General features: G+C 39.4%; 1 long non-coding RNA gene across 2 annotated transcripts; it reads left to right on the top strand.

Moving 5' to 3' along the window:
* The first annotated feature begins 23,598 nt into the window (after window positions 1-23,598).
* LOC118353892 (uncharacterized) lies at window positions 23,599-49,752 on the top strand. 2 transcript variants are annotated; one of them, XR_007405953.1, is made up of 2 exons: window positions 23,599-23,749; window positions 47,536-49,752. It is a non-coding gene; the product is annotated as an uncharacterized LOC118353892 (long non-coding RNA). The 2 variants fall into 2 exon arrangements; XR_004813437.2 differs by lacking the exon at window positions 23,599-23,749 and adding an exon at window positions 46,169-46,242.
* Window positions 49,753-72,089: the final 22,337 nt, after the last annotated feature.

Consider the following 72,089-nt stretch of genomic DNA (forward strand, 5'->3'; position numbering starts at 1 on the left):
GGGACTTCTCAACCTACACAATCATGTGAGCCACTTCTCCACAATAAGTTTCTCTCTCTCCTCTTCTCTCTCTCTCTCTCTCTCTCACTCTCTCTCTCTCTCTCTCTCTCTTTTTCTCTTCTCTGTTCTATTGGTTCTATTTCTTTGCAGAACTCTGGCCACTATAGCCCTCTTCTTCCATCTCCTGTCACTCTTGGACCAAGGTGACACTGCTACATGGCACATTGCTGTGTGTCCTGGCAGCATGACCTGGGTGCTAGAGACTCTGCTGCCTCTTGCTGTGCTGGCACATGGGTGAGGAACAGAAACTCAAGCATCCCTGAAGACTGAGACACCAGGAGACAGAAGGACATTACGTAGCCATAGTGCACCAGGGCAGGAATGGAGGCCAGTGGACCTACTATGACCCTAAAAGTAAATGACACTAAGATTTTACACCAGAACAAAAGTTTTCACTGGTGTTCTGCTTGCCACAAGGATAAATTCAGATTTCTTACTCTACCTTCAGGAGCCCAGGAAGCCTTCCTAATACACAGCACAGCCAGCCCTCCTTCCAAATAAAGTGCCCCAGTGTACGTGTTCTATTCCAAAGAAAGTGATCTAGTCCCTGTCCCTCAGCCACTCTTCACAACTCGCCTTGCGCTGATCCCCTGCCTGATAATCTTTCTCCTAAATATGTCAGTGCTCCCCACCTGTCTTAGTCTAATCAGGCTGCTGCAATGGAACGCCGCAGACTGGGCAGCTTTCTCTCAGCTCTGGAGGCTGGAAATCCAAGATCAAGTTGCCAACTTATTTGGTGAGGGCTCCTTTCTCACAAATGGCTTCTTCTCTCTGTGTCCTCACATGGTGGATGGGAGGAGGGGTCTTTCTGGGCTCTGTCTCTCGTATAAGGACAGTAATTCCATCACAGGGGCTCTACCCTCAAGATGTATGTGCCTCCCAAAGGCCCCACATCATAACCATCACCTTAGGGGCAAAGGTTTGAATAAGAATTTAAGGGAACACGAATATTCCGTCCATGGCGGCAACCCCCCCCCGAGTCTTCTCTGTGGGGTGCTGTGCATACTTTTCACAGTGGAAGGAGTTGCTCTGAGACCACAGGTGGACTCACTGAACTCTGAACTCCTTAGACTTTAGCAGACTTTGGAAAGCTTTTCAGATGATCAGATCACATTATCTGTTTAAGAGAACATTTCAGTTTGCAGCAATTTTGTAGCTACCTGGGCCCAGCCCCTCGCAGACAACCTTCAGTGGTGTCTGTGGGAGGTGCTCCCAAGGCTGAGCGCCATGCATGTCTTGGGCTCTCCGCTGCCGTGTCCCCTCAACTCAGCTGCCCCTCTATGTGCAGGCCTCCCTCATGGGGTGGCCCTCATGGGTGAGGCTGGGAGCATAAATACCCCAACATCCATGCTCAAAGGGGGACAGTTCAGATGTGTGTTCCACAGCATTTCCCAGAGATACCCCAGGAAGCAGGCTCAGTTGCCCACAGAAGTGATCCACCCAGTGAAGACCCTTGCTTATTCCTTCCCTTCTGTGTCTCCATTCCCTGGTCCCCAGAGAACGCTCATTATGATTTTTTTTCCCACATAAACTATTGGTGTTCAAATCCTCATATCATACCGGCTTCTGGTGAAACCCAACCATAAATGGTCCCTACTGTACAAGAATCTCACCCTTACCAAGACATAACACTTGCAGTCACCTAACTCCCTATGTTCTCTATTTACTACAGGTTATGGATTCTGTGGGTCTAGGATCCTCGTATCTCTGGCCCATTTATCTCTTATGAAAGGAGAGGAGGACAGGAAGTAAGTTGTCAGGAGACCAGAGTTCTATAAGGCTAGTGATCCCCACACATTAGCCTCATAACCTCAACAAGTCACCTGCCTTCTCATGAATAGAGTTTCTATATCTATAAACAAGAGGATGACCTCCATGTTTCCTTTTCAGAGTTGCTGGAAAGTAGTGATGAGAGTGGAGTCATTCTCAAAACAGAAAATGGAATTGCTAGTAAGTGGCCTGCAGGAGACAGTGGGACCAGGCTAGGTACAGAAGCAAGGATACTCCGAGGACATGTCTGCATTATTTCTGACCATTTCAGAACACTGGAGATCTGTTTCCTTGGGAGGGAAGACATTTTATGAAATGTTTGCTTTGGGTTCCTTTGGTTTCATTTTCAATAACAACACCCATTTTCATATACCCTCTGATGAACAAAACCATATGGAAATTCCGTATGTGGGGTGAATTTCCCTTTTACCTAGCCAAACCTCACCACCTCTGAAATGTTAATCTGTTATCTGAGATCATGTCAGCTGACACGAAACAGACGTGAATTTATTAAAATGAACTCATCTGTCCCAAATATAGCAAATTTCCCATAGCTCTCTCTCAGAAATTACAATTCCCTGCAAGGCCCACAAAATTCAGGAGACACTAAAGAATGTTCAGCCACAAAAGGCCACTCTCAGAAGCAAACACAAGAGGCGCACTGGTATTAGTTCACGTCCCTGTAAACACCTTCAGTAATTTCCTTTATCTGCTCTGTTGCCATGTTCCAGGGAAAGTGAGAGCTGGAGGTGTAGGTGGTAAATCGCACAGAGTCGTCATCATTTAGCTATTGGATCTATTACCATTCATCTTTAATGTAGCCCATACTTGACTTTTAAGGGGTTTTGATTGTTTGTTTTTTAAATAAAGGAGCTCAGCCTCCCATTTTCAGTAACATCCATACAGTGCATGGTGTCCCAGAGTGTCACCAATTCTTTGTGTTTATCAAACATGCACTGGAGCTACCCTGAGCCCTAACTTCTCTGAATGCTTAAATGCTTTCAACTACAGCACACTGGTGATATACTTAAAACCAAGTCTGTTTTTTGTTTTGTATTTTTTTTTCTGGGAATTTCAAGGAGGTGGGCTTAGGAGAAGTAAACAAAAATAAGCCCCCAGTAGATTTCTGGAAAAATATCTACTAAAGCCAAGGTATATTACCCAGAGGACATTTTTTTCCTTCTTTTGGGAGCAGAAACACCCACCAAATGGAAGAATGGTTCAGGGTAACTATTAGCTGGAAAAGGGACAGAATATTTGATATCACATCTTTATAACCTCTCCCTAACACGTGGTTAAGAATAGTTAGTTTTCCATTCTTCCTTTTGCCTTCTTATGCAGCATTTGTAAAGTATTTACATATTTTCAAGAACTCATGGGTTTTGTCTCTTCAAGGTTCAGGCCAGCCTGTGTGATATAACAGATAATATGTTTACATTTGGCAAGGGAGATATTTGATTTCATAACAGCGGTTTGACTAAAAAAATGATTTTGCAATGTGTGAGCTGGTGTTTGGCCCATGTTCCATGCTTCTGTTTAGCTCTTACCTTGTACTACAAAAGCTCTGTAACCAAGACACAGCAAGGATCGAGTTCAGAAAACCAATGGTCTTTCCTATGTACAAACATGACATGGTTCTGATTTGTAATTCAAAGAAATGACAAAATTTATGAGATTGACATTTAAATTAAAATGGTAATCCATGATGTCTCAAATTGCATCAGCTACAGATAATTTATCTGTTCCTCAGAAATCAAAACGGCATTTACTGAACCCACATCAGAGTTCTCTGCCTTCATTCTAAAATAATGGGGACTCATTTCTTATTCACGTTGTGTGGCAGTCTCTGCTCTCTGCCTTATGGGATCCTCCCCGGCTATCATGGCCTTGCTCCAGCCTCACTTCCTCCTTGGACATTCTCCAGAATCCCTCCAGGTCATTTAATTGCTGTGATTGCTCATCTGGAGACTAGTAACTATTCAAGGATGGCATGTATATTATTTCACACTGCCTTTCGCAAACCATCACCCACTGGCCACATATGGTCCCAGAGTTCAGTCATGGTATGGCTTACAGATTGTTTTTTTGTTTGTTTGTTTGTTTTTCACAAAGCTAACTACAGAACATCATTTACTAGTAAATAGTCAATATTTTTGTTGATTAATCTATTTTTCATAGTGATATACTTAAGAGATAGCACTATATGTGGGGAAAAAATTAATGTAGTAGAAGAAGCAAAATTTTACTTCTCTACTCAAAAGGTTTTCACCTGGGCTTGAGAATTAAGTTGACACAAGACAGATCAGCAGAAAAAAAGCCCACGGGACTGTTCAGTGTAAGTTTTAGGTGATGCGCAGCCCTCACAAGGATTGAAGACCCACATAAGAGGCAAACCTAAATGCTTTACTACCAGGCTGAGCAAAGACAGGGAATTTTAGAAAAATAGCTCAATATACAAGGATGCTAAAGGAAGATGGGATCATTTTAACAAGGCCTGTTTGCGCAGAATTCTCTCGGCTTCCACTCTTCATCCTTGGTGATGAGGATGTTACTTTCCTTCGGGCACAGGAGGACATCATCCATGTGGGGTCTTTCCTCCCGCTTCCAGAAGAAGAAGGGGAAGGTGGATAACCCTTCTTGGACCTGACTTTCAAATGTCTTCAGCCAAAATATGTAGTATTTGTGGATACTGCCTCTTGCCGCCCCATCTCAATTTAAGTTTGAACCTATTTAACTCTGCCCAGTAGATTTAATTTGCTCTGGACGTGAAAGTTCATCTACTCTGTATCCAAGGGCAATTTGAGGACACTTTGGTCTAATTCCGAGGGCCATCGTCAAGCACACATCCCCCCTAGTGGGTTCTGACAAGATTTATGGAATGAGGAGAGATGTGCGGCTGGAAGCTCTGCCTTGGTACGACTTGGCCTTAAGTCTGCAGTGAAACAGGAGCCCCAGAAAAGTCTCTCCAGGAATCTGGAAGCCAAACCCTGTCAGGACACAGCCCTTCCAGAGGCCATTGTGAAATGTACTGGATCCCAGGGCTGCTGCCACAAGCCCAAGATGGAACCGCTGCCTGGTATGGTCCTTTTGGTCACCTGTGGTCACCCTGGATGGCCTGTCCCCATTGGCTGTGACTGTAGCTGCAGCTGCCCTGCATCTTGTCTCCAGAACTTTCCTTCTTAACATGTAGGACTAACTTTACATGACTGGGTATGTGCTACAGAGGCTTTTAGTTCTCTAGTTGTGTCTGATTTCTTGAGAAAACAGACAGGAGCTGGGTTCCCCAAGCCAACGTGGGCGCAACTATGAGATCTGCCAAATCAGAGCATCCCATGCCTCGCTTTCTTACCTCTCCCACATACTAGGTCTTCACGCCGGGTACAAAGAGTAAGAGGTGAGAAGTGAAACAGGTTCTCCTACTCAATTATGATCATTCTTAGCTTTATTATCTGACATCATACAGTCAGTCACCCTCTCTGAGGCTAATTTTTTTGGTGCCTACTAGTGCCTATTTTATGAGGTAGCTGTGGAGAGTAAGGTAAATTATATGAAGCTTTTAGTCCAAAACCTGCCATCCACTGAGCCTCCAAATCTGTTTTCTTCCTTAAAAAACATCAATACAAAGTAACTGAGTTCACTTTTAAGGCTAGAATTGTGGCTTGGTTTGTTCTTTATTTTCATTTATATTTATATTTATTATTTATTTTTTATAGCTTTATTGAAGTGAAATTGATATTCCACTACCTGCACATATTTTAGATGTGGATTCATCCTCAAAATCTAGACAAGGAGCATATCTGGCTCCCCCCTAGATTTCTTTGCACTGGTCTGTAGTGCTCCCACACACCCTTCCCTGCTCCCCTCACTCACCCATCCTCAGATCGCCACCAATCTTCACTCTGTCACTTCACATTAGCTTGCACATTCTGTATTTATAGAAATGCAATTACACAGCATGTACTCTTTCTCGGGCTCACTTCTTTCACTTAGCATAATTATTCTGAGATTCATCTATTTTGTTGTGTATATTAGTGATTTTAATTTCAGAATAGGATTTCATCTTATGGATATGCAGTGCATTTATGTATTAATCTGTTAATGGACATGGGGGTGGGTTACAGGCTTGGCTATCACTAGTAAAGCTGCTATGAACATTTCTGGATCTAAATGTAAGAGCTCAAACATAACAATTCTAAAAGAAAACATAGGGTAGAATTAGTGACTTTTAATTTGGCAAATATTTCTTAATTATAAGTAGAAATCAAAGATTATGAAAGAAAACACATCAATGAAGCGTACTTATCAAAAATAGAACACCTTTGCTCTTCAGATGACACTTAAGAAAATGAAAAGATGGGTAACTCAGTAGAAGAAAATATGTGTGAAACAGATTTTCAAGAACAAATCTGTATCTAGAATATATAAAGAACTCTTACAACTCAATAACCAAAAGACAAAATAATTTGAAAAAAAATATTTGTAAAGACCTTTCACCAAAGATGGCACAGAGATGACTAATTAGCACATGAGAAAACGTTCATCACATTTTGTCATTATGCAAATACAAGTTAAAACCACAATAAGATGCCACTACATGCCCACTAGAATGGCTAAATTCAAGAGTGATCACACCACATGTTGATGAGGATGTGGGCAGTGGGAGCTCTCTGCTGCTGGTGGGCATGCAAAATGGTACATCTGCCTTGAAAAATGTGTGGCAGTTCCTTAGAAGTTAAACATAAACTTACCATATGATGAGGCCATTCCATTCCTAGGCATTTACCCAAGAGAAGAGAAGCATATGTCTCCACTAAGACCTATAGCTCTAAGTTAAAGGAAATAAACTGAGCTCAATCTATGGAAACCCACATCTCAAAGTGATGCAGGCTTCGTAATACAGGTCAGTCTCTCAAAGGATCATTTAAAATTCCGTAACAAGAGAAAACCTTGAAGTCCTCTTCATTTTCATCTGTGGTAGAGATCAGGGGCTATTAGAAATTATGCTGTAAAGGGAAGGAGTGAGACAGAAAGTAGAGGGAAAAAATCCAGAAGACACTCTCTAGCACTACAAAATAAATTAGAGGAAGATATATACTAATAAACACACCAACAAACCAAATAATTTTGAGACATACATACTAGGCACAGAGTGTTATTCCATTCAGTAATCCTAAAATACCCAAGGGTAGTTTGCAGACGCAGCTCAAGGGGAAAATACACTGTGGCAGAGCAGAGTGGACTTCAAAATGAGGTCTGGGCTGTAGGTCCAGGTGTGCGACCTTGGGCAAGTCACTGGCCTCTTCAGCATCCAGTCTGATGTTAGCCTTATACAAGCCCTACAGCATCTTCTAGCTCTGCAATACTGGTTTTCCAGTGAATGAGCTTTCTTCTTTGTAAAACCTACCATTTGGATATCATGATGGTAAGGAGTGAAATCTTTTGTCATTGGTGGTGTTTCTATATCATAACATCATTACTTCCACCAAACTGATGGAGGCTGGCATTTCCACTGATGCATGGGATGGCCATTTCAATGACAATTTTTTTTTTAAATTTTATTTATTTATGATAGTCACACAGAGAGAGAGAGAGAGAGAGAGGCAGAGACACAGGCAGAGGGAGAAGCAGGCTCCATGCACCGGGAGCCCGACATGGGATTCGATCCCGGGTCTCCAGGATCGCGCCCTGGGCCAAAGGCAGGCGCCAAACCGCTGCGTCACCCAGGGATCCCCTAAATGACAAATTTTTTAAAGACAATCTTAAATACATAAACGCTACATGATTTACAAAGTAAATTCTGACTTGGCCTATGCATTAAGAACTTTGGACAAGGTGTGCTAATTCAAGATAACAATGGATAGTGTATAAAATAGACAAAGGCAGAAAATCCCTTCGCTTGTTTTCACTCATTCATGCACTATATTAAGCTCTGTGATTCACACCCCAATTGACAGCTACTAAGTAAACTGTTCTAGAAATAAAATCTTTGTCTAATAATTTGCCCCATATGTTTCTGGCAAATAAATAATTGAGGCTTAAGAGAAATGGTATCTCTGCTCTCATTTCAAAAGAACAAAGACACAGTATCCATTTCTACTCTTGAAAAAAATTATTCACATCATAGATCACTTACGTTTGAAGGAAGCCAATATTAATATTTCCTTTTCATCTTACGGCGCTCATAAAGTAGTTCAGACGCTTTCCACACATCTGCAACTTAGATGTGGATGTGCCACATCCTCTAACGATGTACTCCTAACATGCTCATGTTTTAAAAATTCTCCAAAGGACTGCCAAGCAACAGTTTGGCCTAAATCAATCGGCTAATCAGCCGATGGCATCAGCCCCAAGTCAATGGAAAGAGAAGGGAAAATCCATCTTTGTTGTTGAATAGCAAGCAACCAGGAATGGGGCACCGACATGCACTTGGTCATTTTGTCAAAGGCTCACTTGGGCAACTGGGAATTTAGGCAAACCATTGGAAACACAGTTTCTTTTTCCTTAACAGGACAAAAGGCACAGCGTGTGAGGGACAGGGTGTGAGGCAGGTGGTGCTTCTACATACCCTGCCGGTCTCACCTTCCCCACCCTCCCAAGGAGCCCCAGCTGAGACTCCAGCATGCCTCCCTGAGTGAGAAACAGTACATCCAAACTAAGCCCAAACATGAACTGATCTGAGTTTCAGTTCTTTTGATATAAAAAGAAGAAAATAAAGACACATTAAACACATGGATTTGTATTGAGAAGGATTTTCTTCACCTAGAAAGAGCATCTGCTTCAGTGGCTGGAGAGGCAGCCTAGCAAGCCTGGTTTCTTCCTAAGAGGGACTCGCCTATATTTCTCCACCCACCCCCCTCGGTTACTTCCATGAGCACTGTTTGTCAAAATGTAGTATTTCCCATTTGGCAGTAATAATCTTTCTAAGTTTGACAAGATTTAAGTAATTTCAAATTGTTTTCAAGGCTCACTTTCAATTCGTGTTTTAAATTGCAGTATACGAAGCATGTAAAACACTTGTTTCAATGAGAACATGATGCTTGCACTTAGTATTTACACAATATGAAATAAATCATGTCAGAATTAATAAGGTCTAATTCTATTAATGTCAGAAAAGATTAACGTGGGTTCTCTCTTCTAAGCAGACTTGCCCGGTTCTCTTTGAATTATTCTTGACAGTGTTAAAATTAGACTAAGCCTACAAATAAAATAGGCCAGCAAATAAATTGAAGTAATAAATTAAGACACTCTGTAAATAAAGGTATCTGTGCTAAAAGGAGCTGATTTGATTGAAAACCCTTAGTAGGTTTGTCATCAACGACATACTTCCTAGTCTTTCTCCTGATGCTTCTAGCTGTCTCTGAATTGTTTCTGAATTCCTTTGTGTGTTTTTTATTAAATGAAATTTTCATACTCGGAGTGAAAAAGTTAATGATAATTAGACGAGACTATACCAAAGCAAGTGAGTGTGATTTAATAACATGACAAAAGAGATTTTGCTCATCAGGTGGATTTGCCTGATTACCGGCTAAAAATGTCCACGTAAATCTCACAGGTTTGTGCTGTTAGAGACAATGTGCACAGGGCGTTTACCTGGACTCATCTCTTTCACTTTCATGTTTGCTTCCTCCGCTAATTCATGCTCACAAAGAGGTGTTCTTGTAAGAAGAGGGAAAAATAAGATGCGTTTGATTGAATCTTTTGCTGAGCTTTTTCTATCCAGCCTTGTAAAACATTGTCTTCAAACAAAAAGAGTTATTATTTAAAAATATGGTTAGCATTCCAGCTGGTAGTAAGTGATATTAGTCCTGTAATTCAGTAAAAGGAATACAGGTCAGGCTTGGGGGAGTGGCAAGGAAAGAGAACAGGTAAAGTTGTCTGAAACAGTGTAGAACAATGGACGAATAATGTCTGAACGTAGAATACCACGTTCTTAATGGGAAGAGTACTTGACAAAGGAGGTTATGGATATAAGCATATTGGTTATTACAAATTTATATTTTTAAGAATATGTATTATTTAAGCTTAGTGTATATGGTGTTTATTTAAATTTAGATTAAGTACTTTGTGTAAGATTTATAATCCAAAGGACAAAAGTTAGTCAACTCGAAGAAGAAAATTTTTTTCTGATAATGAAATAGAAGCAAATCATCTTTCGTTTCCCCCCAAAGAACATGACTTGGAAACCGTGGGCTGACCGTGCATTAACATGGCTTCACACATTCTGCTGAAAGGAATAAAAATGGGAAATCCATAGATTATCATTGCAGGTGCATGTGGAAGTTCAAATCTCGTGATCTACATCTATAACATGAACTATCCCTGGAGGACTCAAATGGCACCACGGGGCATGTGAGGGGACCTGCAGAGCTGGGGGGTGGGTAGGGTGGGGGGTAAGCCAGAGGGGAGCTTTCCTCCATGGAGCGGTGGTAGTGCTGGGGCACTGGGGTCTGCTAGACATTTCCTCCAGGTACAGCACAGTCCCCAAACTCTAAATGACAGAGAAGGTACACTGGAGAGTATCACGGCCCTCATTAAATTTACAAATGGATAAAATATATAAGACTTACTATATACAAATTTGTGATGAAATTTAGTAAAATGACTAAAACAAACCAGTGCCAGGTATGACAGTTGCACGGAATTTCATGGCTAAGGAGCTTTGGACATTACGGAAAAATAGAATGAGGGTGCAGAGAAGGTGGGTGAGCAGAAAGCCACTGTGAACATGTGTATTTGTCAGTAAAGAATGCCTCCTGAGTGTACTTGTGTATCTGTGGAGTGATGCTTCACACATGCTTGTTTACAATAGGGCAAGATGGAAAACAATCTAGACTTTCAATAATAGATAAACAGTTGAAAAAGGAATAGTTTATCCATATTATGTATTTATCAAGTAACTAATAATTAAGTTTTCCAAAATAATACTATTTGATTATTTGGAAAAATCACCTTACATAGACAAAGTGAAAATAAAAAAATCAGGATATAAAACTTTATGTAAAGAATATTATTAATTTATTTTAAACACATAGGAATTATTTCTGGATCAAAATGTCAAAGTGACCACGACCTATAATCCCCTTCTCTACACATGCACACATGGCACATATGTACACACCACATGCACATATACACACATATGCACATGCATGCACACATCACACAACTATGCATGCACATACATCACACCCTCATACACATATACATATCATATGTGTGCACATGCCATTCACGCACAGTATGTGCATGCATACAGCACATGCATGTACATACACACAGCACATCTCACATGCGTGTGCATATTACTAACTTTATCTTTAGACTTTTATGCCAGAATAACTAAGAGCCAGGTGGGGTAGATTATGACTTCATCCCTTCTGGCAAAATTGGGTTTGACAGAGAATGCATCTGTGCTGTACAGTGATTGATATAGACTGCTAGTTCCATACCTGCACAACCCTACCCTACATGGATGGGAATGGGCCAAGGTGAGGACTTGCTAGACTAGTGCTACTGTCAGCAAAATGGACCAGCACAGTAGCCAAACTTAATATTCCTTCTCAAAATAGACAAGTTTGGGTAAAAATAAAAGGCAAATGGAGAAAAGAAGGAATAGTACCCTCAGAAATAGCTGAGGGTAAAAGGATAAGTAAATGGGTTATACAGTGAGGCAAATCTAATATTTTGATACCTCATGAGAGGCTCAGAGGAAGAGATGGTGTTGTCTTGCTCAAATGTATCAGATACTTGCATGGATGAAGTTGCATGTTGCCAAGATTGCTTGGAAATTGAAAAGGTCAAACAAAAGCCAAAAAACTGGGTGGCACCACTGAGGGAGACATTTTGGTCACATGATGGTGATGAACTAGAGCAATTTTTGATGACTGAGTGGGACTCTATCAATGTGCCAGTATCTTCTGAGTCACGTTTTTCAGGAACATTTACTAACTTACAATGATATAGCATAATATTGGTACTGTTGGTGAGATCATAATACTGATACTGGTGATCAAATGTATCAGGAAGTTGAATTAAGCTCATGTCCAACTCTAGTACCAATAATATTGGTAGTACCAATGGAAAAAACAAAAGAAGACAACTGTCCTCATCAGGAACTTGATTTAGCTAGTCCTCAGCTAACTTATATGCTAAATAGCTCTGCAAAACTTCAAAAAAAAAAGATTTTATTTATTTATTTTATATATAAAGAGTGAAAGAGCATGAGCAGGGGGAGGAGCAGAGGGAGAAGGAAAGAATCTCCAGCAGACTCCGCACTGAGTGCAGAGCCTGTTGCAGGGCTCAGTTCCAGGACCCTGAGATCATGACCTGAGCCCAAACCAAGAATCAGACACTTAAATGACTGAGCCACCCCGGTGACCCTGCAAAACTTTTTCTTAAGGTCCAAATAGTAGTAGATCAGGGAAGAAAAGGAATTATCAAATTATACAAAATACGAAAAATCATAGCTTTATAGGATACATTAGTTCTTTCTTTAAATTTATCCCTGCTCAACTCTGGATCTTCCAAATGTTAGGCATATTCAGAATGATACTGTCTTTGCTCTGTCTCTCATAAATTTTATACTAATTGTAGATGCTAGGACAAATGTGATCATTTTGCTGTAAGAAAGCCAAAACCTCTTACACCACCAAAGGCAGGAGACAGAGAATTGTTTAGTAAAGAATTAACCATACCCAGAGAGCATTGGCCTTTACCCCCACCTCCTGGAAGGTCTTTTCTAAGCCTCTGGAAGGTCCTGTCTGATGGGAGTATCTCTGTTTATCTGGTGCCTTGGGCCACACTGATTACCTACAGTGCCATTTATGGTGGGGACTGTGGGACACGTGGTATCAGCTCAAGGTCAAGAGGGTCAAGTGACTAAAGGTCAGACAGGTGGACAGTATCCTAATAAAAATGCCAAAGACCAAGACTTGGAAGCTTCCCTTGTTGGCACACTCCATGCTACATCACCACACGTGATTGCCAGGAGAAGGCAATGCTGCCCACAGTTGCTGGGACAGGATAACAGGATTCTTTGTCCCTGGGAGTGTCCTGGTCACTGCCCCCAGACCCCCCTTCCGTTGGCTGACTTTCCTCTCTATCCCTCTGCTGTAACAAACCACAACCGTGAGTTTAACAGCTATCAGTGTGAGTTCAAGCAAATTATAAAGTCTGACAGTCGTCTTGGGGGGATGCAGGACTCAAAATTGGTGTCCCAAGTGAAGGAAGGGTAGTCTCACTTCTGCATAAACACTTAAAATAAACATAAATCATTTATGGAGTATTTTTACCAAAAATACATTAAAATTGAATGCAATCATGAGAAAAAAATAGACAAATCCAGAATATGGAACAGTTAATAAAAACAACTAGGGTGAGCTTTTAATTATGTCAACAATCTGAAATTAGGTACCAAAAAAGAGCTGAGAAATCTTCTAATACGAAGCATTATACCATTCGTGAAAGAGAGAAAATGATCCTGCTAACCATGGAACAAAAGTCTTTCATTTCAGACACTTTACATCAATGTAAGTGACAGTCCTATCCCTGGACCACTGACAGGTAAGCCCACCATAAACCAACTATCTTTGAGAGATTATTGAAAAATAGTAGGTACTTGTAAACCACCAATTAGCACTTCTTGGAATATCAGTTTTCTGTATTTTACAAGTACTTCTGCCTGAGATATTGCTAATTTGGATGGAAAATATCTCTAGCCATTGGCACCATGCTTCCCCATGAAAGACGCCCCCCCCGCCACCCCAACTTCGGATGGTCGAGAGCAAGACTCAGATGTGTTTTTAATTTCTAGGTCCCATCTAACCAATTGGAACCATCTCATTTATTTTCTGGTATCCAATTTTTAAAAATTGGATAAAATTTTTAAAATTTTTTTAAATTCAAGTCTTGAATTTTATTCTGTTATTTTTAGAATCACGGAATTGTAGCTTCAGAGGTCATCTTAGTGACCATAATCAACAGGACATGGACAACACAAGTCAAACCAGTTATATGCCATCCCGCACACCCTGGTGGCTAAAGGGCAGCTGTCTTCTTGAGCAGAGGTTGGAGGTACTTCTGAGGGAAATGATTTCCTCTGCTTTGTGCTAGACTGTGTTTGGCCAGGGAGCTACAAGTTAACACGCACCTCACTGTTAGTTTTGACCTGCTCATGATGCTCTCTCGAGTTACCAGCTCTTCCTGAGAGCTGCTGCTTTCTTTCTACTTTCTCTTCCCACTACATAGAGCTCCAGAGGTTAATTGGTTCCTCTGTATTTCTTAAGTAATGGAGACATTCCATTGCTAGGGCATTTCCTAGAATTTCAATTATACATTTCCATATTTTCTTACTTTGTATTTAGCTCTACAGTCCTTACTTTCATACAGATAAAGGAATATGTGATTTAAGAATCTGATTAAACAAACAAAAAGTTAAAAATATATATATTTTACCTTAAAAAAATGTATTGCAATCCTTGTGAGATTGCGTGCTAGGGCTACCAGCTCAAGACCCCCTGTGCATAGGCTGGGCTTCTGACTATAGAGTTCTTTCCTCCAGAAGCCATGTCACGTGGGGACCAGTCTTACTTGCCATTCTTGGTTGAGTATATGATGCCATGTTGTTCACATTCCGAAGGCTCCTTATTTCTGTATAGCTTGCAAAACATTTTCCTTACACATTATTCTCATAATTCACATAGTAAAGCTGCATGGCCCAAGAAAACAGATTGGAGGCTTGATCTGACCCGTGTGTTGTCACAGGCAAGAAGTCATAGCCTAACTTGTCATGGATGCCAAGATGACCTTGCTGTCCGAGCTCTCGTGATTCAAAACGTAATGGAAGAACATAAAAGTGACTCAAGAGAGTAGAACTTTAACAAAATTGAACACGAGTTAAGAAAGTTACATTTTTAATATGTTAATTGGACCTAGAAATTAAAAACACATCTGAAAACAAAATAATATTAAAAAACAAAAGTGAACCTAGGACAGAAAGAAATCACATTAAAAAAAAAAAAAAACAAAAAAAAACAGGAATATCTCAAGTGAGTCAAATACTTGATCAGACACTACCCCTGAAAGAATCTGCAGATGATTAGCAAATGAATAGAAAATTTTAAATTGCATGAATCTAGGAGTGCAGCTAGGAATGTTGTGGTTAGGATCTTGAAATCAAAAATGATACGTTTGTTGCCAGCATACACAGTCAAATAACTTTTTAAAAAATCTATGGTATTTACTTCATAATATAATATACAGTTAAAATAAAATGGACATTAATTCCAAGCATTTTGTTAGAAATCTGATTTCCATCCTATCAGTTTGGGTAATTTTGTCTCTGACTAGCCTAGAAGAAAATATACATACTAAATAGGCTTTATTTTTAATTTCAGAAATTGGGCTTATTATTCTTTGTTTTGATAAAGGAAAAAAATCTCAACATGATCAAGCCTTAAAATATTGTTTGAAATTCCATACTAGGACAAAATACACAGAAATGAATCATAAAAGTGGCCCATTTTCTTTTATTGGCAGATTATCCGTTCCCTGTAAATTCTCAAAAGACAGGTAAATACCAATTTGTAAGTTCATAGCTACAAAATCAAAAACTGGTCTTAAAAGACCATGAACAGAGATATTTAGCATTTCCACGGGAATAGGGAGCAGTAGGATGAACAATGGGAGCAAAATCAGTTCTGGAAAAGGCTTCCTAACCTGATTGTCTACGTAAACATCAAACATTGACTTTTGCATCTAACAAACCTTGTATCAATTGAGGAACCACCACACAGTGGACTGCCAATCATTCCCCTACTGACACGACACAAAATATAAAATATGAACATTCTTTCAGTCTTTATGGGAAAGAATCAATTTTACTTTTAACCTGCTCAATCCCCTCACTGATGTTCAATAACAATTTATCCTTTAAATGGTACTTAATTTAGCCTTAATTTATTGTCTGGCAAATGCCTCCGGGCAAAATTGAACTCAATAAGAACCCATTTTACCTTCTTAACCTTCATCCTTTCAGAGATGTTACAGCACAAATCATTGTAGAGTTTTTAACTTTATTTTTGGTGTAATTTACTTAATGAAGACTACTAGAAAGTCAAGCAAAAAGTTAGTATCATTTGTTTTCAAAACCATGTCAGGCTTCTGGCTGAAGGTGGAAGAATGAAGTGATCATGGGAACAATTATCGAATGGATCGATTAAAAAGGCACACACTTGAAGATGCTGGAGAGCACCCAAAAGCAAAGAGGAGAAGGGGGAGAGTTGAAACTTGAAACATAAAATTGGAAGGACGGAAAGATGTGACTTTCCAGTGCAAGCACAGTGCTCAGCTTCTGTAGCTTCTAAACAGAACAATGGTGGGAGAGACCACAGCCCCAGTCGTTAAAGTGCCAGGCAGCAGCATTCAGGGCTGGGAGTGGAGATGGAAACAAGTAAAGGGGAAATTTGGGCAACATGAGAACCACATGAGTAAAAGAATCTATAATTAATCAACGGGCCCCAAAGATGAAGAGGAGACATTGCATCTACTAAAGAAAAACAGGATAGCAAGAATAAGAGAAAGTTGAAACACATGAAATATGCCATGGAAGTTGAGAAAAAGAGAAGAAAACTGATGGTTCAATGCATGGATGGGGTGACAAAATCAGGACCATTTCTTGGAGTTAGAATAAAAATGAAAGAAGAGAGCATTGAAGCACGCCTAAGAGAGGCAGGCCACGCATTAAGCAATTGTGTTCAAAGCCCTACTTGTATATGCCTCTGCATGTACACTTGGGCATGGGGGTGGGGTGCATAGTGAGGGAGACAAATGTGTTAAAATACACAGAAAAAATTGCTGAATGGAAAAATTACAAACTGACCAGTTAAAACTGGAAGCAGTACCTAGAGAAATGAACGCAGTGATCTAAACAAAGACATGTTTTTGTGAGATCCAAAAACACTAGGGATGAAAGGACTCTCATAGACGATAGAAAGGAAAATACATTTTCCTACACAGACATAGAATTCAAAACAAATTCATATCGTTCAAAGTCCATGTACAATGTGGGGGGGGTTAAAACTGATTTTTCTCCTGCTTCAAAAACAGTGGTGGCCTGGAACACACTAGAATATGCCCTTCAAGTTGGGAGAGGAAATTATTTTCCTCTTGGAAGTTTTATGTTCATCAGATCTGTCAAGTAAGAAGAGAATCAAGTCCTCTTCAGACACGCAGGGACTCGAGATCCTCACCCCTTCTGCAGCCTTTCTTCCAGAGCTGATTTCACTTCAAGCCCTGAATATCCCCCTTTTAACCCTTTTGTTGAAGTTCTCTCATCGTTTTGAAACAGGTTGCCATTTCACTGGCCTGTCCCAAACCTTTTCACGGCTTCTCACTGCACTTAGGATAGAATCACAGTAGCTAATGCAGCTAATGATGCTCTGGCACTGTAGCTGGAACTGAACCTTTTATGTTTTATATTTTTATTTTTTTTTAAGATATTTATCTGAAAGAAAGAGAGAAAGAGAACAGGAGCAGAGGTGGGGGAAGGGGCAGAGGGAGAAGGAGAGAAACAGACTCCCTGCTGAGCACAGATCTCGAAGTGGAGCTGGATCCCATGGACCCTGAGATCATGACCTGAGCCGAAATCAAGAGTCGGCTCAACCAACTGAGCCACCCAGGCACTTCAGGACGTGTGTTTTTACATGAATTGAAAGCCAGATCATCTTGGGGGAATAAGGCTAATTTGAACAGCATATTGGCAAGATTGAAAGCAGTCAAATGGTATTATAAAAATACTTGAACTTTACTTCCTGTTTTGTCATTTCTCCATTATCTTGCTCTTCTCTCTTTTGGTCGTTTTCTGGTATTTTTAAATTTAATCATGATACATCAATTTGGCACTGCCTCCGTGATTTAGATAGCCATGTTCATCAGAGCTCTTCAGAGAAAGAGAACCAATGGGACGTGCATATTCGTAAAAGGTATTTATTTTAAGGAATGTAAGGCTTACACGACTGTAGAGTTTGGTGTGTCCAAAATCTGCTGGGGGATCAGGCTGGAGACTCAGGAAAAAGCTAGAATTCGAGTCCTAAGGCAGTCTGCTAGAGAACCAAGAAAAGCCAATGTTGCTTTACTCAAAGTCCACCACTTTAAATGAAAATCTCATAAAACAGCACCTTCACAGAAACATCCAGAATAATGTTTGACCAGATAGCTGGGTATTGAGGCCCAGCCAAGTTGACCCCATAGTATCATTCTACCACCAAAGCATGAGTTGTAGGCATCGCCTTCAACCCCAGAAGACTTCCTCCCCTACTTTCAAGAACAAGGCATCACCTTACTCATCTATAGCACTTTAACAAATTCAGAAAATTGATCGTGATGCAGTACTAGTACATAAGGCGGGACTACATTCATGCCTCAGCCATCGTTATAGTGAAGTCTTTTCCCTACATTTTGTTCAAGTTGACAAGCAGTCTGGTATCGCTGGTTTCGTCCAGCCGCCATGCCTTTCTAGTCTTCTTCTGGAACAACTCCTCAATCTCTGCCCTTTATGACATCTACATCTTTTGAAGCATATTTTCAAACTGTCCCCTGAGTGGTGGATTTCTGATCGCTTCCTTCTGAGTGGACTCAGGAGCCGTTTGTTTGTTGGCAGCAATGCTCTCTGAGGTCTGTGTGCTCAGCTATCATACTGGAGACATCTCCCCAGCTCCTTTGTGCATGGAATGGTAGCGTGAGGCTCAGGACTGTGGTGGTACCTGCCAGTTTTCTCCAGTGCGGTGACCTTTTCCTGGTGTTGTGAATAAGCAATCTCTGCAGAGATATCTTCAAGTTCTTTGAATATCCTGTCTTCAAAGAATTTTACCAAATGGATTTAGCATTCATTGATCACTCTTGCCTGGATCATTTATTACTACTGTGTTTGCTAAGTGGCAATTCTATGGTCTCCATCATTCCATCTGCATTTATTAGTGGGCATTCCACCATGGATAAGGCTTTCTCTCCCCACCTCCACTTTCTGAAGTTAATTTAATTATGTGCTTTGAAATCAGCTTTATACATATCAAACTATGGCTACAACAGGACAGACGGTAGATACATGTCTGGTATATAGTATGTCATGTGGACCACATATGGAAAACTCAACGTGAATTTAGTTCTGGTTCTACTGATAACGTGCAGGGGATGTCAGTTAGGTAAACCACTCACATCTTTTGGTGTTTGTATCTATCCAATCAGTGCTTTAGACTACTTAATATGAACCCTTTCTTTTAGTTTTAATAGTCTGTGGCTCTTAAAAAAGAAATTCAGTCAGTCTTTGTATGGCCTAAAGGATCTCTAAGAGAGGAAACTCCCCCTTCTCAGTCTTAATAACAGCCAGCTTGATTAACTGCAATTAACCAAGAATTGGCAAAAAAAACTCCTAACCCCGTTAAACTTATTTTGGTTCTCATTAAACTTTTAAATCCACTTACTTTTCCCGTTCCCGTGTCTATTTCAAGCTTATTTCCATCAGTGTTTCTCTTTGGCAACCATATTTGGAAAACGCACAGATTGAGCACCAGTGTGGGAGGAATTACACAGCTAAAAAACATTCCATGAAATGATCACGGGTATTTCAGTTTGCTTCAGGATTAATTATAGCCTTACAATTCCCACATCAAGGCAGTCTGTGGGTTAGAAGGTTGGGCCGACAAGAGTTGTTATCCCAGTAATGACATTCAAGGGGAGTGATTTACTAAAAATCTGTACCAATTTGAACCTAAACTTTTTAAAAAGCCATATAAGCATTAAGAAAAATGGCCCTAGGTATGTATGTTCCTAGCAAATTCTGCCCTATAAATTATAAAACTGTGAGAAAAATGTGGTAGAAATCTAAAGGATGACAAAAATGTATAATCTTAGGAACCTGGGAATGGTAATTTTAACATTGTTGCTAATACTTAACAGGAGAGCACGACGAAAAACCATTCTGGGGATGATATGGGGAGAGTAAAACAGTTAAGCATATAACAAAGGTTTAAAGTTTCAATTTCATAAACACAAATATATTTGGTTGTTCCTCTTAATATTGTTTAGAGAATGAATTACATATTCGATAAAACAATTTGTTACTTTCACACTTGTCATTTTTAAACTATAATTTTTAAGTTGATATGTATTAAGGAAGGTTTATAACTCCACTATGATTTTCCTAGAAATAAAATATTAAAAGAATTACATGATAAATGGTCACTTCATCTATATCTATCATCTGTTTGATATGTGTTTGCATACATGTACATAAATATATCTTTATAAATACATGAGCATAACAGACCATTTTTATTGATTACTTTCTCAGAAAGGGGTACTAAACACTTCACATGAATTATAACTTTATATAAATTCTGTCATTTAGTCTTTTTAATAATTCTAAGAGATATCTACTACCATTGTCCCATTTTGCAGTCAAGGAAATCAGGTCAAAAGTGATTGAGTTGTCCAGAACCAGACTACTAATAAATAGTAGACCTATCGGGGACACAGATCATATGCAGCTAAGGGTTGGGTTTTTTACAGTTGACTTTTCAACAATGCAGGGATTGGGGGTGACCACTTCCCTTGCATAGTCAAAAAACCACATATACCTTTTGACTCTGTGGAAACTTAACTTCTAATAACCTATTGTTGATTGGAAGCCTTAGCGATAACAAAGGAAATTAACACAAATTTTGCCAGTTATATGAATTATAAACTATATTCTTGTAATAAGGGGACCTAGAGAAAAAGAAAATGTTATTAAGAAATTCCTAAGAGAAAATACATTTACAGTATTGTACTGTGTTTATTGAAAAAAATCTGCATATGAAGTGGACCCTTGCAGTTCAAATCCATGTTGTTCAAGGGTCAATTGTGTTCTTAAAATTTATTTAGTCAAATGATTTAATGTGGATGCATTTCACTTTTTCTTTCAAGGCATATTTAATAGCCATATACAATTTGCATGTCTTTATGTTTATGTATATATGTATATATTTACACTGACAAAAAGCACTGTGTACAAATCCACTGCCCATCTGTTTTTCAGCAGGATGAAAAACCCAGCATTGCCATGTGGGCGGTCCAGGTTTACACTCTGATAGACTGTGACTGCATTCTCTGGTGAAACATGGTTCTCTTGGTCAATATTAACCTTCAAAGCCTATAGGCTCAAGACTCTGGGTCTGGGAAGTCAAAATCTTCCCAGGCGTCTGCTCCAGAGTTCCCATTTCTTAACATGGTGTCGACAGCACGATACACTGGTTTTGATCTTGAGAGTCAAATAGAATTCTGTGCGACTGAAACCCAAACTTAGAGGAGTTGTCTCTTAGCTCTGAGCCTTCTGGATGTGCTCTATCATTCCATAGCTGTTCTGGGATGATGAGGCACTAGGTAACACCAGCCAATGCCATGGATGTGAGCCCCTGCCTCTTTTCTCTTATGAACAAGTAGTGATTACCAAGACATTCTGAAAGTCTATGAATGGTGATTCTAGAAGTGTGGGAAATAAAGGAAAATTCCTATAAATATTGTAAAATAAAGTTTCCCACTTCATCATGAATCGACTTGTGATGGACTTGCCATAGAGCAGATGGCTGGTCCTTCATGGAACGGTGTAAGAGATGGGTGCTCAGAATTGGTCTCATCTTTAAAACTTATCAACCTCAGTGAGTGAAACGGAATATATTTATGGCCATTATTTTAGAAATTTATATGAGTAACACAATTCCTTCTCTATTTTCTATGCTTTCCTCTCCCTTTCATTTAATGGTTAGAGCACATCTCTGAAAGCCAGCTACCCTTGTTCAAAATCTTCCAGAGTACGTTAAAGATTAGTAAGAGAATCAGAGCTGGATTCTTGATCTGGTCATGGTTTTTATGAGTCCAGTCTCCTCCAGGAGCCATGAAGCTACAATAAGTTTGAGGAGCAGAAACCCAGGAAGGAAGGTTTGAGGACAATCAAGGTGGAAGACACCCCTCCCCTCTCTTATTTAGGGCTTTTGATCACCAGAGACCTTATTTTATATCGCAATTAAAAAGATCTGAAGAGTACCTCATCAGACAAGCATGCCAAAATGAAAGCAGTGTGGAGCCAATTGGGTGCTGTTAATTTTTAATTATACTCTCTCTCTCTGCTCTGACTGTATTTATTGCCAAGCAGCTGTAAGGGTAGAACCCACCAGAGGGTAAATCACTGGTTCTGTGTGAACAGGAATATTGTCATAGTACATGGTTTAGAAATAGATTACGAGTGAGACACACAATTCAGAACAGCTTGCTTTTTCCTCCTGAAATGTCATGGTAATTCAATCCCATCTCAATAAAGCCAAGGTGCACAGTAACATGCGGAAGTCCCAGCTCTCGAATTCCCCTCCCCCTACTTCAAGAAAGGTCCCGTTGAAAGCAAAAGAAAATATCAGTGCCTGACTTGAGAAGAAAACAGCACTAGCTAGAAAAACAATCTGTGAATGCCTGTATATTCAGTTCAAGAACCATCCTTTCCTTTATCATTTGGGGACTTAAAAAATAAAAGGGAAATTTGTGCTTTTATAAGAGCTGAGATAGGTTTCTAATCCTTCACGTACTCACGATTTCGCTGCTTTTTACCCAAACTTCTCAATCCTGGGATGGCTGACAAAACACACCAGGCTGGTTGCATCCTTCTGAGATGATGCCTTCCGAGGTGAACACACCCAGGGTCCATCAAAGATGCTATCACACACACATTTGAAGGTACTGACTCATATGAGTGAGAACTGAGGCATAAGATTTTTTTCAGATCTATTGGTTATGGATAAAGTTATACATAAAAATAAAAGCAATACAATTATAGCTGTTGTCCCTCCAAATACTCTGAAAATAATCCAGGATAAAGGTTTTGGAATTATGCCAGGTCTCAAATACAAATGAAAACAATTAATATGAGTTCCCAATAACATGGAAATAAATCAAGAAGGCAAATTCCTTGGGAGATTTGTTGATGGGTTGATAAAGTGTTGATACTGAAATGCAACAGCATTATAAGATGCTTATTATATTTCTAAAGTGTTATATCATAACTATTCATCAAGGGTAAATCGATTTTTTTTCAGTTTCTCAAAGACACATAAAATCTTGATTGTCACTTTTAATATTAATATAAAAATTAATCCAGCACACCTCACCTTTTGGATAAGCCTAAATAGAAGTGCCTACATGAAAAGTATGATTTTGTTCCCCATGTTCACATTGCTTTGTTTTGTTTTTCTTTTTCATTCTGGGGTGGCTTTGCTGTCACAAGGGAATGTTTTATTTTAACTTATATTTAGACTTGTTTTTAAGAAAAATATGTGAGTACCAAGCATTAGAATTGGTGAACAAACGTAACTTCTCCCCCATTAGGTGTTCAGTTATTCATTTTTAACTCTGTTTGAGGTGTACCTAAATCTCCAGATTCTATATTTATCAGGAAAGCACTTGAGTATTTCCTTTGTAGCCGTTAGATCCAGGGACAATTTGGTACATATGTTTCTAATTGACTCACACTTAGCTCATCCAAGTCTAGTTTTATGGAGGAAATGTGATGTCCAAGAAGCTGCTGGGAGGCACTTTTCTTGGAAAAAGGAAGTCATGTTCTTTTATTTTATAGTTTACAAACTGACTTCTAAAGATTGGCATTTATTTCTAATGTATGAAATCACAAAGTTCAAGTACATTCTAAATTTGGCAGGACACTCTTCCATTTCTGATTAGGATGATGTCACAGTATGAAGCTGTAGGGCAAAGAAACTACAATACCACTGGACCGAAGAGACAGACACTGCATTTCCAGGATTCCTTTCTCTTGAAACTCCCTTCAACTGAGGCCAAATCACTTGTGCACAGACACGGTCAACCCACAATGTCATATTTTCCGGTAAGTCTAAAACAAAATTATATAGCCTCTGAAGCAAAGTTGTTTAATACTTTGAAAATAAATTTTAATTTTTCCTAAAGATTGTATAACTCCATGGAATCCTTCCAACCTTATGTAGTATGTTTAGATTTTGATAGTTCCATTTTAGAAAATAAGTCATCCATTCCTATCAGTCTTACTGGAGAGCAACTGAGTTGTAGTGTAAACTTCAAAGCCTTTATAGCCACAGACTTGGTTCTTTCCACTTTCTTAGCTTTGTGATCACTTACAAAATAATTTATTTTATCTCCGTGTTTCGATTTCTTCATATATAAAGTGGGGGTGCTAATGATCACCTGCAATTTTGGCAAAAAAAAAAAAAGGTAAATGAAACCTTTGTGCACTGTTGGCGGGAATACAAACTGGTGCAGCCACTCTGGAGAACAGTATGGAGATTCCTCAAAAGTAAAAATAGAACTACCTTATGACCCAGCAATTGAACTAATAGGTATTTATCAAAGGATACAACAATATTGATTCGAAGGGGCACATGCACTCCAATATTTATAACAGCATTATCAACGATAGCCAAACTAGGGAGAGAGCCCAAACGTCCATTAACTGATGAATGAGTAAAGATGTGGTATGTATGCCCAATCGAGTATTATTTAGCCATCAAAAAGAGTGAAGTGTTGCCATTTGCAACGATGTGAATGGAGCTAGAGTGTATTATGCTAAGTAAAATAAGTCAATCAGAGAAAAACAAATACCATATGATCTCACTCTTACATGGAATTTAAGAAACAAAACAGATGAATGTAGAGAAAAGGAAAAAGGAGAGAGGGAAACAAGCCATAAGGGACTCTTAAGGATATAGAACAAACTGAGGGTTGGTGGAGGGAGCTGGGTGGGGGATAGGCTAGATGTGGGATGTGCACTAGGAAGGGCACTTGTGATGAGCCCTGTGTATGTAAGTGAAGAATCACTGAATTCTACTCAAGAAACTAATATTGTACTATATGTTCACTAACTGAAAAAAAAAAAAAGGTAAACGAGATCATGCCTGAAAAACAAGTAACAGTGGTTGGCATTTGTAGTGACTTAACAAATACTAATTTCCTTCCTTCTTAACAGGAAATCTCCCTACCATTATTGACAGCCAATCCCTATAATGAGTTCTGCTAGATAACAAAAACCCACTTTTAATCACATTTCAAGGAGTGAAATTCCTATGGCAACTGAGATTTATTATCTTCTTGGAGAATTCAAAGTGTTCGATAGATAGTGAAACTACATTTTAAACCAGAATTTAAACGTATTTAATTAAAATTTTAATCATGCATGATAGACTTTTTGACCTCCCTATAAAGAGAAAAATTGGAGAGCTTCTAGCCAACTCTTGTTTCTGTCACCGTCAGCATTTCTTTAATCACTGCTGTGTCTTCAGAGCATCTTATCAGCTCTGACAACACCACCCAGGTCTGTGTGCTAATCCACCAGAGCATTGTTGAAAAGACACGCTACTGTGTAGGTGCTTATTCCACCACAAATCACTTTGTGGAAAAAAGGCAAGACTAAAAATATAGATATGGGTATGTCCAAAACTTAAAAGAATCTTTAAAGTCCACCTCCAATGTTTAAATTTTTAAGATGTCCTTAATTTACTATTTCATCCGAGCATGTTAATGGTCTATGCAATATTTTATTATGTCGAGTTACAGTGGAATTGGGCAAAAACTCCAAATCCATAAAACCCACGCAAGTTCTCCTATCATACAAGATGTTGTATCTGTTCCCCCACCTGCTCTCTGATGGAGACCATCACCAATGGTCTCTGCACCTTAGGGACTGCTCTCAGCACTACGTCTGTTCCAGTTTTGATCCCTGTTGTTCTATGACTACAACCCTTTGAGATGACCACACTTTGCTCTTTACAATCGAGATGCCTTCAGAAGAGTCCCTCTGATTCCCTTCCCTCTAGCCTCTGACCTAGGTTATATTCCAGGAAGTATCTCTGTGTGCTTGGAGAAAGAAGCATGGCCCAGGAATAAAGAATATGGCTTTGACTGGGCAAATCTAAACTGAAATCCACCCCTTATTAACTGTGTCAACTTGGATGGGTTTAATTTTCTGAGCCTCACTTATCTATAAGATGATGACATTGGCCTACACGATGGCAAGGTGCATAACATTTTATAAATCTTTCAAAGTTGTTTCTCATTTAAGTTTTCCTCTTGGTTCTTATCTCCTACTTCATGATCAGCATTCATTAAAGATATTTTTCATTTGCAGCTAATAATACTTAGCTTTATAAATGAGTGTGAGTGATCCAGCCAAGAGAGCTCTCTGTATACACATCCTGGAAAGACCTTGACACAGACCTTGCAAACTTAACATTCTCTAAAGAGTGTCTTTTCCAGCATGTTTCTACTAGTGCCGGGGGGCAAAGCCATAATTGCCAGATACCCACATAGCAGAGAAGGATATCTAGCAATTTTTGTGTGAGTTTGTTTACTCAGGCAGGAAGTCTGAGAATTATTCAGTACTCAGTGAGCAAATTTACAATATGGTAACAAATAATTATATAAACAAGAATATAAAGAGGGATTCTAGCCTAGGTCGCTCAGTAGTTGAGCATCTGCCTTCATCTCAGGGTGTGATTTCAGGGTCCTGGGATCGAGTCCTACATCAGGCCTCTGGTTCTGTCTCTGCCTCTCTTTTTGTGTCTCTCATGAATAAATAGATAAATTCTTTAAAAAAAAAAAAAAGTAGGGATTCTGGTATGATTTCCACTTTCTCTTCATTATGGCATTGATTACGGTGCATGATATAAAGTGAGTGTGTCCCCCTGAATTCATATGTTGAAGCCTTAGCCCCGTAGGAGGTAGGGCCTTTAGGGGGTGATGAGATCATGAGGGTGGGACCCTTGTACTCTTGTAAGAATGAACGTGAGAGAGATGATCTATCTCTACCATGTGAGGACACAGCAAGAAAAGTGTCTTCTGCAGACCAGGAAGTGGGTTCTTAACAAATATGGAACCAGCTGGCACTTTGATCTTGGGATTTCCAGCTTCCAGAACTGTGAGGAGTGATTATTGTTTAATCACCTGGTCTGTGATGTTTTGTTATAGCAGCCTGAATGGACAGTACAGGTCAGCAGCAGGTGTTAGAACATAATTACCTTTGTGGTCTCGTTTGTATTTCTATTTGTGTATTTTCCAATTATGTGTGTACATTTCTGTGTGTTCTATATTCTCGTAGACACTCCTGGCCAGTACTGGGATATCATATTTGTGTGGATCCTTATTATTATGGTTGGATTTTTGCTTTTTGATGGTTTTAGTTCACTTTCAGCCCATTCCCTCAACATGGGAATTTGGAAGAAGAGATACTAAACAAATTTTCTTGAAAAGTCGACTTGTAAAAAAAAAAAAAAAAAAAAAAAAGAAAAGTCGACTTGTTTATTCCTTAGCTTCTCTTCCAGTTGCTTCTCTCAGCACTCGCTTACTACACCCTCTCACCCAGTCTGCCTGGAGCATTGATGAGGGTCAGACAAGAACTGAAGTGGTGTGTGATGGTTTTTATGATGATTGCTTTCTTAGTTCTACATCTATAGAAATCACACAGGGTAAGAGCAAGATTCTCCAACCTCGCACTACTGACACTTTGGGCTGGAAGATTCTTTGTGGTCGGCATGGTCCTATGCACTGTAGGGCATTTAGCAGCATCCCAGACCTCTGCCATCAAATGTCTGTAACAGACCCCTGCCCATTATAAGAACCGAAAACATCTCCAGATACTGTCAAAAATGATATTGGAGAACAAAAAAAACCCCCACAAAACCCTCCACTGAGATCCACTGATTTGGAGACAGAAATTACATTCAGAAAGGATAAGTTCATACGTAGTTACTTGAATAGCATACATAATAACTCATAATTACTAGTAACTATAATAGCTCACTTACCTTGAGCACCTGCCATGCAAGAGATGCTGTGCCACATTCTGCATACATAGCCTAACTTTATCCCTAAAACAACACTAAATGCCTGTTATGGGAATATATAAACCTAGGCAGGGTATACAGACACAATGAGGACTTCAAATTCTGTTGCCTTAAAAGTTACCTGAGGCATCTACTGCCAGAGCCTCATAAGTTTTCCTCACTTTATTCACGATCAATTGATCTGTTTTTTAAATCTTTTCTATCATTGATTTCTATTAGAATGTGTAGTATTAAAGGATATTTACCTTAAATTCATCCTTTGAAATAAATCCTGCCATTTTATTTTATTTTCCTGTGTTCTCATCAGTGTTGGACAGTGCAATTAATTGATTTTCTATTCTGTGTATGTCAACTTGTGTATTTAAATGTATTCTTGCCATTTAAACTGTCACTTTGGGAAGTACAATGACAATGGAGTTTGCCTCTGGCCCATGGGAATTGTTAGTAGAATGATATTACTTCATTATCCAGATTTTCTTCTTCACTGATGAAAATTGATTTTCAGTATACAGTGCAGGATTTTCAAAAGATGGAATTGCACGGTGAATACAGTTACCATTTTATATGTCTCACAACTCATTCTACACTCACAATCTTCATGTAGTACAGAAGAAGAGAGATTTTTATTTTCATTAAAAAATCCACATTTATCTAAGAATATTCCTCCAGAATACAGTCATGTTATCAGAAAATCTGCGAGCAACTTGTCCAGCTGAGAGAGTGAGAATTCATAACTCACTGTCAAGTCACCGATGCACTGGGAGAGGCTGAAATTAAAACTGTGTCTGAAGACAGATTGACATTCAAGGCCAAGTTTCTACCAACTCCTACAATTGATGACAGAATTTTACTGGACAGGCTCATCTGGACAACTTGAAAAATTATTTCATATCCTGAACTCAAATGATTAATAAGTATTTTATTCCTCTCAATAAATCACAGACTTATTGAAGATAAATGAACAGCCTTCTCTATGTCCAAAGTGCATCAATAAAGAATTTTGTGTGTTAAAGAAAAAGTAACTCCCAAGTTATAAATGTTAAACATGCTATTGAATTCCTAAGGCAAGACACCTTTCTCTGCCACAGACCCTGGGCCTCACTGCGCCACAACAGCCACATGAAAACGGGGCCTCTTCCCAATGTCCTGCATTTCTCTGGCTTCTCAGTCCTTGCCTAGAAAGACATAAAACTTGGAAGAAACAACAAAAATTGTCAGCCATGGGTTTCCTACAGCATTTCAACCTACGTGCAAAAGCTGGCAGTGTGCCTGGTGGGTTTTGGTCTTACATAATCCAAGGAAGAAAGCCGAGTGCTATGGACATGTTTCTGTTTTGCCTGTGACATACTCCAGACAGAGTTGCATCACTGGACAGCAAATGAAGTAATAGCAAATAAAGGGCTAGAGAGTGTGACAAGCAACAGTAAACAAGAAAGTTGTTAATCAAAAGAGAACTTTGTGAGAGAACACAAAGGTTTCTAAAAGCCCACAGTTGTTGTTCTGAACAAATAAAATTTGAAATGATCATCGGTCAAGAATTCTATACTATGCTGAAAAAGTATAATTTAATAGTTTATAATGCTGTTCATGTTTATTCGCATAACATTTTCCACATATCAGAGAATGTGTGAAGCACCTGTTGACAAATCACTACCTAGGATGGTCATAATATTTCATTACTAGCTCTGCACTACTCAGCTTGATAAAGACCCAAAATATTGGATTTTTTTTTTCTGTTTCAGAAAATAAAGTAGACAACATAAAAGGTAAAACTGGTTCTTCAACAAATATATTTAAAGGGTGGTGGGAAGTTAGTTTTATAAAAGTTCTGAACAACTAAGTTCACATATTTATTCGGCAAGAGACAAGTTGATTAGACTTTAGGACTATATACATGTGCTGTTTACTGTGGCTGTCACTGGGTTTAGAATTATAAAGAAGTCAGAGGAGCTCTTCCCTGCTTTCATGAATTATCTATTCCAGACTTCAAAGACAAGCCTAAACACATTCACAAGGAAGCAGGATGGCCGTCACATAACATGGATGCAATGCAACACAATGCAATGAACTCAGTGGGCTGTGAAATTAGTACAAAGTGTCCTGAAGGACAAACTCCAGATACAATATTGTTTCCAGAGGAGACTCTTGGAAAAGCAAACAAGTGAGCTGGAACTTGACCTATGATGAGAAGCTGGGCATCGGAACATTCCAGATAGAAGGAACAGGAAGTACAAATGCCTTAAAGCAGAAAATTGCTTAGAGTTTTGAGAAACTGATAGTAAACCAGTCTGTCCAGATTCAAGTCATTCAGGGTCCTCAAAAATTCTATTCTTGACATATTGGAGGCCACAGAAAAATAGAAAATTTTCTTTTGGAGAGCTCACGTCATCTGTCATGTGAAAGATGAATTGTAAAGAAGCAGACTCTTAGCGAGCACATCATTTAGCAGCTATTTTATGTAGCGCAGGTTAAGAGATGACAGTGGCTAAATCTAGCCTTAGCAGAGGTTCATAGCAGAGTGGATTTATTTGGAATTATAACTGATATAAGTGATGAAGAAAACTTGACACTCAAGGGGCCTACTTCAAAAAAAAATTTTTAATGGTTCTTTTTACTTAAATGAGCTATGTGGAGTCATCCAACATTTGCCTAGTTTTGTCTGTCCACTTCAAGAAACATGTTGAGGGATCCCTGGGTGGCTCAGTGGCTTAGCTCCTCCCTTTGGCCCAGCGTGGAGTCCCAGGATCAAGTCCCGCATCAAGGTCCCTGCATGGAGCCTGCTTCTCTCTCTGCCTGTGTTTCTGCCTCTCTCTCTGTGTGTCTCTCATGAATAAATAAATAAAATCTTAAAAAAACAAAAACAAAAACATGTTGAATATGTTGGTCTAGGTTCAAGCTAGAGCAACAAATACAAGATTACAGACTAGTACTTAAGAATTAGGAACTGAATCTACTTAGTGCTTAAGCATTAACAAGGCTAAGTGTATAGTTCAGTTTTAACAATATCTACAAAACTAAACAAGAAAGATAGATATTGTATTCTTTCCACATCCTGACCACGTAAAGAAAGAAAAGGATAATTATACTGTAGAGGTAGAAAAATTTTTCTTCTATCTTTCCAGGTTCTTTGGCTGATCTAGTAATTAAATTGACATAAGACAGATTAACAGGAGAAAAAACAATTTAATTTGATATATATGGGAGCATCATAAAAATAGACCCATGGGCAAGTCAGGCAGTTGAGGCTTATATGCCATTCTGGGCATATAAGGGCAGGGAGGTAGGGGTCTGTGGCTTCAAAGGGAAGGAAGACAATTCACAGAAAAAGGGAAGAGTAGATGCTTGGTAAACAGATGTTTCTCATGACTTGCAGAGATAGTGGGTCAGAGAGAGGAATTTGAACTCCACCCCCTGCCCCCACTGCCCCCAGATTACCACACCTAGTTCACACTCTTTGTAGACATTTCTGGTGATATCACTTTTCTGGAACCAGGCTCCCTGTCTAAATTCTTAGAAGCAGTTAAGGAGGAGGTAAAAGCTCTTCCGAGTTTTTGGGCTTTGATGATCTTCAGCTCAAAATAATCCACACACCAGATAGGCACATTTTGGGGATGCCCCTCACCACCCCAAGAGGTGATATTTCTTTTAGTGAAAATTTTGACTTTAGTTTTAAATATGGAATATGATTTTACCAAAGAGAGAGTGAGACAGAAGGGAATATTATAAAAAACAAACAACACTAGAAAAGACATGAAGATAAAACAGATTGGCATATCAGGGAATGCAAGAAAGTGTAGGTTAACCAGGTTACATGGCAAATGAGGAGGGTACCAGGATTTGAAGCTTAAGAGTTGGTTGGGCCCAGGCTATGACAATCCCTATATTCCACTGCGGAAGGGTGGTATTTGAGTGTTTTTTAGAAAGGAAAGTAAAATAATTGAATCTATATTTCAAGAAGATAACACTAGGACAAAATGGGGAATTAGCACAGGCTGTTAGACTGGTTCTTTTCTTTGCATCGAGCTTGAAGAAGCTACATAGCTAAAGGAAAACATGGTCTGGGCAATACACACACACATACACACAGAGTGAAAAACATATTCTGAGGGACAACAAGGCCTGGCATAAACTGTTGTGTGTATGGGTTGCAAGGAACAAGGTGTTAGATCTGTTGTTTGCACATAGCATACAAATTGCAAGAGAAAAAAGAATCTGCTCTTACTTGCCCTGAGTCTTTCATTGAGAGGATTATTACTGTCCAGGTATTACCGAAATTGGAAAGAAAGAGTCATCCTAGGGTAAAATGTTGATGAAAACAGGTTGACCAGCTGCCTTTGGACATGCACTCCTGAAGAACGCCTCCTTCCAGAGGCAAACACCTGAAGGAACATAAACTAAAAATATTTGCCTTTCAATTCTGCATCCCCTTAAAAGTTTAAAAATAAAACACTAGCTAGATGGGTACACCATAACAGAGATAAGTTATCAGCAGTGGCTCTGTGTTCTTTGGCACATACTGCTCTGGCCGCATTCTCTCCATTCCAATGGACCTCACCTGGAGGCACACAGATTGGGGCCTGCCTTTGCTTCTCCCTCAAATACTTTACCATCCATGATGGTAAAAGCCCCAGAGAAAATGGGCTCACAGGCCCATGGCTAAAATCTGGAGATTACAACCATGACAAAGGTGACAACAGGTGACTCAACATACACCTAGAAGCCTGAAAGGCTGTAAAAGATGAGGAATTTATGATAAAAAACCCTTACAAAGACAAAAATGGGTAGTTTTAGTCTGAAAAAGAAATAAGAACTTACCAAATTTGAAACAGAACTATTAAGCACAATGTACGGGAGTTGGAATAAAAGAAGCAAGCCCTGGGGAGAAAAGCAAGATCGATAAAGCTGTAGAGTGATGACGAGAAGCACGCCATTGAGGGAGCCTTGGATAAAGTAGCAGAAAGGGAAACATTCCTAGGAATGTCAACATCTGGGAACGGGAGTCTGGTAAAAAAGGAAAAGCTACAGGAAAGAAGGACCGCTAAGCTCTCCTCTCACATGCAGTACATTCCCGTGAGCTGGAGTCCCCTTGCTGCACACTAGGTCTGGGATGTGTGCGTGTTACAGCTGGAGGCCTGAGCCCTTTGCCAACATCTCTGAATCTCTCTCTACACCCCCCCCCACCCCGCCCCGCCTCCAGCTCCTGATAGTCACCACTCTACTCTTTCCTCCTGGGACTTCCCCTTTTTTAGATTCCATGTGTGAGGGAGATCACATAGCATTTGTCTTTCTGTGACTGATTTATTCACTTAACACAGTGGCCTCCAGATCCATCCATGCTGTTGCAAATGGCGGCATGTCCTTCTCTCTTAGGGCTGTGTTAACTGGTTGGCTTGTGGTAATCGTTTCACAATATGTGTATAAAACATACACACACATCTCAGATCATCACGTTCTACACCTTAAATATACACAACTTTGTCATTTATCTCTCAGTAAGGCTGGGGGGAGAAAAAGGAAGAAAGGAAATATTTGAAGAAAACAGGATGACAGACTTCTTGTCTTTTCAAATAGTGGGTTACGAATTGACAAGGTGTCAGAATTACCTGCCACAGCAACCACCAGCTTCTGATTTGGTAGGTCTGGTGTTGGGCACAAGAATTTGCCTTTCTAGCAAAGTTGAATCCTTCTGGAGACCATATTTTGAAAACCACTGTTTCAAAAAGGTAAAAGTTACCTAATTTAAATAGCCGATAGAATGCTAAAGAGAACTGAGATGGGATGAGCACTGGGTGTTATGCTATATGTTGGCAAATTGAACTCCAATAAAAAATAAATTAAAACAAACAAATAAATAAATATAAAGAGAACTGAAAAAAAAATCTGCCTGAGAACACATTAAAAGAAAATTGAAGAAAATATTCTCTGAAAATCATTTAAATGCTTCAGAGATTAAAAAAAAAAAAAATGACCACCGACAAAGGTAAAAAAAAAAAAAAAAGAAAAGAAAAGAAAATCAGACAGACAAAACTGGATCCAAGAAAATAAGTAATATTTTAAAACATGGAAGGAAAAGGAAAAGCTTTGAATCTGTAATTTTATAGCAACCCAAATTGTTTTGTAAAATAAGGGCACAATACTTATTATCTCAGCCACACAAGGTCTTTAAAACATTGCGTCAGAAGGACCATCTTAAAAAACTCTTAGATTCATGAAATTGCAGCCAGCTAACATTTCAGCTTGAGAGTAGAGTAAAATCTCAACCGTCATGCTTCTTGACACATATAAGATAGTTATTTTTGTAAAATGTCCCTCAATTTGGTCTTGACAGGGCATTGTAAATATTATGTATTCTGAAAGCTTCTGACTCATCTGTTTTATGATTAGAAACAAGTCAGAACTGCTCATTATCTCAGCTTCTGTGGTAGAAATGAAGAATTAGAATGGCCACTATGGTTTTTTTTAAAGATTTTATTTATTTATTCATGACAGACACACAGAGGGAGGCAGACACACAGGCCGAGGGAGAAGCAGGCTCCATGCAGGGAGCCCAATGTGCGACTCGATTCCAGGACCCTGGGATCACGCCCTGAGCTGAAGGCAGACACTCAACCACTGAGCTCCCCAGGTGCCCCAGGAAGGCCACTAATTGTATGGGATATGGTCATCCACATACAAAAGCCAGAGACTCAAAAATTAGAATAAAAAAGAGAGTTTGTCAATGTCACCTAACAATAAAACTCCAAATATATGGTATTACCTACACCAGCAATAAAAATGTAGAAAATATCATACTGAATAAGATAGTTCCATTAGTACTAAGAAAATAGAGCATTTCAAAGCACTGACTGAAGAAAGAAGACAAAGATCTCTCTGGAGAAAAAAAAATTGTATATTTTGAAGGAACTTCAAGACGGAGAGACATCCTGTGATTAGTTGGTATTATTATTAGTTACTAAGTATTGTTCATTGATGATTGCACATATTATATCATCAGTTCTATGGTGTCCTATCAAAATTCCAGGTGGATTTTTCCCCATATTCAACATCCACCCATTTATTACTTAACATCCTAGACAATGCAAATGTTGTTAATGCTAAGATTTGACAAAGCTTCATGGTGGATATACAGCTGGGTGTATTTTGGTTTGTTTTTTATTATTTATTATTTTTTTATTTTTTATTTATTTATTTTTTAAAAAGATTTATTTATTTATTTATGATAGACATAGAGAGAGAGAGAGGCAGAGACACAGGAGGAGGGAGAAGCAGGCTCCATGCCGGGAGCTTGATGCGGGACTCAATCCCGGGACTCCAGGATTGCACCCTGGGCCAAAGGCAGGCGCTAAACCGCTGAGCCACCCAGGGATCCCCTGGTTTGTTTTTTAAATTATGATTTTATTAGAGCAGTTCTAGGTTCACAGCAAAACTGAAGGTAATGTACAGAGATTTCCTGTGCCCCCTTGCCCCACACTTGCACAGCCTCCCCCACTGTCAACACCCCCAGCAGAGTGGCATTTTTGTTACAACTGATGAACCTACAGTGACAAGTCAACATCACCCGGAGTCCACAGTTTACATGAAGGTTCATTCTTGGGTGACACATCGTAGGGAGTTGGACTAATGTACAATGACACGGACTTATGATATCATACAGAATATTTCCACTGAGCTAAAAACCCTCTGTGTCTGCCCACTCGTCACTCTCTTCCCCCCAACCCCTCCCTGCCAACCACTGATTTTTTTGCTCCACAGTTTTACCTGTCCAGCCTGTTATGGACTTGGAATCATGCAGTTCGTACCCCTTCCAGATCAGCATCTATCACTTAATAATAGGCCTTTAAGGTTCCTCCAAGTCTTTTCAGTGCTTGATAGCTCATTTCTTTTTAGAGTTGAATAATATTCCATTGTTTGTTAATTTACCCACCCATCTACTGAAGGACATTTCTGCTGCTTTAAGTTTTGGCAATTATGAAGAAACCTGCTATAAACTTCTACGTGTGGGTTTTGTGTGGATATAGGTTTTCAGCTCTTTTGTGTAGATTATAGGGTAAGAGCACTATAGTCAGAACCCGCCAAGCTGTCTCCCAAAGTGGCCACAGCACTTTGCATTCCCACCAGCGATGAATAAGAGGTCCTGTTGCTCCACATTCTTACCATCCTCCGCATTCCTGCTCCACCTTGCCAGCACTGGGTGTTGTCAGTGTTCTGGATTTTGTTCATTCTTATAATTGATTTTTGAATGTGGAACCAGAATTGCATATATGAATAAATCCCATGTGGTCATAGTATATAATTCTTTTTACACATTGTTGGATTGAATTTGATAACCTTTTGTTGAGGGTTTTCAGTTCATGGGAGATATTCATCTAGAGTTTTCTTTAATATCTTTGTCTGATTGTGTTAATGAGTTTGGTTTATTATCTCTGTGTCTATCCTCTGATAGAGACTGTAGATAATTGGTATATTTTTCCCCTAAATTTTTGGTAGAATTCACCAGTAAGCCCATCTGGGCTCAGAGCTTTCTGTTTTGGGTGATTTATTAATTACTGATTCAACTTCTTTAACTGATATTTAATCTATTATATACTTGTATTACTATCAATTTAATAGATAAGATTACCTATTTCTACTTTGAGTTTTGGGAGAATGTGTCTTTCAAGGAATTGGTCCATTTCATCTGGGTCATCCAATCTGTGGTCAAAGAGTTGTTCATAATATTTCTTTATCATCCTTTTATTGTCCATGGGACCCACAGTGATGTCTCCTTTTCCATTTATGACAACAGTGATTTGTGTCCTCTCTTTTTTTCTTAGTTAACCTGGTTAGATCCTTATCAGTTTTATTGTATTTTCAAAGAACCTGGTTTTGGTTTTATTCATTATCTCTCAATTTCATTGATTTCTGCTCTAATGCATATTATTTCTTTCTTTTGCTCACTGTGGATTTAATTAGCTCTTCTTTTTCCGGTTTCTTAAACATAAACTTAGGTTACTGATTTTATATCTCTTCATTTCTAATATGTGCATTCAATGTGCTAATTTTTCCTTCAGTCATTCATTGCTTTCCACACATTTTTAATACATTGTGTTTTAATTCCTATTTAGTTCAAAATACTTTTTATTTCTCCTGTCATTTTTTTCTTTGACCCATGTGTTACTGAGAAGTGTGTTGTTTAATCTGCATGTATTTTGGATTTTTTTCCAGATACCTTTCTATTACTGATTTCTGGTTTAATTGTGTTGTGGTCTAAGAGCAGACATTGCATGAGTTCTATTTGTTTGAAGTTGTGAAGGTACATTTCTGACCCCGAATGTGGCCTGTCTTGCTGAACATCCCATATGAGCTTGAGAAGAGTATGGATTTTGCTGTTGTTTGGTGAAGTATTCCTTCGGTATTAATTTTATCTTGTTAATTGATGATGTTGTTGAACTCCCAAGTGGATTTTTTTTTTTTTGAGGAAAAAGTACTATACATAAGTTTATTTTTCTTTATACCCATCTCTAGGTGTTATTTCTATTCCTGCTTTACTATGTTGGTCTCTAATCACCACCATGACCATTTCTTCTTAATATATTAGCAATGACTAAAACACAACCACTAGTGCCTTTTTGAGTGAGGCATAATGTGAAAAAGTATTTGTCAATGTAGGCTTGTAAATTAGGTTCTAATATGAGGGCAACCCACTTCCAGTGGAGTCATTAAGGAAATATTAGGAGGAAGGAAACAGAGTGAATATTTGATAGTGATAGCCCAGTGTAATATCAGCTGTTATTTAGATTGTAATTAAATGTCAGCTGTACATCATTTTGCCAACTACTCCTGATCTGAGGGCACTCGAGCTGGTTCTCCAGGTGGAAATGTGGTTTACCTCTCACTTTGCCACGTTTCCTGTGATAAGTCTGACAGTGTCATTTTCTACTAGTTGATAATTAACAATGAAGGGAGAACCTGCAGGTAGATTATGATGAGAACTCTGTTGAGGTTATAGGATTCCCTATAAGTAACTTCCTTTTTCAAAATAAAATTTATTTATTTATTTATTTATTTATTTATTTATTTATTTATTTATAGATTTTATTTATTTATTCATGAGAGACACACAGAGAGAGGCCAAGACATAGGCAGAGGGAGAAGCAGGTTCCCTGTAGGGAGTCCGATGCAGGACTCGATCCCAGGACCCTGGGATCAGGCCCTGAGCAAAAGGCAGATACTTAACCACTGATTCACCCAGACACCCCCTAAGTAAAAACTGTAACTAAATATTTTAAACTATTTAAAATTCATATTTAACAGTATTTATAATTAATAAAATTATACAACATTTGTGACAAATCATTTTTATAATTTATTCTGATATTAATGGAGAAGGGATATTTGGGAAAATAGACTATGCATTGAACTATTTTCTTTAAATTTATTGAATGCTTACAGGCAATGTAGTTTAGAGAATTTTGAACTATTTAAGATTTTATTTACTTATTTGAGAGAGAGCAAGTGAATGAGAGAACACAAGCAGGGGAAGTGGCAGAGGGAGAGGAGAAGCAGGTATCCTGCTGAACAGGGAGCCTGACTCAGGGCTTGATTCCAGGATCTCGAGATCGTGATCTGAGTTGAAGGCAGATGCTTAACCGACTGAGTGACCCAGGCACCACTGTAGTTATTTTTTAAGAGTGGTATGAGAATTTATCCTAAATAATAGGTTTTTTTGAGCCGGGTAGTGACATGTCTGTTACTTATTGAAGTCATCTCTGTCAAGACTGAGTTCCTCGAGAGTTGAAATTTGAAGGCAGCAACCTGCTTACCTTTGCCCACTTATCTTTAAACCTGGTAGGCGCTTAATAAAACTTTGTTGAAATAAAATGACATCTTGTCATTAGCCACTGCCTCATTTTGGGGGAGCTTGCTGTGGAAAAAAGTACAGCAGTTGATTTAAATCAACTCTAAGAATTTGCAAACTGATTCACCTCTGCTAAGTAAGAACTATTCTATCAAACTAAAAGCATCGGTTGCATACCTTCTGTGTATTTAGTATCATTAGATTGGCACACCTACTGAATAATTGTGAGCAGATGGAATTAGCTGATATAAAAGAGCATGTGTTTTTTCCTCTCCACCCACACATACACAAAGTAGAAAAATAGAATTCTCCATCATTTTTTTTTCTAACAAGGACATGTTCAGATGTATTAGTCAAACTTGGAGCCCCTCCAACACTAAAGCTTACATCTAAATTTAGAACTAATGAGCTCTCTGTATGTACCAGACTGGAAAGCACATATTCTCTCCATTAGCATCAAGGCACTTTTATTCGACATAAATCTATTGCCAAAGAGAATATTAATGTTCCTTAGTGTTATTGGCTCACAGAACTCATCCTTTTCTTAACGTGCTTGGGAAAAACACAAATATATCCATCATGGAAGAACAGCAAGTGTGTAGAGAAAACAGAAGGTAGGGAATCATAGAGATCTCCATCAAATAGGCCGTAAAGGTCTTCTAGTCCAACACTCTTCAGCTGCTGGAATTCCTTTCAAAATAACTTCCCTGGATGATTATCCAGCCTCTAAATACTTCCCCTGCCAAGGTTCTCTGATCCCCTTTTCCCTTTTGCTAGCTCTGATCGATAGCGTCCCTGGCATAAAATCAAAATCCTTTTTGCTACTGCCTCCCAATTAGTTCCAGATTTGCTCCTTTGGACACACAGATTGATAACTCTTTCATATGACTTTTTAAAAATGCTTGGTGACGACTACCACATATTCTCCTTCTCCAGTTTCTTATCCCTCTGTTTCCCAGTTCTCTCTTCTCCAGGCTAAAAACTTCAGTTTATTTATCCTTCCTTGCATGTTCCCATTTCAAGTTGCTTCACCCTCCTGGCCACACTCTTGTTACGTTCCAAATAACACAGCTTTCCTAACAAGGGCATCCATGACTTTTAAAGGAAGTTAATTGTGGCAGAAATGTGATAAGTGGCTGCTGGGGAATGTACTCAGTCCCCAACAAATGGTTCTGACTAAAATAAATGACTATTAAAATAGTACATTTGGCTTGGAGAGGAGAGAGTAAACCCAGCACTATCTTGCTTACAGAATCAAAGGAAGTAATGGTCACTTTGATGGGATGAGGCTTGGGAGATGAAAATCTTGAGGACAGCTTCAAGTCAACCTTGGGAGGTTAATACAGATAATACCATCACTTTTCGTTCTAATATAAAGAGTTTGGTAAATTTAAGTATAGGAGGAAATGCACAGTACACTGAGTATGTTTGCTTAGAGGTGGTTAATAAAATTTCTGGGTAGATAAGCTTATAGAGCAATTACAATATCTATATGCTGGTTGTATGCTCCCTTAGGTGATTCCTAAATTTGGTGGAGAGTTCTTTCATCGACATGTTCTCCAAAATCAATTTGTTCTTCTGAAATGAAAATCCTTATTTTATACTCTGGGATCTCTGATTTAGAGGAGGCGAAAAAACCTCTGGAAAATTGATTTGCACAAAACCATAGAGTGATATAGATTTTTAAAACTTGCAAAGCTAATTCTCATGTTTCTGAGATGAAGACATTAGGTTGGCTGACATTCTGTGCTTTCATCCAGTTTTCTTCAGGTAACCAGATACCTGAAGAATTCAGAATACAGAACTCTGGGAACCCAAATAATTTCTTTTTCTTTCTTTTTCTTGCTTAAGATTTTATTTATTTATTCATGAGAAACACAGACAGAGAAGCAGAAACACAGGCAGAGGGAGAAGCAGGTTCCCTGCGAGAAGCCTGATGTGGGACTCGATCCCAGAACCCTAGGATCATGATCTGAGCCAAAGGCAGATGCTCAGCCACTGAGCCACTCAGGTGCCCCAGCCAGACAATTTCTATTGGAACTCTCTCCTAGTTTTAACCATTGGCACCATGTTAATCTTATGTAAGTGTGTATGGTTGATTAAAAGTTGCTCTTATAACATAATCTGGTTTGCTTGAAGTTTCTATTTCCTGCCCCCAGGCCATCTAACTAATTTTTATTTGTGTTCTATTAGAGACAAAGTTTTGGACTTTCTCTTATAGCTTACAATCATATTAGCACTAGTATATTTTGGCCTACAGAATTTCACACCTTTCTCTCCTTTAAAAACTTTGCTGATTTCTCCTTATCCAAAGTAATGTTTGTTTTGAAACCTCAAATGATAATGCATGAAAAATTTTGCCTTAATTTGCATGTAGAAGTTTGAAAACCATGGGCCCACAGGTCAGGATAGCAGCCACCCTGTGCAGTACGAGATACAACTGTCCTTTATTATCTGACATTTTCATCTTAACTATCTTTAAATTCCCACGCCCAGCTACATTCTTCCTTTTCAAAATATCATATTTCTCAATTGGTTCACTGCTCTCTAGTCTCTAGATGTATTAGGTATTTTTCCATTTTCATAAATTCTTATCTGTTTGAGAGGCCTTTCTCTGGATATATGAAAAACCCACAGCAAATGCTGTACTCAATGGTGAAAGATTAGAAACTTTTCCTCCAAGGTCAGGAACAAGACAAGGAAACAAGTTTTTCTCTCTTCTTTTCAACATAGTTCGGGGGTTCTGGCCAGAACAAGAAAAGGAAATTAAAGATATCCAAATTAGAAGCAAGAAGTAAAATTGTCTCTGTTCACAGATTGTGATCGCATCTGTAGAAAACCCTGAAGACTCCACCAACATCTTTAGGAACTGATAAGTGAATTCAAAAGTACAGGATATAAACTCAACACACAATTCAGTTGCATTTCCATGCACTGACAATGAACAATCTAATAGAGAAATTATGAGACAATTCTAGTTATTATAGCATCAAAAAGAATAAGATACTTAGGAGTTAGCCAAGGAGCTAGAAGACTACAATGCAAACTATAAGGAGACCACTGAGGAAGGAATGCAAACTACAATGCAAACTATAAGGAGACCACATTAAGGAAGACAGAAATAAAGAGAAACACACCCATCATGAACTAGAAGACTCTATATCGTCAAGATGCCAATACTACCTAAGACAATCTGTGGATTCAATGCAATCCCCATCAGAATCTCATGACATTTCTTTGCAGAAATAGAAAAACCCATTCCAAAATTCATAGGGAATCACAAAGGATCCCAAGTAGCCAAAACAATCTTAAAAACAAAACAAACAAACAAACAAACAGGAGTGCCTGAGTGGTTCAGTTGGTTGATTTCAGCTCAGATCATGATCTCGGGGTTGTGAGATTGAGTCCCAAGTTGGGCTCTGTGCTTGGTGTAGAGCATGCTTAGAATTCTTTGCTTAGGCTCTTCCCCCTGTTGCTCACTTTCTCTCTGTCTCTCTAAAATAGATAAATAAATATTAAAACATAAGAAAAGAAGAAAAAAGTTGGAGGACTCATACTTTCTGACTTCAAAAATTACTCCAGTAATTTGATTTTTTATTACTACAGGAATCAAAACAGTGTAATCCTGGTATAAAGGCAGATACACAGGCCAATCTAACAGAACAGGGATCCCAGAAATAAACCCTCACATCTATGGTCAGATGATTTTTTTTTTTTTTTTTGGTCAGATGATTTTTAACAAGGATGCAAATATCACTTAAGGGGAAAAGTGTAATCTTTGTATTAAGTGGTTCTGGGAAAACTAAATATCCACATATGAAATAATGAAGTTGGATCCTTATCCTACACCAACTACAAAAATTAACTTAAAAGGCATCAGAGACCTAAACCTAAGAGCTAAAACTGTAAAACCCATAGAAGAAAACATGGGGCAAAAGTTTCATGACCCTGGATTTCGTTGCTTCTAGCTTTCATCAGTTGTGAATAAAGCTGCTATAAGCATTTGTTGTGCAGGTTTGTATGGGCATATGTTTTCAGCTCAATTAAGAAAATATCAAGAAATGTTATTACAAGATCATACATATGGTAAGACTCTATTTAGCTTTGTAAGACAATGCCAAACATAGGGCAAAAACTTCATGACTTTAGATCTGGCTGGACTTTCTTGGATATGACCCCACAAGAGAAAAAGAGACAAATTGAACTCCATGAAAAATTTTCTAATTTATTCATCAAGAGACAAAATCAACAGAATAACAAGATAACCCACAGAATGGGGGGATAAAAAACACTTGCAATTCATGTATCTGATAGGAGATTAATATTCTCTCTATTTACCTCATATTTTGCATATCTATATCCCTATAGATGGACACTGGGTTACTTCCACGTTTTGGCTATAAATAAAAGGTTGTCTCAACCTTTTATTTAATCTTGCCTCAACCTTTTATTTAATCTGCTCTAAGGTCACCAAAAATTTAAAAATAGCTACAGAATTAAACTCTCTATAAGCAGTCTGACAAAATGGTGGAGTAGATAAAGTGTTTGTTTGCCCACTTCACTTCCTAATACTCTTTATCTCTGAGTAGAGACCCTGAAATCTCAGCAGTGAGTGAGCACTGCATACTTGCTGAGTCTAGAGGCCCATCCTAATTATTTCTTGTTAGCAGTTCTTTTCTTTATTATCTTGCTTTGCCATTACCACAGAGTAGGGGTTCACAAAATACTTTTCCTGTGTCTAATTTCTGTAATGTATGATCATTTTATTCATGATCATAAAATATTAATACAAAAACTGAGCACATTTTTATTGAGTAATTACACTATATGCTTATCTTATTCGATCCTGACAATAACTAGATGAGATGGATTACGGTGTTCCATCATTTTATGGATGAGGACCCTGATGCTGAAAAGAACATGTAATTTACCCAAGGTTACCTCTGATCCAGTCTGGCTGGCTCCAAAGTTCTTGGTCATAAGCTCTGAAATAAGATTAAGGAGAAGGGAGGGTCTTCTAAGAACAGCTTTCCACCCAAAAAGGCTCGTTTTAATTCTGAGAGCTCTAAAATTTTGGCAAACCTATGAAAGCAAGTATTGTGGATGGTCATCCACTCTATTTCTGTGAACTAATCACCTGAGGTAGTCTCAAAAGAAGGAGAGGTGGTTGTAAAGTGGGATTAAATGAGAAGAAAGAAACAAGTTTATCATCTTGCAGCTCTGAAAATAATGATAATCCCTAGGAGTAGATTGCATTATGTCTGATGCCAAGAGTGATGTTTTTAAATAGGAGTATGTTGTTTAACACTGGCAGTGGTTATAATCACCCTCTTGATAATATCCTCTTACAAAAATAAATAATTTAAAAAGTAATAATGACTTTTACTCTTTTCTTGAATTTTTTGAAACCATTGCTTTACTGTTTTATAATTAGTGAAAGATCTTATGAAATTATGCATAACTCAATACTTTAAAAATCATTGTTTCCCTAGACTTTGAAATGCTGTTCGGTACTGTCATTTAAAAAAAATTGGCTTTGTGTTTAAATATGAAAATTTGCAAGCAATTAGTTCTTTTAGTGGACTAATTGCTGTAGCCATTTAAAACTAAAATTAAACAGTGCAGCTATTTCAATTTGAACAGGAAGACGTATTCTCTAACATAAATAAATTCATAGGACGTTTCCTAGGGAGAGTCTAGCTGTTTTCCCCTGGGTATACATTACCTTGGTCAACTTAAACAAAGGGCTGTTGGGCTGATGATTAATAATCTGAGATTTCTCTAAAAAAGCTTCAGTGCAATTGATCCGGAAGACACAGTGCTGTCGATTGGGTCATTGATTTTTAAACTTCACATTCCCTTCCACACTACCAAGTTATTAATCAGTTGCAATGGCTTCACTGGAGATATGCTAATTAATAAACCCCTCTGATTAACTCCTTGATATATCCTTGACCCAATTATCATTACTGCAAAATTTTTAAAGTCCTTCATCATATTGTACAAGTAATCTATAGAGTTCGATAGCCACCAAGAAACACACAACACCATTATTTTTCAGACATACAGGGGAATGAGCTCCATTTGGATAATATCCAACTTGGTCCCAGAAGGTTAATAAAATGAACAAGAGAAAGTCATTGCAGTATGTGTGTTTGCAGAGGTAAAGAAACAGCCCCAAAGTGAGGGGGCCCTGGCTTCACCATTGGGGGATAAGAGTTCTTTTACTAAGAACCTGCACACTCGTGCAAACTTGAGCAAGAGGTAATCTCCCTCGGAGGCTCATCCATTAGCGTGGAAAGTGAGGGCAGCGCACAAGATGATTTTGAACACACTAGCAAACTTTGACCCAATCCTGGAGCAACTGGTGGGCCTGTAAACCCAGAAAGCTTCCATGGCAACAGAGTCGGGGTAATCATTACCACTGCTCAATGTTTTGATTCTTTGCAACAGATACCAACTGTGATGGTCTCAGTTGTGAAGGAATTTGTTGTACAAATATTGGATAGTCCGTGGGGTTTTCTGGAGGGTTAGAATCTCCATAGCCATAAACACAGACAGACACGCTGCAGTGTCAGGTGGCTGAGTAAGGACACGGCTGCAGCTGTTACCCCCATCACCCCAGGACAGGACTTCCAACATCACTTCTCATGCCACTTCCTCTACTCTATCCAGAAATCACAGGTTCTCCATCTTAGCAAGCAGGTGAGGCTCCAAGACCATGGAGGTCTATACAGTAACCCTCTGACAGAGGCTTAGCCGGGGTCTATACAGCATTCTTATGACCGCAGATACCTCCAGCACAACAGGATCTGCTGTTTCCTATGGCTCAAGCTGGGGGGGTCCCTTTCACTCATGTTAAGCCTGCTTCAAAGTTGTCTCTGTTCCAGGCCCTTCTCAAAAATAGCAGCCCTCCCAGGCACCGAATAAGGGGGTGGAGTAGTATTTCTGGGTTCAGATCTCACTGGCTCCAAAACCAAAGAACCATGTACTGAGAGCTGTGTGTGCTTCCTTCTTTGTGTCAGGAGATGCAAGATATAAACGTGTTCTTTACTCTCAAGAAGATGTCACACCTGAAGCTAATGTAACATTGTGTGTCAACTGTGCTCAAATAAAAAAATAAATTAAATTAAATTAAATTTTTTAAAAGTGGTATCACAGAATGCTCCTGTGCACTAGGTCCCTGAACTCTTTACCCCTTAATCTCTAGTGGGACTTATTTCCCACTGTAGGGTAGCAGAGTCTATCGCTCCAAAAGATGTCACTTTGGCAGGAGGATGATTTGAAGCCAAATAGATTGAGAAGAAACGGATAGAAGAAAATCTCTCTATCCTCCCCTGTAGATCTGTAAAGATGTCCCCCTGTCCCCTTCTCTACCAGGAAGGACAGAAGTTGCACTGGAGACATCTTTATATCCTGATCAGTCCAGAGATGGCGCAGAGGAGTCTACGCAGCCAACCTCAGTAACTAGGCTTCATCTCCCACTAGCTCCCCAGAGACTCGCCTCTCTATAACATGCCACCCTAGGAACGCAAAATTCTTTTCCTTTGTCTTGTCATCTCTCTACGTATTTATTGTTCTTTCCCAAGATGCTCTATAAACCCCAAGTTCTAAACAACCCTTTGGATTACTCCTCCCTGAGTGCTCCCGTGTGCACGCGCGATGCACGTGGTAAGAAACTCCTCTTTGTTTTCCTCCTGTTAGTCTCTGTCAGTCTAGTTCATGGCCATCCCAGTCAGAGAACCCAGAAGGGCAAAGAGAATGAGACATCCTAACTTGTCTACCTCAACAGTTGTCTTTGTGGTAACTGCTCACTGCTGTGTACAGTCTTTCTCTAGATGGGTCAAGTACTACCCTCAAGCTGCCCATCTACCTCACACTTGTGCCAACCTTGTCTGTCACCTGGGTCACAGATCCCCCTCATTGCCACGTGGCCTCAGCCACTTCAGAATCCTATCATGCCCACAGGTGCTGGGGAGCTCATGCTCTGCTCTGGTGCTGGCCCACAGGACCCTGACTCTGAGACGGTGTGCAAACCCATGCACAACCCCTGGTGAGCCTCCCTGTTCCTGGGGCTGAAATGTCCCAGCTCTCCAGAGCTGGTGAGCTCTCTGGCTTTGTGTAAGGATTCTTTGTAACGTGACTACCTCCCGGGATAGTCTTGCTCCTTGCTCCTTTCTCTGCCAAGGCCACGCTGGCACCTTGGCCTCAATACCCGGATGCTGCTAGCATTTCTTTTGCCCCAGCCTCGTTAGGTATAACGGACAAAAACTGTATCTTTAAGGTGTAAAATGTTCTGTTTCATACACATATGCGTTGTGAAATGATTTCTATGATCAAGCTAAGTAATATATTTATCACCTCACACAGTTAGCATTTTCTTTTTTGTGGTGAGAACACTTCAGATCTATCCTCTTGGCGAATTTCAAGGGCACAACACAGTCTTGTTACCCACAGTCATTGCTCTGTACACTTGACCTCTGGAGTGACTTCATTTGATAACAGAAACTTCATGGCTTTGACCAACATCTCCCACCCCCAGCAACCACCATTCTTGTGTGTTTTATATATACATATATACACACATCACACTTTAAAAAGAAGGAAATCCTGCCATTTGCGAGAACATGGACGAACCTGGAGGACACTATGCCGAGTGCAATATGCCTGTCACAGAAGGACAAATACCACTTGATCTCATTCTCTGTGGAATCTAAACACACGGCCCTCATAGAAGCTGTTGCTTCCTTTAAAGTTTCAGCAGACAGACGTGGCATATGAGCTGTTTACTCCCATAATTCACACTGTCGATATTTAACTTCCACTGCGAGGCTGCGCGGAAGCTTAGTAGAGACACTATTTTAATATTATCCATTTGTCATCACCATTACCCTTATTACTAATACTTTAGGATCCATTCAATGTTTCCCATTTTTTTTTCCTTTTTGTGCTGTTTTCTGACAGGCAACTCCCAGATTTCTCTCTTTTACCCGTTTCCAAATGAGTGACACACATCACACAAGGCCTGCGCTTGCTCAGCATTTCCGCCTGAGTTGACATAGTGTGGTGAGGATTGATGCCGAGAAAAGATTTCTCCTTTTCTACAAGAAAGTGGAGCTGTGACCTCAGTTTGTTCCCAGGCGGGAAGGGGGACAAGACCATCTTTGTTTTCCCTCCTTCTCTGGGGGTCAGTGGCTTTAGAGAGGCCTCATTAGCCCCTATTCTGGTCCCCAGAGCTGTGACTGCTGAAGTGAATACGGAAGGAACATGCATTATTGCTGTTGTCTGGGGAGTTAAAACCAACCGAAAAAAATGGCACTTAGATTAGAAAATGTGGAGAGAGGAGACAGGAAGACTCTTGAGAGATGAAGGGCAGTCACTCCAGAGATCCAGGGCCGCAGTGAAAGCGACTCCATGTGGCCGGCACAGATTTGGAAAGAAAAAAAAAAGGAAAAAAAAAAAAAGTCTTTTATCCAGGAAGATGGTCTTGTTCTTTCCAGTTACTTCTGTGTTACACCAGCAAGGCTCATAACTGCCTTGTATGCCTTATACGGTCTTGCTTTAGCCCCTCTGCGATCTCCTTTGCATGGATCTGCAACCAGGTGGTCAGCTGGCCCGAGCAAGTGGCTCTGGGGCCCTTAGACTCAGGCACCAAAGCCACCAAAGCCTCAGCTCCCCATGCTCCACGGCAGCCACTCTCTCACTGACTTGGCCTTGGGTCCTGGATTCATAGGAGAAGGCATTCAATGACCCTTGACAAAGAGAACCCATTGAACCAAAGCTCCAGGGGTGTTGGGACATTTGATTTGAGGTAAGCAGCCACTCTGCGGAGTTAGGGTTCTCATGTGAAGCTTTTCCAAAATCCAAGGAGCAGCCAAGGATCCTTTGAAAAGCAAAATGGAATTCCTGGGGCAAACAAAGAGATGAACGCAGACAGCACTCATTCACCTTGTTCTCTGAAGAAACATCTGAACTGCCTGGCCTCTCTGTGGCTCCCCAGTTCACGGTTTCTCAGGATATGGGATATGCTGGAAGCAGAAAGGAGATGTCTATAAATGTGTGTCATTCATGTCACGTTTACTACAGAGAAACAAGGCACCTCTGCCGACATGGAGCACTAGGAGCCTGCAGCAGACCTGCCCCTGCCTGCCCTTGGTCCTGGGCAGCCCCACCTAGACCCTCGGAGGGCTCTTCCCTCAGGCACATGGGGTCCTCCCCTGATGCCGTTCCATGCACGGCCCCTCTCTGATCGCTGAGACCTTATCCTCATAACCGTCATGGGACTGGATGCAAAACCTTCCACTTGCAACACTAAGGGATGGCTTTTCTATTTTATGACTGTTTTTTCAATGACATTTTTTTTTAAAGATTTGTGTATTTATTTCAGAGACAGAAAGAGAGAAAGAGAGCATGAGCAGGTGGGGCAGAGGAAGAGGGAGAGAGAAACTCTCCAGCGTGGAGCCCAACGTGGGCCTCGATCTCACGGCCATGAGATCACAACTGGAGCAGAAACCAAGTGTCAGATAGATGCTCCACCGACCGTGCCACCCAGGTGCTCCTATTTTATGACTGTTGGGCATAAATGGTCACCCTGCAAACATCTGAAATCAGTCTCAAAATGCCTCAAGCAAACCCGACGCCTCTTGTAAGGGCAGAGCCTGAACCAAGGAAGCGTTCTCCTTGACATGCTGAGATGTCTTCGTACAGAAAATTCTTCCTGATAATAAAATTGCTGACAAATGTTTATGCTCATTTATAAACCGTGTTTTACAGAAACTGAAATCCATTTCCTTTTCTTCTCCCCTCCAAAGGACTCTGGCAAAGTTAATACAAAAAAAAAAAAAAAAACAAAAAAAAAACACCTTGTAAGACGGAACAGATTATTCATTATTAATAAGACCTGAAAGCCAAAGACCCATGTGTTAATCTTTTAGTAAACTGCAAATGTTTCCACATGTGCATTGATGAACTGTACGTGCTTTGATTTTCGGCAAATGTTACGGAAGCGAAGAGAACAGAAAAGAAAGAAACAAGATAACAGGAAAAAAAAAGACTTTTGGGGGGAAAAGCATTGTGTTTGTGCACGTCATCTCCTTTTGCAATAACAACTGGCATTTTCTTGGATGATCACTGTATTTTGAAACGTTACCATAAACAATGTATGTTGGGAAAATTTTATAACCTGAAGTATCAAACCGGTCGATTATCCATCTACTGGGACAAAGATAAGAGTTCACAAATATCAGAACACTAATTTTCAAGGCATTAAGAAATTAATTCTTCCCTCTTATTACTATAGAAACAGGCGCTCTTTTGTTTAACGTCATAAACTTAGACACGTACGCAGAATGCAGAATGAGAGTCGCACCATGGGCCTAAATATAGCCAGATATTGAATTAAAGTTCAAGAGCTCTGAGCAGGGTTTCACGTCACTCACTGGAAGGTAGATATGGTTCAATTTAATTGTAGGTCATTCATTTTAATTAGATTGTCATGGGAAATTAAAGGATAGTTTCTGCATTAGCGCATATGCTGCTCCAAGACTTCAAATGAAATTAGGATTCTTCTGGCATGCGAGAGAAATGTTTCCTGACTTAAAAGGTCAAAATTGGTGTCATACGGACTTTAGAGCAATTGGTAACCAATAGCTTCGACCATTATGACAATCACTGAAGATCAATTATGGGTTCATGGAAAAAAACAGCTAAATGGTGTTCCATTTTTATTTCATGCTGTACATGTTAGAATCTGTTTCCTTTCAATGTCCTAAAGCCTTTGTCCCTAGGATTGGCTCCATGCGAGTGATTTCTTAGGTTTTCCTGTTTTCATCACAAATTCTAAAATATCTTTTCTTTTTAATTTGAAAAAGGACATTTCACCCAACCTCTTCTTGTGGCTGCTAAAAGACAAGCGGAGGCACACTGAAACAATTTTTTAAAGTTTCTTGGAGCAAAGATTGATTTTAATCGGGGGGGGATGCCAAGTAGGATGTTGTAGGCAGGAGCCAGAGAGAGACAGGCAGAAAGTGTGCAGCAGAGCAAGGAGGTTATCGATTGGCTGTCGCTGAAAGCCTCATTGGTGGCCTGTGATGGGGACCTGGGTGTCTTGACTGCGTAACCTTGGGGCATGTGCAAGCCTAGGTACGGGTTTGCTTTCCTCGGCCACCGCAGCATGGGAGCCACCTCTGTCCAATGGTCCCCTGTCCAGTTTAACAGCTTATGTGCAACCAGTAAAGAGCTCACTCCTAAAGGAAAGTGTTGGCCAGTGTGTGTTCCACTATCCCACCAGCAGGACAAAATAATAGAAACATGGTGCCAGGAATAAAAATGGTAAATATAAAAAAGATAAAATCCAGCAACTGTGCAACATGCAGATGATTATCTTACTGACTGGGGAACCTCCCATTTAGTCCTAGCTCATATAAACCATTTGACCAGTGATGTATTTTATCTATTTACTTGCTCAAAACATTTTTCTGGCGATTATGCCTGATGGCTAAATGTGACAAAGAATGATTGTGTCTTCGTTTGGAATCTGCACACATTCCTGGCCCAAAATGTTGAACGGGTTCCTGTGGAGGCCTGCACCCGCCCTTCCTGCAGTCATTCAAATACACACTCGTCCAGCTTCTTTTGAAATCCTCACGCATTTATTTTAGAAATGAACTTGAGGCTACACGTTGACGACTACAGTTTCTAAGTCAGCAACGTGTATCCTTTTTTTCGGCTGTGCCATGGGCTCAGCCTGAGAGCCTCCGTTGAAAGTCTCAATAGAAATGAGCGGAGTAATAATTTTATTACTTAAAAATGAGTGGAGTGATTCTTAGCTGATTACTTCCTGCAAGCATAACTAATCTAATGTTTCGCTTCCCAGGCAATAATGGTTAAAATGCTAATTTTAAGGCCTTATTAAAATGTAATTGTTATTTGCCTCAGCTGGGCTCATTAATTATTAGCCATCTGACTTCCCATTTGTGAATAGAGTCTTAACTTAGTGGGACCCAGGAGGGCCCCATGCCAGGGCTCGCCCTTCTTCCCTGGTTGGCTCTCTGTCTTATGATCTCAGATCTCAGAGTGGGAAGGAGGATGGAAGAGGTCATGGATTGGGAAAATAAAGACCATAATGTTAGTACACTGTGTGCTGACACACGTAGACCTTTCAATATTGCGCCTCATGCCCTTGGGTGAGAGAAGTGAGCGCACTAGACACAGCCCTTTATACAAAGCTGCTAATCTAGCAGACCCTTCTCCACACGTCTTCCAAGGAATACAGAAGTAGACGCAGGTGAACAATGGGGCTGGCACAGAATCAAGACAGAGAAGTTCTGAGTCCCTGCCTATTTTCGACACAAGACAAGAACACAGGACACAGATAGGGCTGCTCTTTGAGGGCCCCGGCTCTGCTCCCTGCAACCCTGCTGCCTGCCTGTGCAGCTCACTGGCACCCATTTGTAGCAATATATTTCCACAGCCTTGACTCTAGAGTCTGAGTGCTTCTAATCATGGTATCGAGCTTTTTCACTGATGGACCCTTTCCAGGAGAACAAAATGACTACATTTTTTTTTCATATAGACTCCCCCAATTGTGTCTCATTATTCCTTATCATATCCTTCTGTACCTCATCTATCTCTCTTTGCAGTGTTCACACCCAACAGATATTTGTAGACATTTATGATGTCTTTCCCTGGTCGTCACTTAGGAGAGTTATTCATATTGCATTCATTTAAAATGTCTTCATAAATCAATGCAAACAGCTCCTTCATCATCTTCACTGCTTTTCCCTAAACCCCGTCAGGTCTTTGCATGTCTTGCACACACAATTAGGAATCCAAAGGCTACATAAATACCCTAATAGAGGGGCATGCTAGATTCATTGGGAAGCTGCTTTGTTTTTTTTTTTTTCCTTGCTCAAGGTGATGGGTCTTGTGGTTGCAGTTAAATTTCATGAATTCCCTGCAAAAAGAATCTACCATCCTGTCACATATGAGACTTTTAATTCCCACCATCACATGGTTGGTTAAGCAGGCAAGAGCTTTTATTCCCAGTTTAGAGATAAAGATGCTCAAACATAAGTCAAGGTGCGGCTGTTATGGTGGGAGACCATTTCTATTGCACTTGAGTTCATTTCGATATATAAAAATATATGCATTAATGCTGTTTTAGTAAGTTGAATCATTTGAAAATACCTAGGTAAATTTAACAGAACCAAAAGATTATGAAAATGCCAAGTTTTTATATTACTTTTTGGAGCCAGTAATATTTTCGATCAAAACAGTTCAAAGCCACACAGAGAAACCAGAATAATTCTAAACCCAAGAGTCTCCCACAGCTTAAGGAGGCAGCTCTCTTACCATTTCTTAACATATACTGTTCCTTTTATTTTGAAGCATGCCTTATCCCTCCCTGACAGTTCTTGCTCCCATCCTGCTATGGGCTGAATGTATCCCCCCAAATTCCTGTGTTGAAAATTCATCCCCAAAGTTATATTGTTAGGAAGTAGGGCCTTTGGGAAGTGATGAAGTCACGAGGGCGGCCCTCATGAATGGGATTAGTGCCCCTATAAAAGAGACCCCAGAGAACCCCCTGTCGCTCCTGCCATGGGAGGACCCACAGAGAACACAGCTGTCCGCACCTCTGAAGAGAGGCATCACCAGGACCTGAGGATGCAGGCACCCTGATCTCAGACTTCCAGCCTCCAGGCTGGGGTGCTTTGTTACAGCAGCCCAAAAGCACCCCCACACCATCCCTGTCCCCAGACACCACCCCCCCACACACACACACACGCACACATGCACACACACGCACACATGTATGTACGTGCGGCCTGAGGTCCACCACACTTCCTTCATCTAGTGCAACCCCAGCTCAAGATGTGTTAGGAGGAACCGGAGGATGGAGAGACCAGCACCACACGAAGAGAGAGATGATGAGGGTTTGAGTTCCAGCTCTGCACCCACTGTGCCAACATTCATTACTAAACAAGCTAGTTTGACTGAGCCATTAGTATCCAGTGATCTTAATTCAATGGCAGATCCAAAACTGTAGTAAGAGCCCAACGATACAGACAGAAATGACAAGCAAGTCAGGGCCCCAGTGAAACTTTGCGCTGCTCAGGTGTGCCGTAGCACACGACTGTTGATGCTACCTTACTTTTCTTATTTCACAAGATGCTATTCAACCAAATTTGCACATATCAGGCTGAGCAGTCTTCAGATCAGGATAAATGAAATGCTCCTGGACATTCTGCTAGGCCTTTGGATTTAGGTTGGACAGGTCCTGACTGGTAAAAAGAAGCAGTGAAAAGAAAAAAAAGAAAAAGCTCTGTGTTTACTTACCTAACTAATACCAGTGGCTACAGATCTTCTAAACAATGACAAATAAAAAATAAAAAAAAAACAATGACAAATATACCTCCTGCAGTGAGAAAAATTATTTTCTCTGTATGCGTAAGGAATAAAAGCACAACCTATTTGAATATTTTCATTCAAAAGTAACATACCACATTTTAATTCCTCTAGGATAAAACACTTTCAAACTAACATCTAAATGCTAAATTTATCCACTGAAATTTTATCATTAGGCAATAGCTTCGTTGCCTCAAAATGAGGACCTAAAACCTCCTGTAGTGGAAATGCTATTTTTTTCTGAACTCTCAAATTTTAAGTTGTTAACCCACCATAAAAGCTGTGATGGAAATTCCACATTGATATTCAGACAAATTAGTTTATGTAAATATAGTCCATTTCATTCTCTCTTCAAGAAAATACTAACAAATAAACAAATAAAAATCCCTTTTATATAAAATATGTGTGCGTGCACGCATGTGTGTGTCTACACAGAAGAGAAGGTGACAGAAAATTTTAGAATATTTGGTATTTATACTGCAAGTTTAGGGTGTAAAAATTATTAAAACTTCAACTTGGGCAAGGACATACTAGCTAACATAAAATAAATTAAAAATACTATCAGCTAATTCTTAAGCACCAGGTATGATGCTTAATCTGTACGACGGTAGTGCCTAGCCATGTGTGGCAACGGGGAAGTGGAAATGTGGCTAGTTCAGATTGAAATGTGGGAGCAGTATAAAACACACACTGGATTTGGAAAATATGGTATGAAGAAAAAGTAAAATATATTGATAACTTTTATTTTCATTACTTATCAAATGATGATACATACTGAGTTAAGGAAGCCAAATACACTGAATTTCATTTGACTTTTTTTTTTTTTTTTATTCTGGTTTTTAGCATGGCTTCTAGAAAGTTTGAACTTCTGTATGTGGCTGCCATCCTATTTCTACAGGACGGTGTTGTTTGTTAGTGCTTCTCTTACTATCTCAGATAACAAGCTCAGGGGACGGGCTGTGGAGGGGTCTGGGGTCACTCATGTCCTGAGGGCAGGGCTCAGCCATCTAACTCTGGACCCTGGGGCTCCTGGGCGCCCACACAAACTAATGCCACGGTACTACAACCAACACTGCGATTCCTCTAATCATGTAATTGTTGCATAGCGGCCTATTTCTTGTGCTAGAATAATTGTGTCTGATTGCTGAAATCAGAATCAGACAACACAGACTGTAGTCATGCTTTGCAGGAGATACCTGTGTCATTTTATAACCTCCCGAGTACAGCTCCACATGGGTGACTTTGCTATAAATTGAAATCCCTCCACCAACACAACATCCTTAAAAGCAGCTCCCAGTCTCTCCCTGATTAACCTCTTCCCAGGATGATGGTGATGGGACGTCACTTCCCTGCAGAGGAACCCTTATGTTGACAGGTGTGGCCTGGTTCTCTGGGCGCAATGGTCTGTCTGGTCTGAGGTTGGTACTCCCCAGCCTAAGGAGTGCTGCCTGCTGAGTGTTCCCTGCTCAGGCCCTTCCTGGGAAGGCCCTTACCCCTTTGAGGGACACTCAGGGGTGTTTTGAGCTCCAGAACATGGATGGGACTGGCCAGGATCTTGCTGACATTACCCTGCAGTTCAGTTTTTCTCTCTACTCAAATCTTCTGCATTGATTTCTTCACACACATTAATTCCTGAAAGTATAAAATCCTGATAAAATCCTGTAAACAAATTTAAGACTTTGTTTCTTGAGAAAACAAATCTAAAACAGACAAACTCAAAGTCACATAGCAGTAGGAGGTTGTCCAGGTGCATTGTTGAGTGACTTAAATAATGTCATACCTGGGACACTGACTCCCAGTATGGGTTGACTCCTCAAGGTCACCCGAAATTAGGATCGGCCTTACCTACAGTCACAGGGTTGACATAATCCAACTCAAAGCTGAGCACTGCAGTTGCTTGGAAATGCCATTGTCCAGTTCTTCCTTTAAAGATGGTGGGAAGGAGGGAGGATTTATCTGCCTCTGCAGACAGATTACGCCCGGGCACTCTCTGTGGATGACATCTCCTGGTGGCATTCCAGAAACATCAAGAATATGGATATTTGGCCTATTTCTCCTCATTTGGCCTCTTCTGAGAATCACTGTTCAATCCGGGGCTCTGGGCCAGTTTTCTACTACTGGATCCTGGTCATTTCTTTCACATACGTTCAGCATCTTATTTGGAGAATTGCAGGCTCATGGTCATCACGGATGAGGTAATGCTTGTCACCCCAGCTTAAACTCTTGATTGTCATGTTTCCTCATCTTACGAATCAGAAATTGATTCCCTTGCTGCCTTCTGAGGGTCAGAAGTGCAGCCTCTCACATTGTGCCTGGGAGCACCTTCTCCGTCACTCCTGATTGCCCTCAACTGAGCTCCGGGGTGCAGAGGCGCTTCATCCCATAAGATCTGTATCAGCAGTAAGCTATTTTGGCAAATCATCTGATTTGTCCTGTCTCATTTTCAGAATGCAATTTATACTTGGGCAGTACATCGAGGCTTCCCAAAATATTTTTCAAGAAGAGAAAGGGAAGGAGCTTTCCCACCAGAGCTGTTTTGTGCTGACTGCAGCGACGGTTTTATACTTCACAGTAGAGACAAGCTCTCTTCTCTGTTCCCGAGACCCTGATTGAGCAGCATCAGTGTATGTGGCTTTCTGTAGTCCTTGCGCCTGCCAATGCCTAACCAGTGAGCTTATTTGGGTTGTGTCCTACCTCAATGGAAGATTAATGGGACTTTTAAAAGCCCTTTCTCTATCCTAATGAAAAAAAGCTAGAGATCACTGGCCCAAGTATCTGATAATATAGAGAAAATCAACAGTGTGGTTTCCACTTGTTTTTAGACACATGCTTACAAAAGGTACATGTCCATCCCACTAAATCTTCCAGACCCTGAGAGTCTGGATTTTTTTTTAAAGTTTCACTTTGTGTCCTAGGAAGTTGGTCCCCTCTAGAGTGTTTAAGGCGAGGTCTACAGTGGAAAGAAGATAATAATACTTAGTGCAGCACCTATGGGGTGAGTCCAACAAAACCCATCCATTCTCTGCGACTTTCTCTGATCTTTGCCTCATGAGCTTTCACACTGTGGCTCATGCAGTTGCTCTCAGAGTGTGTTCCCAAGGTTTCTTAGACACATCCATACACGCTAACCGTCTTTACCACCTAGTAAACCATCCACATTTCAGAGGGTCTTAGAATCCAGTTGGTCAAGGCCACTACCATCTGCTATGGGAAATCCCTGATAACAGCACTGCCCTTTATCCTTTTCCACAGGCTAGAAACCCGGAACCATCCTAAGCTGGTTTTTTCCCCCTTGTCCCCTTGTTTATCACATGAATGAAAGCTCTCCTGATTTATTTCTCCTATACAGCTCTCAAATCTGTCGACTTCTCTCCATTTCTTCCACTGCTACCTGAGTTTGAGTCTTCAGCTCTGCTTTCCCCATCCCTGATCCAGGACCCTTTTCAAAACTTCCCTCACTTACATTCAGAACATCTGTTCCAAAGGCAGATTTGTTCAAGATATTCCTCTCCACGGCTTGCCACCTTTCATGGCTCTTCATTGCTTTTAGAGAAAAATGAGGCAAAATTCCTAACTTCTGTCCCCTGCTTGCTCTTTAGCCTTACCTGGCATCTCTGCTTCCCTCACTATGGCACTCTTGCAGCACTGGCCTTCTTAGGGCACATCCTGAGCACATCATGCTCACTTCCACTGTGGGCCATTCTGTCCTCTGCAGGTGCCATCCTGAAACCGTAGCTAGCTCTTCCCCACCTGCCCTTCAGATTTTAGGGCACAGGTACACCCATAGAGGACTTTCCTGTCTTGGTGAGTTTTCTTCACCACCATACCGTGTCACATAATCATTGGTCTTTCCTTTATCTCACTTTGTAATTATACAGCCTGAACAGGAACTCTGTGCATAATGTTAGTCTTCTCCACTAGACTATTCTTCATGAGAGCAAGTAACAAATCTGTCCTTGTAAAGTAAGTGTAACTCCTGAACCTGATTCTTCTCCAAAATTCCATAATCCTGCCTCACATAAATGTCTTAATGCCAGTGATGTCTATGGTGTACATCCCAAAAGACAAAATAGAGAAGAAGAAGAATCATTGGTCACAAGTGTTGTCGATACACTGATTTCTCTTACATGTATAGAACCTGAGTGCAGCAGAAATTAAAATGCTTGCAGCATATTTCTTAGACGTCATTTTGCATTCAACTTGCAGATCTCAGACCTATTTATTATCTATTTATTATCTATTAGTTAGATGTTAACTAACTCTCAGATCTATTTTCCTAATCAAGTTAACATTTCCAAAAATTAAATTTTGCCACTGTTATGCTTTCTATAGATTTCTAATGGGTTTCTTACCAGACGGTACATGACATAAATTTGTTGGACTAACACATATACCGTATGTGCTTAACCGTACTTTATCCTGGGCCTCTCCTCCGGGATATTTAGTTGGCGGGTTCCTTGCCTTTCAAGGTCCTGCTCAAATTTCATCTTCTCAGTAAGAACATTCTTTTCAACACCATCACTACCAAAGAATATTAATCTCCTTATCATGCTTTACCATTTTTTCTTTAACTTCTAACATACTACATAATTTACTTACTTCCATATTTATTATTTATCATCTGTCTCCCTTAGCTAGATTTGTATTTTATTTTGTGATCTATCCAGGCATTGCAACAGTGCATAACTGGTTCTTAATAAATATTGATTAAATGAATGATAAATGAATCTTTTTCAAAGATAAGTCTGCAATTAACATATGAAATAAAACTATTTAAAAAATGTATTTTCCCTTCCTAATTTATTCCAGACTTTCCCTGAAACTCCTATCATCTTTCACTATTTAAGTCAGGGCACACTAATGGATCAACATACTTTTACTTCAATGGTGTATCTGTACAGCATGCCCCAGCCATCACGGTTGTTTTCCTCAACTAGTAGCTTCTCTCTCGTTAGGCCTGACGGTAGAGCCCAAGCTGACAGATGTTTCACTTTTGTATGATTATAGTAAAGTCCTATGCACTTGCTTTTTAAACACTTGACAAGAAGAACAAAAACACCTCCAGAATAAATCATAATGGTTGTTACATGTCCTCTTAGAGAGCATCTAACTGAGCCTGTATCAGCCTGCCGAAGCTGTCATTAACAGAATACCATAGATGGAGGGCGTGAAACAGAACTTTATTTCTTATAGTTCTGAAGGTTAGAAGTCCAAGATCAAGGTGTCTGCACTAATGCTATCTTGAGGGCCCCACCCTCATGACCTCATCACCTCCCAAAAGCTTCACCTCCTAACACCATCACATTGAGGGTTAGGGCTTCAATATGTGAATTTTGAGGGGACACAGGCATTCACCCATAATATAGTTTAATAACATTTCTGGTAGCTTCATTAGCTTGAGTTTTCTATATTACTTTATAAATATTTAAGCAATATATAATAACAATGAGGTCCATTAGAGAGTCAGAGTAATTAAGATAAAGTCTGAAATCTGTACCTGAAATTGCTGATTTTGTGGTTTTCCTTTTGAGTAGGAAAATTGGACACAGATCTTAGGTCACCAGGTTATTAACTTAGTGTATATCCTGTATTTCTGCTTTGTACTTAAAACCACATCTCAAATCCTCCAGTTAACACTCTCATTGTCCTCCCAGACACTAATGTATGACCATGAATAATTCATTCTCCTACTTTAACCTCCATAGTAGCTCCATCTGCAAGCCCTCCACTTCACTACTGGGACTCAGAGAAGTATGACTTTCAGTGACCAATAAACTGAAGAAAGCTTCCATGGATCATCTAGGTAAGTTAGCAGGTAGCCTTGTGGCTGGCACGTGGTGGATCCTAAATACATATTTGAATGAATTAAATAATCTTTTCCATCATGCCTATGCAAACTGTTTCTAAACATTTTAGCTAGGGATGGTTGAGAAACTTGATTCTGATCTTAAGAGAATAGAAGTCTGCTGGGAAAAGCCCTGGCTGTTTGGTTTTGCTGACATAAAGACGAGGCTGGCATATCTCACCCACCTTCTCTCTGCCCTGAACAGAGAGATGAAGGGTGAAAGTGAAAGGAAAGCAGTGATACAGAGGGAAACTAAGGTTTTCATAAAGATGCTGGGTACCATGTTGTCGAGTTCCAGAGCAACAGTGGCCGTCACACCCTCTCGGCCTCCTGGGAGCTGCTCTTAGAAACAAAGCATTCCTAACAGAGACAGTTCTTTATTGAGATCTAAAATACTATAAGAAGCTGGTACAATTTAAAAACTTCTTGGCAAACAAAATTATAAAGAAATACATAAAAAATAATTTCAAAAATACTCTGAAGAGATTGCTTTGAGAAAACAGGGAGTAGGGAAGTTGTAATGGACACAACAGCAATCTACTTTTCACACCTACATTAGTTCTAAGACATTTATCACTTGTTAGCAAAGTAAGACAGAGGTTTACCCACATGGTTAATACACATATTAATAATTAATTACCAGCAGCGATCAATGCTGTATAAAAACTTTACTTACTTGCCTAAATGAGTATACCCATCCTGATCCTTTCACAGCCCTCACTTTTTTTGGAGCAGGTATTTGAAGAAACAGTTAACCTTAAAGATGTGTGAGAGCCCTGAGCTACGTTCTGAGTTATGGCCAATGTGTCATGGCTGCAAGATTGCTACAAGGGCTGTGATTCATTTGGAGTTGTTTTATTAGAAAAATTATAGGTTCTACTTTATATAACTGGAATGCTTGAGTCTTCTATCAAAGCAACTTCCCAAAACTAAGATTGAAAACTGGCATCAAATTCAGAACAAGTAGACACTATTTTATACTGCAGTTCCAAACAGGAAGTAAGCTGTTAAAATAGTAATTGTTGATAGCCCAGCTCTGTTCTTTTCAGCCTAAAGGCAAATATGGGTTTCCAATGTCTGGACTCTGCATTTCCTATGATCTGGCTTCTCTAAGACTGGTGCTATGGATGACATTAGGGTATATACCAGCATGTAAGTGAGCTATACAGGCAGGTTTTCAATGTAGCCCAAACCATTTTAATTGTTGAAGATACCAATAGCTAAGTTGGAAAGGGAAGAATTTCTACTCCTTTGACAATAATTCAAGCCAACATCTTCAATTCTGAATGACTTACAACTACATATGTAAGGGGAAGGCAACTTTGATAAAATAAAACAAACAATGGCTTGGAAGCATCTGGGAGTAAATTGCTACCAACGCTATTGGCTGTTTGGTATTTAACATCTCTGAACCTATTGGCTTTTCCAGAAGGCAGGAAAGCTCAGTGGAGTTGAATTTAAACTTTAGAATCAGACATTCCTGCTCCTTCACTTGGGAGCTCTGTCAGTGGCAATTCTAGTTAATGGGATAATAACACTTATCATAGTGTCGCCATGATGACTGAATCTGTAATGCACAAAAAGCACTTACTGTACTTAGTAAGTAGAAAGGGCCCACAAGAGTGGTTGAAATGAAAATATAACCCCATTATAGTGTGTTAGTCTAGTATTATATATTATACTATATTTAAGTATATTTGTTTCTCACAACAGTAATGTAGTATAACTGTACTGTACTATAATTCCAGTGTTATAATGTAGGATAGGATGACACTGCTCAATTGAACTGTAAGGTCTGAAGTGGGAATGCAAGCAACTCTTTAGTCCTTCTGTCACACGTTTCTTTTTACATGAAGGAGCTATAGTATGAGCTAAGAGAAATTTCAGAAATATCTTTCAGAACCGGTCACTGTCTGCTAGGTGAGCAATGTTCTGTCAATAGCACGAAGAAAGAGGAAGACATGGATAAATGGAGTGAATCTTTACTGAAGACGAAGATCAGAGAAGATGTTGATTAGGTGAGATGTGGGGGACGGAATTCCCACTGCCCAGCAGATCAGAAGGTGGCAACAAAAAAGAAATGCCACACAGAGGTCTGTAGGTCAGAGGATGGGGTCTAGAAAGGGTGAGTAGCTTGACTGTGACAGATGGTTCTAGAAGAGAACAGGGGGCAAAACCAGAAAATTTAGGCTGAGATAAGAGTGTTGAAGCTCATAAATCTTGCCATTGAAAATTCATATTCTATGAGGTTTTCTCAGATTAATCATAAAAAGAATTGAAAAGCAAACATCACTGCAGTACCAGTGTGTAATAGAAAGAACACAGACTCCTGAGTCAGGCAGATTTGATTGAAAACCTATCGCTGCTTCCTATTAGCATGTGATTTTATACAAATAATTCCAATCTTAGGCACATACACACAAAACAGGCGTACATGCACTACACGGAATTATAACAGGATTACATGGATTAATAGATATCAATCAACACCAGTTCCAATTTATTCCATTTAGCAGGATTATACATCTTTCACTTGCAGTGCAAATCTAATGTCTGAACTGAGACATAAACAATAACTTTTTAAACAATGAATTTAAAAACTTCCATTTGGGTTGAAAATGTCACGTATCTATCAGCACTGGTGCTAGAAAAGGTGTAATGGAGTGATTACATGCCAAAAGGGTCCCTTGCTGTATTTCTACTGGACTGAATTAATCAGTATTCAAGCACTGATGTTCCGCAGTAGACCGCAGTCTCTTAAAAATATTGAGCCACTCAACTCTGCTTTTGTGATTTTAGGGGTGGCTGGGGATACTGAACAATGGGTGACCTCACCACAGGACCACCAACACAATAGCTGCTGCTTCTTCTTCTTCTTCTTCTTCTTCTTCTTCTTCTTCTTCTTCTTCAAGATTGTATTTAGTTATTTGAGAGAGAGAGAGAGACAGAGACAGAGAGAACATGAGTGGTGGGAAAGGGCAGAGGGAGGGGGAGAAGCAGACTCCCTGCTGAACTCCCTGGGGTTTGATCCCAGGACCCTGAGATCATGACCTGAGCCAAAAGAAGATGCTTAACCAACTGAGCCACTCATGCATCCCAACATAACAGCTTCTGAAAGAAGTTTCTGTGAAAGCAGTTGTCCTCATGTTTAGTAGTTTGATAGCAACACTTCATTGGATTCACTTCAGATGAACTTCAACCTGTCAAGATAATTGATGGAAGAAAATCAGCCCATGAACACTAATTTCTTATTAATTCTTCTAGTCAGGTAATAGTTTATCAGTAAAATCTTTAAAAATGGGGAATCTTTTTTTAAAAACATGGCCACCTGTATATATTTTCTTAAATTACGTAAAACATCCAACAGTGAAAATGGATAATAGGCCACACTTGTTAAAATCTTAATGCACAAAGTGTAAGTGAAAGATAGAGACTACTGAACAGGACTGTATACACTTGGCTCTGTGAGGAAGGTCTTGGGAAGAGAACAGGACTGTGGGGTACCAGTCAGGTTTTTGAAGGATGAGCAATTTGGCTCATATACATTGGCTATAGTTAGCATCCACCAGAAATAAAATTAAAATGGAGACAACAGGTAGCTCACTCTGGTGGGTCAGGGTTGGCATAACCCTTCCACGTGTGGAAGCACACGTGGGCAACTCATATCCTTTCAGACACCTGCTTCACTGGCTGGTGTGAACTAAGATTCATTCAAGCAATTATTTCTGAAGGAACAGGAGCAGAGCCCAAACTGTAAACCACACAGTAAGTCTAAGTGTTACCCCTGTAAACCTTTGAAGGAGGGTTTAAAAAAAAGTTACTTAAATCCTTAGGCCAAAGACTGTATACTCTTTATTTAAATTTGTCAACTTAGCAGAAGAATAAAATATTGGTATTCTACTTGTTGAGAGAAGAGAGAGGCAGAGACAGTGAAAGAAAGAGATACAGAGACAGAGGGATCAAGGAGATGGAAGGGAGAAGAAGAACAAGGGAAGAGGGCAGAGAATGGTGGGTTGGGGTAGAAACACATAGACTTGTTCTCGCATCTCTGTCATGACCATGAGAAGAGGAAGAGTATTATGGGGCCAGCTTGCTGATTCCAGGGAGAGGATGAGATACTTGGCACGGGGCTGAAACAACTCAGAGGAGCCCAGGGTTGACCAGCTGCCTCATTCCGAACTGACAGGAGCACCGCAGAGCCCAGCCAAGATCAGCGGATCCGTCCAGCTGAGCCTTGCATGTCTTCTGAGCATCAGCTCATGGGGCGGCGATATGTGACAATATGGGGCTGTTGTAAGCAATGAAATTCAGGGATGGCTTGTTCAATGGCATTTTTTGGCAATACCCAAGTGACTCATAGGTAAATATGCAATACTATGAGATTCATCAAAATTCAGGGTTCATTTCTAAACTGCATGAGATAAATGCACAAATACAGTGTTTTTATTTAATACAAAAATTTAGATGAATATATATTAATGTGAGAAAGAAACATTATATATGGTATATTTAAAACAATCTGATGCAATATACAAAAGTAGTAAAATATTTCAAAATAACAAGGTTATCCTATTTTAATGTCCTAAAAAGCATATACATATAAAAGAAGACATAAATGATAAAAATATTAAATGTGTCTAACACAAATAAAGATAAATCAGAAAAGAGATCCTTGATCAGGATCATTTTGTCACTTTAAAAAAAATGTGGTTTACAAAAAAAAAAAAGCACAAAAATTTTAAATTTTTTTTCATTTAGATTAAATGCTTTTATTTACCATGAGGATACCTATATGGTATCCTTGAACACAATTTGTTAAAACCTCTGTTCCTGGAGATATTCAATAATTTATATAGATGTGTGATAATCTTACATTTGGTGAGATACTGAATAATTTCCTTCTAGCACAGATTCTTGATTATTAAAATCTGCATTGTGGTTCATAAGCTTTCCAGGTAAAATACATCATGATCAATAACCCAGCTAGATTGTCGGGTATGCCATCTAGTTCCAGCAGTCTTAAATCTATTCAACTATTCCAGATATCTTTTTTCTTTTTTTGATTGATTGTGACAAATGAATTTTATCTTCTGTGGAGAAGGCATCCACTCACTTCATGCTACAGGTCAGAAGGGATGGACAGGAGGGTGTTTTAAGACACTTGAGTTAACTGACAAATCATGAATCTTTATTTGCTTTCATTATCAATTTGGATTATCTGATGAAAATGCATACAATAAAAATGCCACAAAATTTCAAATTGGCTAACAGAGGTCCTATTTTTAAGACAAAACCGTCATTTATACAATGTCATTTAAACTGGTGTAAAAGCTCCCAAAGAAATATTAAATAAGTTATTCAAGCATGCATTATACAAATAATTAATGACATCTACATTTTTAAGACTCTTGCTTCTTTATTAAAACAAAAGGTTGCTTAACCTAGAGGTGAGAGTTTTTGCAAACTCATCAATAAATAACATTTTTACTCATTTGTTCCCTCTTGGAATCTAAATGCTGGTCTCAACCTACCTGGGCAACTCTTCAAAGTTTCCAGATTGCAGGATTCATTAAAAGGCATGATCTGAGGATCTAGGAGCTGCCACGTGAAACAAAGGTTCTTGCGTGTCTGTGTTACATCCTTCTCTCCTTTGATCACACATGGAATCTCTGGGAATTTTTGCTCTGGGAAGTGTCCTTTCCTCCGTTTTGTGTAGTCTTATAGACTCAATCAACATGTATGGTCAATGGCCATCCGATTCTTTCCCCAGGAATCTGAATCCCATGCAAGGACAGGGAGGGAGAGATAGTTGACTGATTCACAGCAGTGCCCCACTAAGGCTGCCCATCAGGTCTTGCTGACCTGGTTCTGATTCTCCCAGTTATTCACGTTTGTCTTCAATTTGATGAGCTACATAAGCTGACATCTGTCTGCCTCTGGAAACTTAATTACAATACCTACTCCATTTCTCATTAAACTCCAGCCATCTCGGTCTTCTAGTCCTTCCCCTTGGGGCCTTTGCACTTACTGCTCCTTCCCGGGAGCAATGCCTGATGTTCTAGCTGTCACGGGCTCCTTCTCATCCTTTGCACACTAGTTCAAACAGCACTTCTTCAGAGACTTCTCATTACACCATCTCCAGCAATATGCTCACCCGGCCACCACCATTGTTATTCTCTGTGACTGGCTCAGCATATTATGGCTCTCAGACTAAATCAAGCCCACCACCTGATTTTTTCTTAAAAAAAATTATATATATACATATATTTTTTTTGAATACAGCTATACCCACTGCCTGTGGCTGCTTTCATCCTAAAATGGCAAAGTTGAGCAATTTTAACAATGACAGTATATCTTGCAATGCCTAACATATTTTCCACATGGAAAAAAAATTGCTGACCCTTGCTTTATAATGTTATTCTGTTTATTTCCTTATACAACTTATCATCGTCTGCACTTATCCTGTTTGTATTTTCATTAATAAATATCTGTCCCTACCCAGCGCTGAGGAGTTAGGGAATTAGGTTACTTGCCTGTTTTTAATCAGTTATGCATCCCTAATGCCTAATCTGATGCCTGTTGAGAGTGGAATTCATTCGACAAGTATTTGCGGAGTAAGTGGATAAATAAAGGAGTATGTGTCATCATCATGTGCTCAGTATTAGCAAGAGCATCTCTAGTATTCAATATGCACCAGAGTGAAGTGTCCTCACCCTGCTTTCTAGGGCAGACCTGCTCGTGCAATGCCTGGCTTGTTTTACTGCCACATTCTACGTATCAGGAACAAATTCAGCCCAGGTACAGTTATCAGAATAGGAGTGGGCATCCAGCTCAACAGCAGTCAGTGAGCAGACCACCCAGAATTCTAGGACGACAGGCACAAAGATGAAGTAGATCACAGGACCCATTAAGCATATTTATATTTACATTCACATTTAATTTTTTGAGAATTGGAAATTGGAAATGGGGCTCAGGAGTTGTATTTGTCTCTGTGGAGAGATGCCTGAATGAGACTAGATTTTGTGGCCTTGAGGCATTCTTGCATTAAACCCGTGTTTTAGTTGGGCTAGTGTGAGTGTCTATCTGTTACATGCATCCAAAGCAAAAAATTAAAACACATCTAAGTTAGACTGAGCAAGACTACACATAAATAAATAAATAAATAAATAAATAAATAAATAAATAAATAAACAAACAAACAAACAAACAAACATAGGCTAAATAACCAAACCACCTGCACTTTCATGGGAAAACAGGATCTGTGTTTAAGAATGAAGAGCAGCAGATGAGATGGGGCGCATTCAGGATGGTATGGCCATAAAGGGGAAAGGAGAAAAAATAAGTGGGAAATATCAGAAAGGGAGACAGAACATGAAAGACTCCTAACTCTGGGAAACAAACAAGGGGTGGTAGAAGGGGAGGTGGGCAAGGGGTGGGGGTGACTGGGTGACGGGCACTGAGGGGGCACTTGATGGGATGAGCACTGGGTGTTATTCCATATGTTGGCAAATCGAACACCAATAAAAAATAAATTTATAAAAAGAAAAAAAAAAAAAAAGAAGAGCAGCATAGCTTGATGACAGGTGTTGCGAGAGACGGTACCAGTACCCGAGGCAGCAGTAAGACCCCCCACACAGCTTCACTCACCCTAAAGAAGGACAGACTGACTTTTTGAAGCGATTGGTACTAACCAACTACTTCAAGGTGGAAGGCCCTGTCATTAAAGTGACTCATAATAGGAAAGTCGGAGCTAGCTTATAGTGGTGTTTTTGTTTTATCGCTACAGAAATAGAATGATCTAACCATCTCGTTTCTTTTAACTAAAGAAGTACAAAGAAGTGTGGTTTCATTACTTTCTTTTCTGTCTTCCTGGGAGTTGCCTTTACTACAGTTAATGCCAAAGATGAAATGAGTATGGCTATAAAATAAAATTCACTTAATAAAAATGTATTAATTAAGCACCTAATCTGTGCCCCATTTTCTTCTTGTCCCTAGAGATTTATCAATTAATAAAACTGTCAAAAATATATGCAATTGTGGGCATGAAATTGGGTCATGCACGGCTCCTATCATAGGAATATTAAAAGACATTTAGATATTTTGGGGAAAAATAGACATTACAAGACATTTAAAATCAACAATAGTTTGAGCAAATTGTGATCTGTCCCTCACCATGGATGCTAGATAGTCTAGAAAATGATTAGTAGAAGAAACCTTGTCATGTTACATTTAGACTTTCACTAAAAGTAAGCCAGAACAAAACTTTGTTCTATTTCTATTACTGTCAGAAACTATTTTCTGAATATTTTATATATTATCCTGCAGGAGAGAACAGGATTTTGTCGCTATTGCATTAACAATGCTTTCTATTTTTTGTTTTGTCATCCAATTTGCTTTTATTTCAGTTTTTTTCCTCATACCAAATATCTTGTATGTCTGGGTTTTTTTTTTTTTCTAGTTCCTTTAGTCTTTTTCCTATTTCTTGTATAATCCTGTTGATCATTTGGCCAATTTTCTTTGTGTTCTTTTGTTTATGTATCCTTGAAATCTGCTTTGATCTACTTCTTTTTCATCTTTCATGTAATCTTTTTCCAAATTAACCCCCCCATTACTTAATTTTATATTGTTTAAACACACTCCCTCGGACTTGTTACACTGGAACAGTACTCATATATTTCACTCAGATATAGTCCTTCAAAGAAAAGTAATTTCTACATACCGAATTAAATCATTTATAACAGTAAAAACATGACAACAAAGTATTTCTAAATCCATAACGCAATTTTGAGATGGATCCAAAGGCTTAAAAACTAGATCATGAATCAAGTTCAAATAGTAGTCGTCATACAGTGGAACTGCGTTTTGTGGTCTACATGTGAAACCTATCTAATTTTATCAATCGTGGACAGCATTGCTGATTTGGATAAATTTGATTCACATGTACATCAAGTCAGTGAAAAGAGGTATCCAAATGGACTAACTGCACAAAATACTCTTTGAATGTGCCCACGACACAGGGACACAGGCAAAGCATGGGCGGTGGGCCAGGGATGACTTCCTGAAGGAGGTGACTCATGAATTGCGTCCTGACTTTGGAGTTAGCAGGATGAAGAAGGAGACTAAACACTCAGTGGGGGGAAAACAGGGATGTGAGACTGTGGTAGATTCCATGAAATGAAATTAGTCCAACGAGCCTGGAGGATGGGGTCTCCATCTGGGAGTGGCAAGAATTCCAGGAACCAGATTATGAAAACCCCCCTGAGACACAAAATGGGTCTTCTACAGAAGAAGAGGATCCAGTAAAGTGTGTTCAATGGTAAAGAGTCATGTTTTTAAAAAGTGGTGGAGAAAGACTTTAGTTTTCTAATTAGAAAGCTCATAGATTGGTACCAGTATGGGAGCTGAGGAGGAGCAGGGAGGTTGTGAACGGAGCAGGGTTCAGGTTCAGGAAGACCAAGCAGAAGGGAGGGCTCTCTGCAGGGCTTGCAAGCATTTGGATGGATGCACTGGGTGAGGAGTGCTAAGACTACAGGATGGGCCTCAGGCATCTGCATTTCTCTCTGCTTCTTCACTTTCTTTTGCGGTTTATTTTAATATTCCGAAAGTATTTATTTCATCAAGTACATGTGTTGTATGTGTTTGATTACTTGTCACGACAAGGACTGCTTTGGACCTTCTGCCAACCTTACTTGCCCGTGGAGGAGCCACTTGCTAATAAGGATTCACCGCTTCTGTTTCTGTTTTATTTTATAACTATAATAATACTCTCAACACATCCTCATCGCCAAACCTGAACATATTGGCAAGCTACTATAAATATATGCCTTGGGAATTAAGTTCAGAGGAAAAAAAGAAAAAGAACAGTGGGCTCTGGATGGCACTCAGGTAGGCACTGGCAAACTCAACAGAGACGACACCACATTTAAACAGTATACCTCCGTCATCCTAATGCATGTTCAAGGCTTCCTGCTTCTCAAGAAAGTCAGGCTAAATTTAACCTGATACAGGTCCTAGACCAACCCTAGTTGGGTCCTCACAGGAGGACCGGGCGCAACTAGCTTTGCACAGTAGTGAAGGTAGGAGTAGCTTCTGAGGGATGCAGGCGTTTACTTTCCTACTTCTACACAGTGAAGGTTGTGGACTGGGAAACAGAGGCGGATAAATGCTTTAATGTCCTTGGCTGTGTAGTCATGAGGCGGTGTGCCAAGGGTTTAGTTTTTCCGTGTGCAAGTCTCTCTCTAAATAGACATAAATATGTATTTCCCATAAGGCTACATTTATCACTAAGTTAATTCACTTTTAGAAACCAGATTGTCTCTACGTTTCTCAATTCATTCCAAATGTCCATCTCATTTTATTTCCTACATTGCTTTGAGGATCTCTTTTTTTGTATCCATAACCAACTGCATCAAAGTGATTTCCTGCCCTTATCATCTTTAAAAAATATATTTAAAACATATAGGAATATGTCTATAATGTCAAAAAAAAGTCCTGTTAATTTGCTCTTCAACTGATTTCACTAATTGTAAGAATAGCATGTATGCTCTATTACCTCTTTTATATTTAGTGTATTTCCCTCTGGGATAAAGTAACAGTGTGGCTCACGTGAATTTATTATTTTTTATTACACTGCACATTGCCAGTGCCTTAAATGACGATTTAGATGTGCTTCTAAATACACAGAATATGAAATATTTTTCAAACATAAATTTTCTTCTATCATTCTATGGAGTGAACAGAATAATTTCTTATTACAAGTTTGAAAAGAATCTTTATTGTAGGTCCTGAAATAGGAAATATAGTTCATGATCCTACTGTCTAATAAAGATCACAGTTGGCTGAGTGTATAACATCTTGATTATTAGTTCTTGGCAAATTTCTCTCCAGGGTACTATTCTAAGGCTGTAAATGTCTACATCTTGAGTACTGTAGCATCGAACAGAGATTTTACATGAAGTTTTTTCTGGAATCAATAAAATATCAATGCTTAAAACTGACTTGGAGAACCACAAGATTTTAGACCATCTCTACTACCTCAAGTTTTTATTAATGTTATTGGCAGTCAAAGCATTTAATGATGACCTATCTATGAGACATTATGCAATACATAAATTTATAGTAACTGGTGACTTATATTCTGAACCATATTCATTCTATGAATCTAGACCCAAATATCTGACTATCTCATGAAAATCTCCACATGTTTCTTTTGCCTATATGACAAAGCTCAATTTCTGATTCTGAACTCACTAATATACTGCTTAAAACTTAACTTGAGAGGTGCTGAGTGGCTCAGTTAGTTGAGCGTCTGACTCTTGATTTCAACTCAGGTCATGATCTTGGGGTCTTGAGATTTAGCCCTGCATTGGGCTCCACAGTCAGTGGGGAGTCTGCTTGAGATTTTCTTTCTCCCTCTCCCTCTGTCCCTCTCCTTTCTCACACAGTCTCTCTCTAAAATAAACAAACAAACAAACGAACAAATAAATAAATAAATAAATATTTTAAAAATAAAATACATAACTTATGGCATCAAGCTTCCAAGTGATCATTACCAACTAGAACACTTATTTTCTTTGGAAAGAGATAAATTATTTTGGGGAAATAGCATATACACACATAAAAAAACTATTAGGCATAAAATGTAAATTTCAGTACAAGAAAACAATACTCAACTGTTTCTGGGGGCGTGGTATGCATACCCACCATGGTCTGTGAAAATATGTTTGGTGGAGCATGGGGCAATGTCTCATTTTATTTCAGTGACTATGCTTTTGCTAGGAGTATGTACTATGTCTAGGAAGAACAGTTCAGGAATATCAAAATTAAAGTTATTTTTTATATTTCTGATCCCCTCATTCTCTATTCCAGCTTCATGAGCACAAATCTTTGTGGATTTCAGACCCAAGTGGTTTTCATCGTTGTTGTTGTTGCCATATTCTATACTCCCCTTGGCAGCTTCATTGCCCCTCCCACACTTGGTCATTTCATCATCCTTCGTGTCCCTGAGTCTCACAGCTGAGGCCTCCAATTCAGGCTCTCTCATTCAGCTTCATGTTGCATTTATGTTTTTAAATTTCAGGACATTTTCATGCTTCAAAAGCCTTCAGTGGATTTCCATTGAAGAGATGATAAAGACAAATGATTCATTGGTGTTGATGTCAGTTCATCATTTGGAAACAGCTCTTTAGTTTCCCCTCATTTCCCCCATAACATCACATCTTATCATTCTGTCACACTGGACTCCACTCTTCTTCCCGGATGTTGGGAC

This window comes from Canis lupus, chromosome 2 (genome assembly GCF_003254725.2).
Source record: "Canis lupus dingo isolate Sandy chromosome 2, ASM325472v2, whole genome shotgun sequence".
NCBI classification, from domain to species: Eukaryota; Metazoa; Chordata; class Mammalia; order Carnivora; family Canidae; genus Canis; species Canis lupus.